Genomic DNA, 67,585 nt, shown 5'->3' with positions numbered 1-67,585 from the left:
CTTTGTAATCTTTTTTTTTTTTTAATGTCTTTAATCTCTTTTTTTTTTTGGAGACGGAGTCTCGCTCTGTAGCCCAGGCTGGAGTGCAGTGGTGCAATCTCAGCTCACAACAACCTCTGCCTCCCGGGTCCCCATTCAAGCAATTCTCCTGCCTCAGCCTCCCAAGTGGCTGGGATTACAGGCACATGCTGCCATGCCCAGCTAATTTTTGTATTTTTAGTAGAGACGGGGTCTCACCATGTTGGCCAAGTTGGTCTTGATATCCTGACCTTGTGATCCGCCCACCTCGGCCTCCCAAAGTGCTGGGATTACAGGTGTGAACCACCGCGCCTGGCCCTCAATCTCTATCTTTTTTATATCTGGATTGAATAGACTTTACCATGGATAAATCTCCACCTTGGCAGATTTAGGACTTTACTTGGAAATACAGATATCCTAAATGGAATTAAATGTCCTATTATCAGTGGCATTCATCACATTCAACAAAACAGCATCATAAAAGGTTGATATTGTTGAGCGTAATGAATACCTGAACTCCAGTTACATAAACATGAGGATCATGTCTCTTCATATTACCTTATGTCATTACATTTTGTAGAAAAACTTGTCTCAGGCCGGGCGCAGTGGCTCACGCCTGTAATCCTGGCACATTGAGAGGTTGAGGCAGGCAGATCACAAAGTCAGGAGATCGAGACCATCCTGGCTAACATGGTGAAACCCCATCTCTACTATAAATACAAAAAATTAGCCAGGCGTGGTGGCGGGCGCCTGTAGTCCCAGTTACTTGGGAGGCTGAGGCAGGAGAATGGTGTGAACCCAGGAGGCGGAGCTTGCAGTGAGCCAAGATCGCACCACTGCACTCCAGCCTGGGTGACAGAGTGAGACTCGGTCTCAAAAAAAAAGAAAAACTTGTCTCAAAAGTGCTATGATATTCTTCCTGAAATGGACATTGTAGCATCTCAATATCCTTTTTAAAAAAACTAAATTTTTGAAAAATTGTGTTTTGAGACAAGGTCTCCCTCTGATGTCCGGGCTGGAGTGCAGTGGCGCAAACACAGCTCACTGCATCCTGGAACTCCCGGGATCAAGGGATCTCCCACCTCAGCCTCCTTAGTAGCTGGGACTACAGGCACCCACCACCGCGCCTGGCTGATTTTTAAAACTTTGTATAGATGGAGTCTCACTGTGTTGCCCAGGTTGGTCTCGAACTCTTACACTCCAGGGATCCTCCTGCCTTGGTCTCCCAAAGTGTTGGAATTACAGGCCTGAGCCACCACACCCAACATAGCCTATTAATGTCAGCCTATTTCTCTATTTATGAATTTTCTGAAGTGTTATTTTTATATTCAGATTTATAAAAGCTTTTGTCTTTTATTACCTTGACACTTTTAAAGGATACTGTCAGCTATTTTGTAGAATGTCCCTCACATTGGGGACTCTGACCTTATGACTGGACAAGTTTTTTTTTGTTTGTTTTGTTTTTTTTTGAGACGGAGTCTTTCTCTGTCTCCCAAGCTGGAGTGCAGTGGTGTGATCTCAGTTCACTGCAATCTCTGCCTCCCAGGTTCAAGCGATTCTCCTTCCTCAGCCTCCTGAGTAGCTGGGATTACAGGCACCTGCCAGCACGCCCAGCTAATTTTTGTATTTTTAGTAGAGACAAGGTTTCACCATGCTGGCCAGGCTGGTCTTGAACTCCTGATCTCGTGATCCATCCGCCTTGGCCTCCCAAAGTGCCGGGATTACAGGCCTGACCCACCACGCCCTGCTGGTTTAGTTTATTTTTTGGCATGAATACCACAGCTGGGATGTCCTCTTCCCAATGCATAGTGCAGATATGCAATGTCAGTCTGTCCAACTCCTGGTCGTGTTAGTTCAGGTGGTGGTGGCGGCTGCGGGGGCTTCTCCACTACATAGTTACTGTTTTCCCTTTGTCATCCATAAATACCTTGGGGAGATACTTCCAGACTAAGTGAATGTCTGTTTCACTTCCAAGTTTTACCAATGTTTTTTTTTTTTTGAGATGGAGTCTCACTCTTGCCGAGGCTGGAGTGCAGTGGCGCCATCTCAGCTCACTGCAACCTCCACCTCCCGGGTTCCAGCAGTTCCCCTGTCTCAGCCTCCCAAGTAGCTGGGATTACAGGCATGCGCCACCATGCCCAGGTAATTTTTTTGTATTTTTAGTAGAGACGGGGTTTCACCATGTTGCCCAGGCTGGTCTCCAACTCCTGAGCTCAGGCAGTCCACCTGCCTCAGCCTCCCAAGGTGCTAGGATTACAGGCGTGAGCCACCGTGCCCGGCCTACCCGATAATTTCAGCATCCACTGGTGGGTCTTGCAATGCAGTAATTATTAACTTAGTTTTCAAAGGTGATTTTTGCATTTTCCTCATTCCTTTGACGTTTATTAATTGGAATTCGTCTCTAAGAAAGAGCAGTCCCTTCAGCTTTTTCTTTTTTTTTTTTTTTTTTTTTTTTGAGACAGGGTCTTCCTCTGTCGCTCAAGCTGCAGTGCAGTGGCTCGATCATGGATCACTGCAGCCTCGACCTCCCGGGCTCAAGTGATCTCCCATCTCAGCCTCCTGAGTAACTAGAACCACAGGTGCTCACCACCATGCCTAGCTAACTTTTTGTATTTTTTGTAGAGATGGGGTTTCCCCATGTTGCTCAGGCTGGTCTCAAATTTTCGAGCTCAAGTGATCCACCTGCCTTGGCCTCCCAAAAGGCATGAGCCACTGCGCCTGACCTATGATTTCTTTCTTTATATATCAGTATGAATGCAAGGGCTGTTTGTTGGATTCTGTGAGTCATAATCTGATACTGTTTCCACGCTTTGGCCATTGGGAGCTCCTGGAGATTGTCTCCTGTGCCCCATCCTTATTTAAGCACTTGTTTATTTTGGGATGTCTTCAGTTTTCCTTGTCCCAGCTCTGCACCCAGCTGCTTCTCCAGGGAGCGCTCCCTCATTGGAGACTGGGATTTAGCAACCAAGACCTGGGCACTGGCTGTGCTTGTTGCTTCTGGGCCCTCCTGGGACAGAGCTGGGAAGTGGATCTATGACACGTGCTTGTGCATTTACCGCCCCCGTTGGTTTCTGTAGCTGTCTAGTTCCTGCTGTTCCTGTCTCACCTGCCCCTTTCCTTATGTGTAGTTTCTTCCTGTGACAGGGAGAAACCTGGCTCTCAGATTGACACGACATTCGCTTAGGCCATGTCAGTGCTGTAGGTGAACTGCTCAACCTGTGCCCCCGGGAGGCGCACTCACTGTGGAGGCACCTTACTTCCTTAATCGTGTACTGTTGTTTTTGTGTTTGATCTGTAGCATCTAAGTACTGGTTTCAAAAGTTGCCTAGATGAGTTCTTTTCTTTCTTTCCACCTCCTCCTGCAAATTATGTGATCTGCATAATTTGTACATAGTTCGGTTCGTTTGTTTGTATTCCTTTTGGCTTCCCCCATATCCTCGTTGACTTTTTCTCTTTTGTAACTTACACATGTTATTATGAAATTTATATGAGGATATATAATTTTCATAAATGTTTATGGTTTACATGTGTTAGCTGTCATTATTAAGATCACCCTGGGATTGACTGGCCAAGCATTTGGTGGAAGATAGCAATAAATAATACGTCATGAAAGACTTTAATGTAAAAATAAAGCCATGAAAGTACCAGGAAATAAATCTTCTCATTTTAATTACATCAGCTTGTCTGTGATCATGTAGCCTAAGGTAGGCCAGAGTTAATTTTTGTGTTATCTATACACGTTATTGAAGTGAATTATAAAATGTTTTAGAGCATGTTAATTACTTGTAAATTAATATCTACATATAAAAATGTGAGCATATATTTTATTTAGTATATAAATCCTTCATAAACAAGTAATTCAAGTTAGTATTAATGATATCTTAAGACTTAACATTCCTTTTTTAGTTTGTGTTGAATAAATCAACATCTAAGAGTTCATGATGATGCTTAAGAAAAGACGACTCATGTTTACCTTTGGAAGTTGTAAGGCACTGGCTCATAAAAATTGGCAAATAAAAGGAAAGAATCGGGCATTTAATTTGTCTTTTCTGTATGAACTATTTAATTTTGGGGCAACAATTGATGACAGGGTCCTTTTTTTAAAAAAAAAAAAGAAAGAAAGAATTCCAGCTAAGAAATACAGAAATAATTAGAAAATCAGGCCAGGCACGGTGGCTCACGCCTGTAACTCCAGCACTTTGGGAGGCCGAGGCATGAGAATCACTTGAACTCAGGAGGCGGAGGTTGCAGTGAGCCGAGAGTGCACCACTGCACTCCAGCCTGGGCAAAAGAGCAAGACTCTCAAAAAAAAAAAAAAAAAACCCAAAATTAGAAAATCACCATTTTGAAGTGTCCAATAAAATGATGCATGTGAGAAACAGTGAAATTGAAGATGACAGTTGAGGAGGCCACTGATAATGGGTGGACCAGCCCAGCTTCCCAGAAGCAACCATACCTCACTACAGGTAGGACCAGAAGACAAATCCAATGACGTGAAGCAGCAGGAGGCCCCAGCACCGCCTCTAAAACTTAAACTGGGCTCATCCTGCCTAAGAAGTGCAGAGGATGGGAGAGGATTCACAGGACACCTGGAGGGTTCAGCCCAGCAAATCCAGAACACAGGACATTGTCAGCAAAACACTCTGGCTCCTGGACACCTGGGTGGCACCAAGCGCAGAAGAGGAAATAGAGGCAGCGGGCATCCCAGTGCACAGCGTGGCCTCTGTCCAGATACTGATGTGGGGACACAACTGCAAGAAGAGACTTGGGGAAAATTGAGCAGAGGCTTTAGAAGTCAGAAAGCATTGTCAGTTTTGGTGGGTGTGTTCATGGTATTGTTAGGTAAAAAAGAGTACCTATCTTTGCAGGACAGTAAGGACTTTTTAAAACTTCTGTAGGCCAGGCGCAGTGGCTCACACCAGTAATCCCAGCACTTTGGGAGGCCGAGGCAGGCGGATCACGAGGTCAGGAGATAAAGATCATCCTGGCTAACACGGTGAAACCCCATCTCTACTAAAAATACAAAAAATTAGCTGGGCGTGGTGGTGGGCACCTGTAGTCCCAGCTACTCGGGAGGCTGAGGCAGGAGAATGGTGTAAACCGAGGAGGCGGAGCTTGCAGTGAGCTGAGATCCGGCCACTGCACTCCAGCCTGGGCGACAGAGCGAGACTCCGTCTCAAAAAAAAAAAAAAAAACTAAGTCACCAACCTGGGCAACGTGGCAAAACCCATCTCTACAAAAAAAAAAAAAAAAAGCAAAAAGTACCCAGACTCATTGCTGTAACATAAAGAAAAAGAAAAAAATTAACTGGGCATGGTGGTGCCACCTGTGGTCCCAACTACTTGCGAAGATGAGGTGGGAGGATCCCTTGAGCTCCGGAGGTAGAGGCTGCATTGAGCCAAGATTGTGCCACTGTACTGCCTGGGTGACAGAGCAAGACTCTCAAACAAAAACTTCTGTAAATCAGACAATCTCACAAATTCAAGACAAACAACCTTGGGAAACATTTACCACCAAGAACATGAATAGGCAGTTTACAACCATGGAAAAAGCCAGAAGCTGGACGAAGTGGTACATGCCTATAGTCCCAGCTACTTGGGAGGCTGAGGTAGGAGGATCGCTTGAGCCCAGGAATTTGAATCCAGCCTGAACAACACAGATCCTATCTTAAAAAGTTGTTTCGGCCGGGTGTGGGGGCTCACGCCTGTAATCCCAGCACTTTGGGAGGCCGAGGCGGGCGGATCACAAGGTCAAGAAATCAAAACCATCCTGGCCTAAATGGTGAAACCCCGTCTCTACTAAAAATACAAAAATCAGCTGGGCATGGTAGCGTGTGCCTGTAGTCCCAAGCTCTTCAGGAGGCTCAGGCAGGAGAGAATCGCTTGAACCCGGGAGGCGGAGGTTGCGGTGATCTGAGATCGCACTATTGCACTCCAGTCTGGGCAACAGAGCCAGACTCCGTCTCAAAAGAAAAGTAAAAAGTTGTTTCCGGCCGGGTACGGTGGCTCACATCTGTAATCCCAGCACTTTGGTAGGCAGATTACGACGTCGGGAGTTCGAGACCAGCCTGGCCAACATGGTGAAACCCCACCTCTACTAAAAATACAAAAACTAGCTGGGCATGGTGGTGCGTGCCTGTAGTCCCAGCTACTCGGGAGGCTGAGGCAGGAAAATCGCTTCAACCTGGGAGGCGGAGGTTGTGGTGAGCCAAGATCGCACCACTGCACTCCAGCCTGGGGAACAGAGCGGGACTCCATCTCAACAAATAAAAATAAAAAAGGTTTTTAAATAACAAAATTATTTTAAAAGTTCATCCTTTTAGTAATGCAAGAAAGCCAGTTAATGGGATGCCATCATTTTAGGACATAGCATTGGCAAGGACATATATGTCTGTGTGTCTTTTTTTGTCTTTTTTTTTTTTTTTTTTTTTGAGAGGGTTTCTCTGCTGCCCAGGCTAGAGTGCAGTGGTGCCATCTCAACTCACTGCAGCATCTGCCTCCCAAGTTCAAGCAATAATTCTGCCTTAGCCTCCCGAGTACCTGGGATTACAGGCACCTACCACCAGGCCCGGCTAATTTTGTATTTTTAGTAGAGATGGGATTTTTACCATGTTTGCCAGGCTGGTCTTGAACTCCTGACCTCAGGTGATCCATCTGCCTCAGCCTCCCAAAGTGCTGGGATTACAGGCGTGAGCCACTGCACCCGGCCTATGGTGAATAAATTTTCAACAAAGGCGGTGAGACATTGCATTGGGGGAAACGACAGTTTATCAACAAGGGGTGCCAGGACAGGTGGATGTTCCTACACACAGAAAAGATGTTCACTCCATATGAAAAGTTAGCCCAAATATGGACTGTATATCTAAATGTCAACAAACATAAAATATAGCAGAAGATCACAGAAGAAATATGAGAGAAAATCTTTACAATATCTGGTTGGGCTAAGAGTTTGTTTTTGAGACAGGGTTTCTGTCACCCAGGCTGGAGTGCAGTGGTACAATCATAGCTGACTGCAGCCTCGACATCACGGGCTCAAGTGATCTGCCTACCTCAGCTCAGGAGTTCTTAGGATAGCAAAGGCATGCACCATGTGGAAAAAACTACTGCACTAGAATAAAAGGTTTTGCCCTTGAGAAGACATCATTAAGAAAATGAAAGACAAATCACATAAAATGTCGGCCAATCACCTTTTTTTTTTTGGAGACAGAGTTTTGCTCTTGTTGCCCAGGCTGGAGTGCAATGGGGCAATCTCAGTTCACTGCAGCCTCTGCCTTCTGGGATCAAGCGATTGTCCTGCTTCAGCCTCCCAAATAGCTGGGACTACAGGCGTGCACCACCACACCCAGCTAATTTTTGTATTTTTGGTAGAGACGGTTTTTTTGCTATGCTGGCCAGGCTGGTCTCGAACTCCTGGCCTCAGGTGATCTGCCCGCCTGGGCCTCCCAAAGTGCTGGGATTACAGGCGTGAGCCACTGCGCCCGGCCTCATGTATCTGATAAAGGACTGTATACAGGATATGTAAGTACTCATAACTCAATCAGACAGCCCAATTAAAAATGAGCAAAAGATTTAAATAGGTTTCTGCCCAGGAAGACTCATTGGGGAAGTGCAAGTGCGACCCACAGTGTGACACACTGCTTCACACTCATACAGCTGGGATCAAGCACAGCAGGTATTGCCGAGCCTGTGGCCACCTGGAGCAGCCCAGCATTGCTAGGGGGTGCAAAGTGGCACACCTACATTGGAAAACATTTGGGGACTTCCACTCAGGAATCTACTCAAGAGAAATGAAAGCACATATTCATGAAAAGGCTTAATGCAACATTTATAATGGTTTATAATGTTCGTAAATGTTTATGGCAGTATTATTCATAATGGACAAAAAAGAAACCAAATGTTTGCCAACTGGAATGGTTACAAACAAAATGTATACCCACACAATCAAATCTTTTTATTTTATTTATTTATTTATTTATTTTGACAGAGTCTCGCTCTGTTGCCCCAGCTGGAGTGCAGTGGCGGGATCTCCGCTCACTGCAAGCTCCGCCTCCCGGGTTCAGGCCATTCTCCTGCCTCACGCTCGCGAGTAGCTGGGACTATAGGCACCTGCAACCACGCCCGGCTACTTTTTTGTATTTTTAGTAGAGACGGGGTTTCACGGTGTTATCCAGGACGATCTCGATCTCCTGACCTTGTGATCCACCCGCCTCGGCCTCCCAAAGTGCTGAGATTACAGGCGTGAGCCACCGCACCCGGCCACAATCGAATCTTAAAAGGATAAAATACTCTCTAAAACATGAGTGAGCCTCAAAAACATTACATAGTGTAATCGTCATTTATGTTAAATGTCCATCAAAGGCAAGTTTATAGATACTGAAAGCAGGTCTGCGATTGCCTAGGACAGGGTGTAGGGTGTGGGTGGTGGGAGCAGGTATCAACTGAAAATAGCTCAAAAGAATTTTAGGGCTGGGCAGAGTGGCTCATGCCAGTAATCCCAGCATTTTGATAGGCTCAAGTGGGTAGATCACTTGAGCCCAGGAGTTCCAGACTAGCCTGAGCAACATGGTGAAACCATGTCTCTACAAAAAATACAAAACATTAGCTGGGTGTGGTGGAGCACACCTGTAGTCCCAGCTGCTTGCGAGGCTGAAGCAGGAAGATCACTTGATCCTACGAATTTGGGGCTGCAGTGAGCTACAACTGTGCCACTGCACCTCAACCTGGGCAGCAAAAACAAAAGAAAAACGAAAGGACCCACCATGCTATACGTTCACAGGGCTCTGGCTCCTGTGGGTCTGACCGCCACACCCCAGCAGGATGGGGAAACAGGAGTATGTTCCACACTGGGGTGCAGTGTCCCCAGCCAGGCCCGGGTATGGGAGACTCCAGGGAAGCACCTCTGTCCTTCAGAACACTGCAGGGGTAAAAGGAGGCCGGTGGGGATGGAGAGGTGTGTCCTCCCAAAATTTATATGTTGAAATCCTGATGCCACAGTGATGTTACCAGGAAATGGGGGTTTGGGGAGGTAATGAGACTATCACATACCGAAGGACGCCGTCCTCACCAGGCACCCAATCTGCTGGCACCTTCTGGGACTTCCCAGCCTCCAGAGCAATGAGAAATTTCTGTTGTTTATATGCCAGCCAGTGTATGGTGTTCTTGATAGCAGCCCAACTGGACTAAGACAAGACCAGTTCTATTGATGAAGAGAGACTCCAACTTAATGCAGTGTATGCAACATCATTTGATTCTTGCTCTGTCACCTAGGCTGGAGTGCAGTGGTGCGATCTTGGCTCACTGCAAGCTCCGCCTCCCGGGTTCAAGTGATTCTCCTGCCTCAGCCTCCTGAGTAGCTGAGACTACAGGCACCCACCACCACGCCTGGCTAATTGTTTTGTATCTTTAGTAGAGATAGGGTTTCACTGTTAGTCAGGATTGTCTCGATCTCCTGACCTTGTGATCCACCCGTCTCGGCCTCCCAAAGTGCTGGGATTAGAGGCCTTAGCCACCGCACCCGGCCTGGATTCTAATTGTTTTTAAAAAGAATTCACAATACAATCAAGGAAAACATACCTGTGGAAGCTGGTGGCAGTGCTGCTTTGGCCTTTGTGGTGTTTGGAGACTCCGGTGCGTGTGTCGTGGTCTTGCCCCCTCCCACTGCATGAACGTGGGTCTGTGTGATCCACAGGGCAGGCCAGGTGATAAAGACACTGTGGATCCCTCCTAGGTGTCTGCTCTCCCTCTGCCTGAGGCCTCCCTTGGGGGAAGCCAGCTGCCTTGCTCTGAGTAGCACTAGGGAGAGGCTGGGGGCTGTGGGTGGCAGGGAGCTAAATCCTCCCGCCAACAGCTTCCCGAGGACCTGAGGCCTCCTGCCACAGCCCTGTGCACAGGATCTGAAGCCTTCCAGACACCACAGCCTGGTGCCAGTGTGGCCTGATGAGAGCGGCAGCCAGAACCGCCCAGCTGAGTTGCTCTCTGATCCTTGGACACTGTGTAAATGATAAATGTTGATTATGTGAAGCTGCTAAATTTCAGAGTACTTTTTGTTTTTGTTTTGAGACAGAGTCTTACTCAGTTGCCTGGGTTGGAGTGCAGTGGCGCGATCTCGGCTCACTGCAACCTCTGCCTCCCGGGTTCAAGCAATTCTCTTGCCTTAGCCTCCTGAGTGGCTGGGATTACAGGCGCACACCACCATTCCTGGCTAATTTTTGCATTTTTAGTAGAGATGGGTTTTTACCATGTTGGTCAGGCTGGTCTTGAACTCCTGACCTCATGATCCACCCGCCTCGGCCTCCCAAAGTGCTGGGATTACAGATGTGAACCACCACGACTGGCCCAGGGTACATCTTTCGGAGTAATAAATTACAAGTAACATGTGTTTGGAATTTTCTATAACAGTTTTGTTTTGTTTTTTTGAGACAGAGCTTCGCTCTTGTTGCCCAGGCTGGAGTGCAATGGCGTGATCTCGGGTCACCGCAACCTTCATCTCCTGGGTTCAAGCGGTTCTCCTGCCTCAGCCTCCCGAATAGCTGGGATTACAGGCATGCGTCACCATGCCCAGCTAATTTTGTATTTTTTTAGTAGAGACGGGATTTCTCCATGTTGGTCAGGCTCATCTCGAACTCCCAACCTCAGGTAATCCACCCACCTCGGCCTCCAAAAGTGCTGGGATTACAGGCGTGAGTCACCACACCCAGCCAACAGTGTTTTGTTTTGTTTTGTTTTGTTTTTTGAGATGGAGAGTTTTGCTCTTGTTGCCCAGGCTTGAGTGCAATGGCACTATCTCAGCTCACCACAACCTCCACCTCCTGGGATAAAGCGATGCTCCTGCCTCAGCGTCCCGAGTAGCTGGGATTACAGGCATGCGCCACCACACCCGGCTAATTTTGTATTTTCAGTAGAGAAAGGGTTTCTCCATGTTGGTCAGGCTCATCTTGAACTCCCGACCTCAAGTGATCCGCCTGCCTTGGTCTCCCAAAGTACTGGGATTACAGGCATGAGCCACCGCACCCAGCCAACAGTTTTTTTTGGTGGTTGTTTTTTGAGATGGAGTTTCGCTCTTGTTGCCCAGGCTGGAGTGCAATGGCATGATCTCAGCTCATTGCAACCTCCACCTCCCAGGTTCAAGCAATTCTTCTGCCTCAGCCTCCTGAGTTTGAGTAGCTGGGATTACAGGTGCCCACCACCACGCCCAGCTAATTTTTTTTTGTATTTTTAGTAGAGACAGGGTTTCACCACATTGACCAGTCTGGTCTCTAACTCCTGACCTCAGATGATCCACCTGCCTCGGCCTCCCAAAATGCTGAGATTATAGGCATGAGCCACCGTGCCCCGCCAACAGTTTTTTTTTTTTTTTTTTGAGACGGAGTCTAGCTCTGTCACCCAGGCTGGAGTACAGTGGCGCAATCTCAGCTCAATGCAAGCTCCACCTCCCGGGTCCACGCCATTTTCCTGCCTCAGCCTCCCGAGTAGCTGTGACTACAGGCACTCACCACCATGCCCAGCTAATTTTTTGTGTTTTTAGTAGAGACAGGGTTTCACTGTGTTAGCCAGGATGGTCTCGATCTCCTGACCTCGTGATCAGCCTGCCTCAGCCTCCCAAAGTGCTGGGATTACAGGCGTGAGCCACCGCGCCCGGCCCAACATTTTTTTTTTTTAAAAGCATTTGGGTTATTGGAAAGTCGGGCAACATGATCACCTGCACAGCAGGCTCTGAGTCTTTAACAGTGAAGCATTTCACACCTGATTAGGAAACGCTGTGCTGATGACATGGCACTGACAGTGTAACTCAGTTACAGAAACAAACATCCCTCCAACATTGAGAAATTTTCAAAAGACACCAAGCTCGGTATTTTGCATAGTTCTGTCCCCAAAAATGCCCTCCTGTGTTCATGTCTGTGTCTGAACAAAGCAGCTGTGCGTGTGTGTGCGCGTGTGGTCTCCGCTTCTCTTGGTCAGCCTGGGTTCCCTGCCAGAAGCCTGGCAGTATGGGCCAAACAGACAGGGCCCTGTCTGCATGGAGCTCAAGAGTGATTAAAAGAGGCTGGGTGGCCGGACATGGTGGCTCACACCTGTAATCCTAGCACTTTGGGAGGCTGAGGGAGGAGGATCGCTTGAGCTCAGGGGTTCAAGACCAGCCTGGGCAACATAGTGAGACCCCGTCTGTACAAGAAATAAAAAATTAGCTGGACATGGTGTTGCACACCTGTAGTCTCAGCTACTCGGGAGGCTGAGGTGGGAGGATTGCTTGAGCCCAGGAGATCAAGGCAGCAGTATGCTGAGATTGCACCACTGCACTCCAGCCTGGGCAAAAGAGCAAGACCCTGTCTTGAAAAAAAAAAAAAAAAAGAAAAAAAAAGCCACCCCGGTGGCTCATGCCTGTAATCCCAGCGCTTTGGGAGGCTGAGGTGGGTGGATCACCTGAGGTCAGGAATTCAAGACCAGCTTGGCCAACATGGTGAAACCCTGTCGCTACTAAAAATACAAAAATTAGCTGGGCATGTTGGCTCACACCTGTAATCCTAACTACTCAGGAGGCTGAGGCAGGAGAATCGCTTGAACCTGAGAGGTGGAGGTTGCAGTGAGCCGAGATTGTGCCATTGTACTCAAGCCTGGGCGACACTGAGAATACGTCTCAAAAAAATAATCAATCAATAGAAGAGGCGTCCACGTTAACGAGTCCACAGTCCTAACAAGTGCTGCAGGCTGGACGTGGGGCAGCGTCCCACCCAGTGTCTGGTGCAGGGCATTTGGGGGCTTGGCCTCCAGGAGACGCGAGCCCAGGGTTGGGTGCGAACACTGCGGCCGTTCCTGATACTTCAACACGGCCCTTGTGGGCGAATGTGTGAAATCTCGGAACAAGTGGAGTGGGGAACAGGGCGTCTGCGGTGAAACCCAGGCTGAGGCAGCCCCTCATCTGCTCACGGTGCCAGGAGCTCCCTGCCTCCTGGTCCTCAGGAGCCGCGGGATTCCTCAGGGACACAAGGGTCTCTGCAGCGGTGCCTGCGCCAGGCTGCGCACGAATTCTGTCTCAGCCTGGAGAAAAAAACCTCCGCTGCGCCCTCGCCCACCACGAGCTTTCCGCGGGGCGTGGGCGTGCAAGGGGCTCCTCCTCGCCCCACAGCCCTGTCCTTCCACGGGTGACACCACGGCCCTGGAACGGCCCGCGCGCCGGCGCTCTCGCCCGTGTTTAACGAGAACTTAATCCCCGTGCCCGTTACCTCCCCGAAGTCCCGGGACTAGGTGACAAGACCCCGAAGCAAGAGTCGCAATCGGACCGACTGGCCCGGTGAGGGCAGCGCACTGCATCTGCGCGGGCTTCCACAGCCCACGCGGCCGCCGCAGGCCTCGAGTGGGCGCGGGTTGGACAGCGGCGAGAGGCGGGACCGCACCTCGCCTCCAGGGTGCGGGCGCCCTGGGCTCGCGTAGGGAAGTGCCCTGGGTTACAGAGGTGACCACTGACAGGGCTTGGGGTGGAAGGAGACGACGCCAGAACCCACGCGGAACGCGCCCACGAGGCCCAGCCGCAAGATGGCGACGGCGTGCCCCCGGCCACCCGCGCGCCACGCATGCGCCCTGGCCTTCCCCGCCCGAGTGAGCGGAAGTCTCGTGACCCCGGAAGTGACAGACAGGGCGGGCGGGGCGGGCGGGGCGGCCGACGACGTTCGTCATTTAGTGCGGGAGGGAGCCTGAACCGCGCGGCCGAACCCTCCGGTGAGTGGCCGTGGCGGGGCGGAGGCGGCGGGGCGGAGGCGGCGGGGCGGAGGCGGCGGGTCGGGGCGGGGACCGGCGGCGCCGGCGGGAGCGGGGGGCGCCGGGGTGGGGGCTTCCGCCTTTGTTCGCGCCCCGCCCTGAGCCCGCGGCAGGGTCTTGGCGGGCGGGGGCGCGGTGACAGCGGGCCAGGGCGGTGCGGGCTAGGGCGGGTCCGGGGCGGGACCGGGCGGCGGCGGCCCCGGCCCCACGTGCGGGTCCCGGGCCCGAGTGGCGGCGGGGGCCAGGGGAGTGCCGGCCCCTCCCGAGCGGCCCGGAGCTTCTTTCATGGCCGCCGAGGCGCGTGGGGCCCGGGCCAGACCTGAGGGCCCCTCCCTGGGGACGCGGGGGGCGCCGGGCCGGCAGCCGCGGTCCATCGCGTTCGGAGGCGACGCGGGGATTGGGGCGCGGCCTCCCCCAGCGCCTGGGCCACGCCCGGCGCGGATTGCGGGCCCTGCGGAAGTGCGGGCCGCGCCCTAGGATCCCGGCGCCTACGGCTATCCTCGCGCGGCGCAGAGGCCCCAGCGCCTGGAGGAAGCAGGGCGGCCTGGACCCTGGCCTGGGTGTCCCGGGTGTGCTGCTTCCTGAGCCACCTCCCAAGCTGCCGGGAAGGATCTGAGCCTGAAAGACCCCCCTGCCGGGTCAGTGCTGCCCCGGGCACTCCTGGCTTACGATCTACAAGAGGGCCCGAGAGTACTGAGTGGCTGTGGTAGCTCCCAAGTTGTAGGTCACAGACCCTCACAATTGTAGAGAAACCGGAGATACTTAGGATCCCCGTGTCCAGTTGGCCCCATGCGGTATTCTGGCTGCCCCTAACATCCGAGCTCCAGGGGCATCCTGTTTGAAGGATGAGGCTGAGCGGACCACACACGTTTACGTGTGACTACCACGGCCAGAGGAGCCTCCCTATGGAGGGATACCGAGCCCCGTTACCCCGTAGGGCGAGGGCCTGGGCAGCTCAAGAGCGGCAAGACCCTAAAAGAGGGTTTAGTGTGGGCCCTGCCAGTTGATTCTGGGGCCTGCTAGCCCCGGCCCACACATACAGGGGGGTGCTGCCTCCTCCATCGTGGAGGGGGAGGTGTGCCCTCTCTCCCCAGGGCCGGCTGCAGTTCCCATTTTGTCTTAGATGCTATACCTGGGGTGGGGGCACCTCACACTGCTCCAGAGGATGCCCCTGAGGAGGAATCGGGGGGGTGGAGAGGAGCGAAGGTGGCCCCCGTGGAGCCCTTTTGGAGCTCTGGCTGCAGCCCACACTCGTGCTCAGAAGTGCGCCTCCTTTGGGGATCCAGGTCCAAGGCCTGTCACCGTCCCGCCCACAGGTGTCCCGACCCAGGCTAAGCTTGAGCATGGCTGAGCAGGAGCCCACAGCCGAGCAGCTGGCCCAGATTGCAGCGGAGAACGAGGAGGATGAGCACTCGGTCAACTACAAGCCCCCGGCCCAGAAGAGCATCCAAGAGATCCAGGAGCTGGACAAGGACGACGAGAGCCTGCGAAAGTACAAGGAGGCTCTGCTGGGCCGCGTGGCCGTTTCCGCAGGTGAGTCTGGGCTGCGGGAGCCGGGTGGCCGCCCGTTCACTCCAGCTGTCTTGCCGCTCCCCAGCCCCTACTTCCACTGGTGGGGGTGGGGCCCTCACCTGCTGTCACTCCCCAGACCCCAACGTCCCCAACGTCGTCGTGACTGGCCTGACCCTGGTGTGCAGCTCGGCCCCGGGCCCCCTGGAGCTGGACCTGACAGGTGAGTGCCCTGCGGCCGCGGGGGTTCGGGCGGCCCCTGGTGGGGATCTCGGGAAGTGCAGCCAGGGGGCCGTGCAGGGCTGGGGCTTCGCGCAGGGCTGGGGGCCCCGGGGCTGCTGGGCAGTCATTGAGGGAGAGGTCCCCCCAACAGGTGACCTGGAGAGCTTCAAGAAGCAGTCGTTTGTGCTGAAGGAGGGTGTGGAGTACCGGATAAAAATCTCTTTCCGGGTAAGCTACAGGCTGCTGTGGCCAGGGAATGGAGGCGGGGCTAGGGCTGGGGTCCGGGCCGACCTTCCCTGATTTGCTTCGGGTCCTGCAGGTTAACAGAGAGATAGTGTCCGGCATGAAGTACATCCAGCACACGTACAGGAAAGGCGTCAAGAGTGAGTGGGGCCCCAGGCAGGGCAGAAGGGGCCGCGTGGGTGCGTGCTGCCAGGCGGGGAAGCAGGGCCGCTGACCGCCCTCTTCCTTGTGCCGCAGTTGACAAGACTGACTACATGGTAGGCAGCTATGGGCCCCGGGCCGAGGAGTACGAGTTCCTGACCCCCGTGGAGGAGGCACCCAAGGGTATGCTGGCCCGGGGCAGCTACAGCATCAAGTCCCGCTTCACAGACGACGACAAGACCGACCACCTGTCCTGGGAGTGGAATCTCACCATCAAGAAGGACTGGAAGGACTGAGCCCAGCCAGAGGCGGGCAGGGCAGACTGACGGACGGACGACGGACAGGCGGATGTGTCCCCCCAGCCCCTCCCCTCCCCATACCAAAGTGCTGACAGGCCCTCCGTGCCCCTCCCACCCTGGTCCGCCTCCCTGGCCTGGCTCAACCGAGTGCCTCCGATCCCCCTCCTCAGCCCTCCCCTGCCCACAGGCCCAGCTTCCTCGGTCTCGTGTCTCGTTGCTGCTTCTGCCTGTGCTGTGGGGGAGAGAGGCCGCAGCCAGGCCTCTGCTGCCCTTTCCGTGCCCCCCAGGTTCTATCTCCCCGTCACACCCGAGGCCTGGCTTCAGGAGGGAGCGGAGCAGCCATTCTCCAGGCCCCGTGGTTGTCCCTGGACGTGTGCGTCTGCTGCTCCGGCATGGAGCTGGGGTGTGGGATGCAGGGCCTCGTGGGGGCCGGGCCGTCCTCCAGCCCCGCTGCTCCCTTGCCAGCCTCCTTGTCGCTGTCAGTCCCGTCTAACCATGATGCCTTAACATGTGGAGTGTGCCGTGGGGCCTCACTAGCCTCTAACTCCCTGTGTCTGCATGAGCATGTGGCCTCCCTGTTCCTTCCCCGATGGCGAACCCAGTGACCCAGGGACATGTGGGGTGTGCTGCTGCTGCTCCCCAGCCCACCAGTGCCTGGCCAGCCTGCCCCTCCCCTGGACAGGGCTGTGGGGATGGCTCCGGCGGCTTGGGGAAAGCCAAATTGCCAAAACTCAAGTCACCTCAGTACCATCCAGGAGGCTGGGTATTGTCCTGCCTCTGCCTTTTCTGTCTCAGCGGGCAGTGCCCAGAGCCCACCCCCACCAGAGAGCCCTCGATGGACAGCCTCACCCACCCCACCTGGGCCCAGCCAGGAGCGCCCCGCCTGGCCATCAGTATTTATTGCCTCCGTCCGTGCTGCCCCTGGGCCACTGGCCTGCCGCCTGTTCCCCCAGGCTCTCAGTGCCACCACCCCCGGCAGGCCCTCCCTGACCCAGCCAGGAACAAACAAGGGACCAAGTGCACACATTGCTGAGAGCCGTCTCCTGTGCCTCCCCTGCCCCATCCCCGGTCTTTGTGTTGCGTCTGCCGGGCTCAGGCAGAGGCGCCTGTCCCTGCTTCTTTTCTGACCGGGAAATAAATGCCCCTGAAGGAGCTGGGGGTGTCTGCTGCTTGGCATCTCCAGGATGTGGCAGGGGAGGGCCTGGCTCCTCTGCTGCCTCACGGGCTTTAGGAGACAAAAGGGAAGATGGGGACCCTGGTGGGGTGGTGGGAAGGGAAGGACAGGGCCCCCTTGAAGTGCTGTCGCTGCTGGGCCCCTTGCAACTATCTGGGGAGAAAGGAATGTGACTCCCAGCTACAGCAGCCCTAGGCAGCAACAGTCTACAGCAGTGCAGAAGGCCTTGGCTGGGGTTGCCTGTCCTTGCTAAGGGAATGGGGAGACGGGCCTGGCCTGTGCAGCTCAGATGCTGCCAGAGGGAGAGCTGCTTGATTCCCTGGCCGGGCTCGGAGGTGTCGAGTCGGCCCGGCTGTGAGTGGGCCCTCCAATGACTGGATCCCAAGGAAACCCAGGGAGGAACAGGCCCAAGCCAGGGTCGGCCTTGTGGCCCCTGGTGCACGTGGGTGCAGCTGTGGCTGAGGCAGGAAGTAGGTGCCCAGGCAACGGGGGCCACAGAGGCGCCTAGAGCATTAGCCCGCCACAGCCGCAGCCAAGTGCCCTCCAGGATCGGGCAGTGCCAGGAGCCCAACAGTGAAAAGGCTTGGTGTGATGGGATCGACAGGAGACTGAGGGCATCCTCACTGCGGTGTGGCGCAAAGGGACTACTAGGGGAACCACACAGGGCCTCCTGAGGCAAGTGCGCTCAGCCAGGGGCCCCAACTGCTGCAGCATCCAGGAAGCCCAGCTCCTCCGTGTCTGCAGTCACATGGGGGTGGCACTGCCTCCTCTTTGAGCACCATCTCCAAGAGCCCCCGGGAACTTCAAACCCATGCCCCTCTACCCTGCAGGGGGAAGAGGCAGATGAGTAACCAAGAACCACTTAGAAGTGTCCATTCAGAAAGTCTCCTTTTTCTGGCCTGATGCCAGTTTCAAAATCTGCCTTCTGTGGTAAGGTGTTGAGAAAAATATTTCACACAGAGGCAGCTGCTACCCCGGGGCCCTCCTACTGGTTATTCTGACACAGGCCATACTGCTCCGGGATTTATCAGCAGGGTGGGCCCCACAAGGGGCTTATCGCCAGCTGGGGTGGACAGGGAGATGCCCTCATGCTTCAGGTCACTAACCACACACCTGTGCCAGGGCAGTGCGTGCAGGCACCACTGCCTCCTTGCCCCATCCTTGCCAGGCCTTTGTGGGGGCCACAGAGGCTGAGCCTAGAGCTGACCCTGTGTCAGACACCCCAACAGAATGGTGCCTTCCTGCAGAAGCTGGTCCGGACCCAGATCTGAGAGCAGCCATAGAGAAAGGCTGGGTCAGTCCCCAGCCCTTGATTCCGCAGGGAGCAAAGACCCTATCGAGCCTTTCCCAGAACTGCTACTAGCCCCAAGCGAGGTGGTCTCGTGTCGCATTGCTGCTTCTGCCTGTGCTGTGGGGGAGACAGGCGGTGGGGTGGTGAAACCACAGGATGCAGGCTAATCCCACTGGACAGACACCAGAACAGCCAGGGAGGGTGAGCTCCAGTGCAGGAGCCCCTGCCAGACAGTTTCCCCCACACCCCATGCTCCAGGGGAGTCCCCAAGCCCAGTGCCAGGGTGTTGTCAGCAGTTTGGCTCATCGGGCAAGGGCCTTCTGAGCTTGGGCTGAGCCAAACGGCTTCACCTTCTTGCTCCTGGATTTTCCCAGCTTTGCTAGACATGTGAACTCAGACCCAGGTGCCAAGCTGTATGGGCATGCTGCCAGCAGCCAGGACTTTGGGCTGGCCCCTCCCCTGGTGCAGGATAACATGAGGTGGCACCTGCACAGTGGGTATGACGTGTCTCTTGGGTCCCAAGTCTAACCTGATCCTCGTGGCCCCACCTGGGACCTGTTTGTACTGCCTGGCGCTCCAGACAGGCCTCCTCGCCTCCAGCAGCCTGCGCCTGCAGTCTCCTCTCCCAACCTCCACAGGTCCGTGGCTCCCAGCAGTCCCCTAGCATCCACCTCCTCAGCCACCCCCAGGTGGACACTTCTTCCATTCAGGAGGGTGACAAGTCACAGTGCCAGCCAGTGCTAGGTCAGGGTCTGGGATGTGACCAACTAACCACGGGTTACTGTGGTTTCTGAGAAGCTTCTCTGTGCCCAACACTGCGCTGCACCATAATGAGCGCCTGCCACACTCCGCAGGGCCCACACTTACCACCGCGCTGCTGCTGGATTTCTCACCTCCACTCCGGGCACAGCGGGCTGCTGCTCAGTAGGAACACAGGAGGGACCTCGGAGCACTGCCCAGGTATCCATGAGCCTGCTGTTACCCCCACCACACCTTCGACCGGACTGAAGGTTGAAAGGGAGCTGTTTTGCTCTGAGAACTCTACTTTTAAGAGTAGTAGCTGGCCAGAAGCAGATCACTTGAGCTCAGCAGTTCAAAACCAGCCTGGGCAACACAGGGAGACCCCATCTCTAAAAAAATAAAAATTAGGTGGGCACGGTGGTGCACAACTGTAGTCCCAGCTACTCAGGAGGCTGAGGCAGGAGGATCACTTGAGGCCAGAAGGCAGAGGCTGCAGTGGGCCATGACTGCACCACTGTGCTCCAGCCTGGGTGACAGAATGAGACCCTGTCTCAAAAGAGTAATATTGTACACACAGTACATTTCAAAAACTGCATCAATCAAATCACTTAATCACTAACCAGTTGGCTGGGCATGATGGCTCACGCCTGTAATCCCAGCACTTTGGGAGGCCGAGGCAGGAGGATCACGAGGTCAGGAGTTCGAGACCAGCCTGACAAACATGGTGAAACCCTGTCTCTACTAAAAATACAAAAATTAGCCAGGGTTGGTGGTACAAGCTTATGATCCCAGCTACTCAGGAGGCAAAGGCAAGAGAATCGCTTGAACCTGGGAGGCAGAAGTTGCAGGAGAATCGCTTGAACCTGGGAGGCGGAGGTTGCAGTGAGCCAAGATCACGCCACTGCACTCCAGCCTGGGCAACAGAGAGAGACTCTGTCTCGAAAAAACAAAAAACAAACAAAAACCAACTAACCAACATTTAATGGATCCCTTCTCCAAGCCTGAGACTCCCTAAAGGATGTCTGGAGCACCTGTGATGATCCAAAGAAATACCAGCCACAGGGGGGCTCTGACCCCCAAGGGCACACTCCTCGAAGGGCCTGGGCATGAGGTGAACACGGCCCATCTTCTCACCCTAGGGTTAGAAGGCACAGGAGCAGGCCTCAGGAAAAGGACGTCAGCCCTCTGCAGGTGCCCAGCGGAACCAGCCTGCATTCTTGGGGGCAGGACCCATGCCCTGCACATTTCCATCCACTCAACAACCCCCATAGAGGGCGTCTCAGGCCATTGCAGACCAGGCTTCCTCCTCCAGCCTTACCAGAGTCCACCTTTGCTGCACCTTGTCAGGTTGGTGTAGGAAGCCATTCCAAGGGCAGAGGCACCTTGAGAGGACCCTATGGGCAGCCATGGCATCTAAGATACTGTGATTCGGCTGAGCGTGCTGGCTCACACCTGTAACCCCAGTGCTTTGGGAAGCTGAAGAGGGGAGGATCCTTTGAGGTCCGGAGTTCAAGACCACCCTGAGCAACACAGCAAGATCCTGTCTTTAAAGAAAAAAAATGCTGCCATCTATCTAGGTTAGTGCTGGTTGGGCACCTGGTTTTCACAGGAGAATGTCAGGTCGGCCACAGCCACCTGGGCTGCTGTTATGTAGCCCTGCCCTCTGCTGCCCTGGCTAGACCTTCACCCACACTGAGGTGTGTTCCACTGGCCCAGAGCCAGCCTGAGACTCATCCATGGCCACTGGGATCCTTGCCTGGTCTGTGTGCCTTGAGTATTCTCCACTTGGTCCCAGTTTTCATTGTCTGTGAACACTTTTCCTTTTTACTTTACTGTATGCTCTGGCCTAAGCTGCCGCCAAACCATCACAAGCTAATCAACATTATGGTATGGCAAATCTCTTCACTCTTTCCCCAACAGTGGACAAAACACAAGCTCCAATATTTAGGCATCTGAACCCTGACCTCGTATCTAGATGTGGTACAAATGTGGGGTGGGGTTTTATATAAGATACAGGGTCTCTGTCACCCAGACAGAAGTGCAGTGGTATGATCATGGCTCACTGCAGCCTCCACCTCCTGGGCCCAAGCTATTCTCCTGCCTCACCCTCCAAAGTAGCTGAGATTATAGGCATGCAACACCATGCCCAGCTTGTCTCAGGCCCCAAATTGTGGTCTATACAACAGCTCATGGCAACCACAAAAACGTTGGAAGATAGTGCAGTGACCTGAAGCAATTTCCATCGTCCAGAGAGCAGAAGGGACAATGCCTGCAATCAAAACCATTTATGAAGAGATGGTGTTTCCTGAGTGGGCTCCAGGCCAGTGCTCAGGGAGGGACATACTCATATTCCTTCTAGGCCGGAAAAGTCACCCAGAGGAAGCAGACAGTTCTCCCAGCAGGTACAACTTATGCTGCTGACTGACCTTTGCTCCACTGGCACTGCGGGGAAGGGCACAGGGGACCCAGTCTTGACCACAAGGAACTCATATTCTAGTGGAGGGAGTTCCCTGTGGGAAGGAGAAGCATGTTCTCAGGAACAACTGATAAACAGAAACTCTCAAAGTACAAAAGCAACTTGCTCTACGTTTTGCCATTTCAAAAATCAGGATGCTATTGCAGTCAATGTGTATACATTTAACGTGGGAGTACCTCCCTTTTGCCTGCCAAGTTTCAACTTTAAAATCAGTGGTGGTGCCGATTCCCAGCAGAGGAAAGTGAGGAGGAATGGAGAGGGCAGGCACCTGGGGAAAAGGGGAGCGGCAGATTCCAGGCAGTGAGGGAGACGGAGGGCTGCCAGTGTCCAACAGTAACAAAATGCAGACCATCTATGTAAAGTTTCTAAAAGCCACGTTAAAAGATAAAAGAGGAGGCCTGGTGCGGTGGCTCACGCCTGTAATCCCAACACTTTGGAAGGCCAAGGTAGGTGGATCACCTGACGTCAGGAGTTCGAGACCAGCCTGGCCAACATGGTAAAACCCTGTCTCTACTAAAAATACAAAAATTAGCTGGGCATGGTGGCAGATGCCTGTAATCCCAGCTACTCGGGAGGCTGAGGCAGGAGAATCACTTGAACCCAGGAGGCGGAGTGAGCCGAGATCGCCCACTGCACTCCAGCTTGGATGACAAAGTGAGATTCTGACTCAAAAAAATAAAAAATAAAAATTTAAAAAAAAGGAAATTTTTATTATTTTTTGAGATAGGTTGTCCATCTGTCACCCAGGCTGGAGTGCAGTGGTGGGATCATGGCTCACCGCAGCCTCAGCCTCCTGGGCTCTAGTGATTCTCCCACCTCCACCTCCCAAGTAGCTGGGACCACAGGTGCACACCACCGTGCCTGGCTAATTTTTTAAATTTATTTTTTGTAGAGACGAGTGTCTCACTATGTTGCCCAGGCTGGTCTCGAACTCCTGGGCTGAAGGGATCCTCCTGCCTCGGTCTCCAAAAGTGGTGGGATTACAGGAGTGAGCCACACAGCACCTGGCCTCAATATTATTATGTAATCCAACGTATGCATACATAGTATTTCAACATGTAGTAGTCAATGTAAAATTATTAACGAAATACTGTACCTTCTGTCTCCCAGCCCCTACACGCACACTGTCTTTTTTTTTTTTTTTTTTTTTTGAGACGGAGTCTCGCTCTGTTGCCCAGACTGGAGTGCAATGGCGCGATCTTGGCGCACTGCAACCTCTGCCTCCTGGGTTCAAGCGGTTCTCTTCCCTCAGCCTCCCGAGTAGCTGGGATTACAGGCGCGCGCCACCAGGCCCGGCTAATTTTTGTATTTTTAGTAGAGACGGGGGGGGGGGGGGGGTGTGTGTGTGTTCACCATGCTGATCAGGCTGTTCTCGAACTCCTGACCTCGTGATCCGCCCGCCTCGGCCTTCCAAAGTGCTGGGATTACAGGCGTGAGCCACCGCACCCGGCCCCGCACACTCAGTCTTAGAAGTTTGATGTGCATTGCGCACTCACAGCCCGTCTCAGGTGGACTGGCCATATTTCAAGTGCTCAGCAGCCTCCGTAGCGGGTCGAGTCGGGAGGCAAACCCAGCTGCTGCCTTCGGAGTGAAGCAGCGCCCAGCGCCCAGGATATTTCCACAGCTGTGTAACGGCTGCGAGGTCTCCTGAGCCGACCAGAGCATCTGAGAAGCACCAGAGTAGGGGCAGCGTCACAGGATTTGGCAACCCGTGGGAAAGGAGGGGGATCGCAAAGGGCCGCTCCCTGAAGGCCTTAGCGGGGAGTACCTTTCCTGCGGCCGCTCCACCCATGGGCAGCGTCTTCCTGGGGCCTGGGAGCCGGCAGGTCCCCGGCGCCCAGGTCCCGCCCCTCCCGCCCGTCTCTCCAGCCCCATTCTCCTAACCACCCGCCCTGTGCTCTCATCCCCTCCGAGGCTTCCTCGCCCTGTGCGCACGATTCCCGTGCCCAGGCCCTGCCGCCATGCCTCGGTGGGTGTCTCGCGTCACCTCGCGGAGCGCGTCGGACCGGGCCGGCTATCACACACCGAGCCCACCGCCGCCCCTAGGAACCCGACCCCACCTTCCAGGGCCGCCGCCGCACGCTTGACACGCGCGCCGGAAATTGCGTCACCCCAGCTTCCGGCCCGGAGTCCGGGGGGCGTGCCAGTTGGGAACGCGGTCCAGTCAGAATGCAACACGAGGGGTTTCGGAGGCGCAGCCGCAGCTCCGCCCCTAGACTGGGAACTCCGGCCCACTGCCACGTTCGACGAAGGAGCGCGCAGAGTGCGCGCATCCCTTGGCCAATCAGGAGGCGCAGAGCCCGGGCTACCGAAAGTGGCATCCATTCCAGACCCGTGGAAGGTGTAGGCGAAAGCCACCAATTAGAAGCCAAGGCAGAAAAAGTTCTCGTCGGGAGCCAATGAGAGGCTAAGAAAGACAGCGAGCGCGAGGTCCTCGGCCAATCCCGGGCGAAGGCCAGGGAGCCCTCAGGAGCGTTTCCGAATCCGGGGCCAGGCCTGGTGTGAGTGTCCAATCCGAGAGCGGCAAAGACGAGCCTCGAAGTCCGCCGGCCAATCGAAGGCGGGCCCCAGGGGCGCGTGCGCGCCGCGGCCAGCGCGCGCGGGCGGGGTGGGCAGGCGCGCCCCGGACCCAGGATTTATAAAGGCGAGGCCGGGACCGGCGCGCGCTCTCGTCGCCCCCGCTGTCCCGGCGGCGCCAACCGAAGCGCCCCGCCTGCTCCGTGTCCGATATGCTGCGCCGCGCTCTGCTGTGCCTGGCCGTGGCCGGCCTGGTGTGCGCCGACGCCCCCGAGGAGGAGGACCACGTCCTGGTGCTGCGGAAAAGCAACTTCGCGGAGGCGCTGGCGGCCCACAAGTACCTGCTGGTGGAGTTCTGTGAGCGCCGGGCCTGGCGGGCGGGCGGGGCTCGGGGCCGCTGGGCCAGGCTCTTCGGACGCAGGCACGGCCCGGCAGCCCCCGGGGCCGGGACCCCCGGCGCGCCCGGGACTGAGGGGCTCCCTTGCTGCCCGCCTTGGGGGCCATGTCCGGGGCTCCTTGCGGATGAGAGCCGGGCTGGGAGCCGGGGGGCCGTCCCGGTGCCCGCCCTGCGCACGGCAGGATCTTCCTGTTAGTGCGAGAAGAACAGGATCGACCTGTGTGAGCAAACAGCAAGCCAGTGTCCAGCCTTGCCGAGTCCTCCCCGGGGGCCGACCCGGAAGGCGCCCCGCTCCTGCCCACCCCACCTTCAGCTTGCCACAGTAGTCCTTCCGATGGTGTCTCAGAGGAGAATCCCAAGCTTTCCTCATGTCCCTAAGGATTTGAGCTCTGTCCCTGGGGTGGGAACCTTGTGCCTGACACAGTTGCTAACTCTGTTGACAGATCGTCTTATTCCCTCACCCTAAGCAACTCAGGGCCTGTGTGCACGGATGTGCATCTCATACTCACAGCCAGTGCTGGTACAGGCCGCGACGTTCACTTCTTCACTTTTATCTGTAGTCTTAAAGGGAAAGTCTAGGGAGACCCTTGCCTTAGTTGCCTACGGGGAATAAGAAGTCAGCAGCCATTGAAAGGTTTGTCTTGCTGTGCTGATGGTGACATAGCAGAGTGGGGGCTGGTGTTGGTTGGTGGTAGTTTGTCGTTCACGGCCTCTGTCCTGATATTGCCCAAGAACACCAGGCTATCAGCTCAGCCTTGTGCGTTAGAACGGGTTATCTTGGTGAGTAGATAGGGTTTTTATGAAGGAAAATGCCAGAGGAAAAAGGGAAGCACTGCCGAGGGATCAAGGCTGCTTTAGGGATCAAGGCTGCTTTCTAGCATCTCATTTCCGCTTCCAGATGCCCCTTGGTGTGGCCACTGCAAGGCTCTGGCCCCTGAGTATGCCAAAGCCGCTGGGAAACTGAAGGCAGAAGGTTCCGAGATCAGGTTGGCCAAGGTGGACGCCACGGAGGAGTCTGACCTGGCCCAGCAGTACGGCGTGCGCGGCTATCCCACCATCAAGTTCTTCAGGAATGGAGACACGGCTTCCCCCAAGGAATATACAGGTGTGGCTGTGGCACTGCCCTTGAACTGTCTTTAGAGAGGGACTGGCCTGCCGACTTGGAAGGGCACGGGCAGCTGTCTGAGCGGTGGGGAGGCCAGGTTCCAGAGGCTTGGAGGGATCCCGTTCCTCAGGCTGGGTTCTCCGTCCACTTGTGCCCTGAGGGTCCTGTGAGGAAAGTTTTCATCCTGGAAGAACCTTCGAATGGAGAACCTGTCTTGTCTGGTGCCATCGTGGGGGCGGCTGGCTGAGGTCTGTTTGGAGACTGACCAGCAAGGAGAGGGAGACTGGTGCCTTTCTGGCCACATGGGCTGTTTGTGCTGCCCCGTTCCTAGGAGCAGCAGCATAGCTGTAGCTCTCGGGGTGACACCTGCTAGTTATTGTTTGTAGCGTGCCAGCTGCTGCGTCACGTGCTTGCGTGATTTCTCCTTACCTCCTCTCTGTGAGGCAGGCTTTTCCCAGACAAAGGGCTGAGGCTTAGAGCAGCTCAGTAACAGCATCGCGCCTGTCGGTAGCAGACCTCGAATCCAAGCCCACCCGGCTGTGTCTGTAGCACAGGCCTTCAGCTGCTCGTCTGCCGCCTCTGAAGCTGCCTTAGTGGAGGCCGAGCCCCTGTGTAGCCAAATCAGTGACTGTGGTAAAAGAAAACTCGTCTGTAAAACCAGCTCTGTGGCGTGTCAGATGCACATGGCGGGTACCCCGAAAGCAGCTCATTCCAGTGTTAGCAGGGTTGTCCCCTTAAGCAGATGTGCCCTGTCCTGTTCTAGTGGCAGCAACTCTGTGGTTGCCTCTCACTTGGCTGTTTTTAGACAGTCTTGCTCTGTCCCAGGCTGAAGTGCAGTGGTACGATCTCTGCTCACTGCAACCTCCGCCTCCCGGGTACAAGTGATTCTCTGCCTCAGCCTCCTGAGTAGCTGGGACTACAGGTGTGCACCACCATGCCTGGCTAATTTTTGTATTTTTAGTAGAGATGGGGTTTCACCATGTTGACCAGGATGGTCTCGATCTCGTGACCTCGTGATCCACCCGCCTTGGCCTCCTAGAGTGCTAGGATTACAGGCGTGATTGATGTTCTCATTTTTTACTCATATTCACTTTTGGAACGGGAAGTGCTCTGTCCAAAGTCACCGTGGTTCTGTCACTAACACTCAGGTTTGCAGATGAGATGAGCACTCCTAAATTCACTTGTCCCTGGTTACCGTCTTGTTAGCACTGGCAGAATCCTTCTCCATCTGAATGGGGTTTTCCCGATTCGGACCAGGGAGTCAAGTTCTAGGAGGGAAAGAGGCATCGTTCTTAGCTTCAGTCTCCCAGGAGGAGGAGGTTTCTTTCCTGTCAGTTGACTACCTTTGGTGGCATAACAGTGTGTCATCTTCTTCCCGGTCTGGGAGGCATGTAGGGTGGGCCATTGGCGAGAACTCCTGAAATTCCTGGGATAAGTTAGGAGGCGGGAGTTAGGTGGGCTAGGTGTCAGCCTGTTCCCATAGGTAGAAAAACTGGCACTGAGTTTTGAGTTACTGTCCACCTCTCTAAGCTGAGGCCTGTTGTCAGACTCCTGGGTGAGAACATGTGTGTTTGATGGATGTACATGTCAAAGAAAATTTAGAAAACGCAGAGGACAGGCTGGGCGCGGTGGCTTATGCCTGTAATCCCAGCACTTTGGGAGGCTGAGACGGGTGGATCACCTGAGGTCAGGAGTTTGAGGCCAGCCTGGCCAATATGTTGAAACCCCATCTCTACTAAAAATACAAAAATTAGCCGGGCGTAGTGGTGCGTGTCTGTAATCCCAGCTACTCGGGAGGCTGACACAGGAGAATCACTTGAACCCGGGAGGTAAGGTTGCAGTGAGCTGAGATCATGCCACTGCACTCCAGCCTGGGTGACAGGGTGAGACTTCGTTTCAAAAAATAAAATTTTAAAAATGCAGAAGGCCAGCCTGGGCAACATGGTGAAACCCTGTCTACAAAAAATACAAAAATTAGCTAGGGCTGGGCACAGTGGTTCATCCCGGTAATCCCAGCACTTTGGAAGGCCGAGGTGGGTGGATTGCTTAATCCCAGGAGTTTGAGACCATCCTAGGCAACGTGGCGAAACCCCATCTCTACAAAAAATAGAAAAATTGGCCGGGCACGGTGGCTCACGCGTGTAATCCCGCACTTTGGGAGGCCGAGGCAGGCGGATCACGAGGTCAGGAGTTCAAGACCAGCCTGGCCAACACAGTGAAACCCCGTCTCTACTAAAAATACAAAAATTAGCTGGGCATGGTGGCGGGCGCCTGTAATACCAGCTATTCGGGAGGCCGAGGCAGGAGAACCACTTGAACCTGGGAGATGGAGGTTGCAATGAGCCAAGATCACGCCACTGCACTCTCCAGCCTGGGCGACAGAGGTAGATTCCGTCTCAAAAAAAAAAAAAAAAGAAGAAAAATTGCCGGGCGCAGTGGCTCACCTCTGTAATCCTAGCACTTTGGGAGACTGCCGAGGCAAGTGTATCACCTGAGGTCAGGAGTGAGACCAGCCTGGCCAACATGGGGAACCCTGTCTCTACTAAAAATACAAAAATTAGCCAGGTGTGGTGGCGGGCACCTATAATCCCAGCTACTCGGGAGGGTCAGGCAGGAGAATTGCTTGAACCTGGAAGATGGAGGTTGCAGTGAGCCGAGATCACGCTATTGCACTCCAGCCTGAGCAACGAGAGCGAAACTCCGCCTCAAAAAAAAAAAAAAAAAAAAAGTTAGTTGGGTGTGGTGGCACATGCCTGTGGTCCCAGCTACTTGGGAGCCTGAGGTAGGAGGATTGCTTGAGCCCAGAAGTTCGAGGTTGCACTGAGCCATGATCATGCCACTGCACTCTAATCTGGGTGACAGAGCAAGACCCTATCTTCCAAAAAAAAAAAAAAAAAAGGCTGGGATTGGTGGCTCGTGCTTGTAATCCCAGCACTTTGGGAAGTCGTGGTGGGCAAACTGCTTGAGCACAGGAGTTAAAGACCAGCCTGGGCGACATGGCAAAACCTCGTCTCTACAATAAATACAAAAATGAGCTGGGTGTGGTAGCGTGCACCTGTACCCCAGATACTCGGGAGGCTGAGGTTGGGAAGATTGCTTGAGCCCAGTGGGTGGAGGCTGCAGTGAGCCAAGATCCTGCCACTACCCTCCAGCTGGGTAACAGAGTGAGCCCCTGTGTCAAAAGAAAAAAGAAAATGCAGAGAGATCAGAGAAAAAAAATGGGTTTGTGATCCTATTATTCAGACAGAATCACCCTCTTCCCTCCCCACTCCCCATAAACACAACCACAGTCTCATGTACATTGGAGTTTAGGAGGCGGGCAGACGGCACCAGTCCGCTTCCATGGTGGGAGAACATCTTGCTTAGGTTGATTCAGGTGTCGTCAGCCTGGCTGGCAGAGACAGGAACAGGCCCGGCAGGGCAGGCGGCGCTCCCTGTTTGAGAGTGGAACCTACATTTGTTTGGGGTTAGCTGGCAGAGAGGCCGATGACATCGTGAACTGGCTGAAGAAGCGCACGGGCCCGGCTGCCACCACCCTGCCTGACGGCGCAGCTGCAGAGTCCTTGGTGGAGTCCAGCGAGGTGGCTGTCGTCGGCTTCTTCAAGGTAGAGACCAGAGTGTTATTCCAGTCTTCCTTCCTTCTGTCATCCATTGAGGAGGGGTCCTCGGCCTGCGGCTGGCAGTTCTGCACGTGTCCCCCCTGGCCTGGGCACTACAGGGTCTGCCCGACTGCTTGGTGCTGCGGGATCGTGACGACCTCTGCTTCTCCCTCCTCATTCAGGACGTGGAGTCAGACTCTGCCAAGCAGTTTTTGCAGGCAGCAGAGGCCATCGATGACATACCATTTGGGATCACTTCCAACAGTGACGTGTTCTCCAAATACCAGCTCGACAAAGATGGGGTTGTCCTCTTTAAGAAGGTGAGTGGCCCCAGGCAGCTCTGCCCAGGTTAGTTCCGGGGTTGGTCTGAAGAGGGTGGCGTTGCTCTCCTTATCGTTAAAGGAACCTTGCTCCTGGCACCTTTGGCCCAATAGGGATGTTCTGCAGCTTTCCCAAGTTGGGGTGTTGCACTGATGCCTGTGGCCTTCGCATTCAGCTGTGGGCCCTCTGGCCGCTCTCCTGCCACAGCCGCCTCAGAAGAGCTGCTTTTGACTGTTAGCTTTTTTTTTTTCAATTATGATAAAACACGTAACAACATTTGCCCTTTTTTTTTTTGGAGACGGAGTCTTGCTCTGTCGCCAGGCTGAAGTGCAGTAGTGCAATCTCGGCTCACTGCACACTCCACCTCCTGGATTCAAGTGATTCTCCTGCCTCAGCCTCCTGACTAGCTGGGACTACAGGCATGCACCACCATGCCCAGCTAATTTTTGTTTTAGTAGAGATGGGGTTTCACCATGTTGGCCAGGATGGTCTGAATCTCTTGACCTCGTGATCCACCCACCTCAGCCTCCCAAAGTGCTGGGATTACAGATGTGAGCCACTGCACCTGGCCCCATTTGCCTTTTTTTTTGAGATAGGGTTTCTCACTCTGCCGCCCAGGCTGGAGTGCAGTGGTGCATTCTTAGCTCACTGCAACTTCTGCTTCCCAGGCTCAAGTGATCCTCTAACCTCAGCCTCCCGAGTAGCTGGAGCTACAGGCGTGTGCCACCACGCCTGGCTAAGTTTTTGTATTTTTTGGTAGACATGGGGTTTTGCTGTGTTGTCCAGGCTGGTCTTGAACTCCTGAGCTCCGAGTGGTCTGCCTGCCTCAGCCTCCCAAAATGGTGGGATTACAGGCATGAGCCACTGCGCCCGGCCACGTTTTAACTCTTTTAAAGCATTAATTACATTCAGAGCGTCATGCAGCATTCCTATTTCCAGAACGTTTTCTTTACCCAGAGGTCTGGAGTATTGGCTCTCTCGGCGTGTTCCCACCCAGTTGGCACCCACACTTCGTGTGCCCCTCAGCCCCAAGGGCATTACGACCCCTAAGGATCCACTTTGAAAACTGCCATCCTGATCCTGCTGTCCTTCTCCTGGGGAAGGGCTCCTGGACAGTGTGGCCTCTTAGCCGCCTCTCCCCGTTACCAGGACACAGCAGGGTCCTTGTTTGCACAGTGTCAAGATGGGGCCTGTGGGTTTCTGTTGTCTCTTTTCTCAGTCACCAGGCAGGTGGGGCTGGGGCCGCACACTTGTGCTCTAGGGACAGCTGAACCTGGATGTGGATGATCGTGGGTTTGTGCCGCTCAGAGCCAGGTAGTGTGGATAGGAGAGAAAGTCTCGGGAGAGGAGGGACCTGGGGAGTGAGGGGCAGGAGGGCGCCCGGGGCGATGGGACTTTCAGTTCCTGTCCTGTGTCGTTTCCAGAGGGGAGAAGAAGAACCTTTTAGACAGCAGCTTCATAAGCCAAACGGTCAGACGGGCAGCCTCTGGGATTGGGGCTGAGTGGTTTTGGACATGAGGAACCCATTCACTTTGTTTTTTTTATTTTTCTTTTTTTGAGACAGAGTCTCTCTTTGTTGCCCAGGCTGGAGTGCAGTGGCGCGATCTCCGCTCACTGCAAGCTCAGCCTCCCGGATTCACGCCATTCTCCTGCCTCAGCCTCCCGAGTAGCTGGGACTACAGGGCACCCGCCACCACACCCAGCTAGTTTTTTTGTATTTTTAGTAGAGACGGGGTTTCACTGTGTTAGCCAGGATGGTCTCGATCTCCTGACTTTGTGATCCGCCTGCCTTGGCCTCCCAAAGTGCTGGGATTACAGGTGTGAGCCACCGACCCTTTCACTTTCTGTAGTAAGCACTGAGCATCCAGCACTCCCCGGGACCAGGTAGGACGAAGGGTAGAGCCAGCTTCCTGGAGCGCGGTAGTGCGGGTGGGTCAGGATGGCTTGCTTCCATGTTCTTGTTCTTGTCATTTAGCTGTTTTTGCAGCCACTTCCTCAAGATAATTCAAGACAGTAGGTGCTCTTTACCAGGAGACATTCTCTTGATGTTCCCTGAAGGGAAGAGAGTTGCTAAATTAGTCAATTGCCATTGCAAGGTGCCCAGGAAATTAAACATCTGACTAGAAAAAGCCAGTGAAGTGTTGGATAAAGTTGAGGGAACCAAAGGTCTTTTTAGAGCTTTTATTAAAGAGAAAGTTCCCAGTCTTGTCCTGAAACTTGGGTTCTGGGGAAGACTTTCTCCAGGGCCCACGAAACTCGCGAACCCTGTTTTGTCACACATCCCACAGCTCCTTCAGTGCCCTGGATGTCTGCAGTGGCCGCTGTGACTCTGTGGACAGTTTGGTGATCGTGTCTGCGAAGGCTGGGAGGGTGGTTTCGTTGCTCTTGCCTGCCAAGGCTCACACGTGGTCATCCATGTGGGCTCCCCACAGGTTAACGTTCTGCCTCCATTCTCTGGAGTCCACTAGAGCTGGGCACAGACAACCCCACTTGAGTTTGATGCCAGTTGGTGGGTGGCGCTTTCTTGCCCACTGAAGATGGCCCAGGTGTCCGTGATGGTGAACGTGGTCGTTGCAGGCAGCTCCGGGCAGAAGCCCGGCCCCCTGTCCGGTGCACGCGGTAGGGTCTGCCCTGGAAGTCAGAGCTCACCCTGCAGCTGAGAGGATGAGTCCAACTTGTTCCTTTTCTGCCAGGCTGTTAACCCCCATCCCTCAAAGTGAGTGAGACCTTCCTGTGTGTGCTGTGGCCACAGCGGGCAGCCTGGCTGAGTCGGGTGCTCTCTTGTGTGGCCCGCTCTTGCCTGCTCTTCCCTTCCTTCCCTAGCGGGCACTGCAATCCAGGAAAACCTCTGGGGGCTGCTGGTCACTGGCACCGTGGGTGTGAGAGCTTCTGATATTTCACTTTTCCTTCTCCACCAGCTGGCAGCACTGGGCATATTATTGTTGTTTGAGAAAGGGTCTCGCTCTGTTACCAGCCTGGAGTGCAGTGGCACAATCACAGTTCACTGCAGCTTCGACCTCCTGGGCTCAAGCAGTCCTCCCACCTCAGCCTCCTGAGTAGCTGGGACCACAGGTGTGCACCACCGCACCTGGCTATTTTTTAATACTTTTGTAGAAACGGGGTTTCACCGTGTTGCCCAGGCTTGTCTTGAACTTCTGAGCTCAAGCAATCCTCCTGCCTCGGCCTGCCAAAACATTGGGGTTACAGGCGTGAGCCATATCACCCGGCCTGCATTGGGCCTTTCTATGCTGTTTGTCACTGTGGCCTGGCAGGGCTGGCCTGCTGCTGCTGTGCCCTGCTAGGTGGACCAGTTTCCCTTACCACAATAGACCGTGATTGAGTATGGTGTGGCATCTCTGCTGAAACGATGGCAGCCCTGGGACAGCTGCAGCAGCGTCTCCTCCTGGCTTCTTAGCATGAGATGGTGTAGGCGGCGCCTGACACTCTGGAGGGAGCCGGAGACATTGTTCTGCAGGGCTGAGGGGATTTTCTGTTTGCCTGCAGTTGCGGCCCAGCGTTACTCCTGGGCACAGTGCAAGCCCACCAGTGCCATTGGGAGCCCGGCTGTGATCAGCAGCTCATGTTCCAAAGGATTCCCTCCAAGGGCCTCCTGAACTTGGTTTTTCTGCCACTTCTTATCCACCTTTGCCCCTCTCGGGAAGAGGTAGCAGGCTTAGAAGCCTCTGCCCCTCGGGCTCGGGCAGGGTGGTTGGTGCTTGTGTCCTGGTTTAGCATCAGCTCTTTGGCAGTCAGGCCAGGTCAGGGTGGCCCAGGCACAGCATGCACAAGAGGAGGAAGTGGCATCTGGTCTCCAAATTACTCTGAGGACGCATACATGGAAATGGCCAATAAGAAAGGATGCGTGATTTATTTCCCCAAGTCTCATTTAAGAAGTTTGAGGAGGCTGGGCGCGGTGGCTCACGCCTGTAATTCCAGCACTTTGGGAGGCTGAGGTGGGCGGGTCATGAGGTCAGATCGAGACCATCCTGGCTAACACGGTGAAACCCCGTCTCTACTAAAAATACAAAAAATTAGCTGGGCATGGTGGTGGGCACCTGTAATCCCAGCTACTCAGGAGGCTGAGGCAGGAGAATGGCGTGAACTCAGGAGGCGGAGGTTGCAGTGAGCCGAGATTGCGCCACTGCACTCCAGTGTAGGCGACAGAGCAAGACTGTCTCAAAAAAAAAGAAAAAAAGATTTGAGGGGACCAGGCTTGGTGGCTCACACCTGTGATCCCAGCACTCGAGGAGGCCGAGACAAGAGGATTGCTTGAGGCCAGGAGTCTGAGACCAGCCTGGGCAACATAGTAAGATTGTCTGTACAAAAAATAAAAATAAAATAAATTTTTTTGGCTGGACGCGCTGGCTCACGCCTGTAATCTCAGCACTTTGGGAGACCAAGGCAGGCAGATCACCTGAGGTCAGAAGCTTGAGACCAGCCAGACCAACATGGAGAAACCCCATCTCTAATAAAAATACAAAATTTGCCAGGCGTGTTGGCAGATGCCTATAATCCCAGCTACTTGCGAGGCTGAGGCAGGAGAATTACTTGAACCCAGGAGGCGGAGGTTGCAATGAGGCAAGATCGAGATCGTGCCATTGCACTCTAGCCAGGGAAACAAGAGCAAAACTCAGTCTCAAAATAAATAAAATAAAATAAAATAAATAAATAAATTTTTAAAAAAATAGTTCGTTCCAGGTGCAGTGGCTCACGCCTGTAATTCCAGCACTTTGGGAGGCCGAAGCAGGCTGATCACCTGAGGTTGGGAGTTCAAGACCAGCCTGACCAACATGGAGAAAGAAACTCCATCTCTACTAAAAATACAAAATTAGCCAGGCATGGTGGCGCATGCCTGTAATTCCAGCTACTTGGGAGGCAGAGGCAGGAGAATCGCTTTAACCCGGGAAGCAGAGGTTGCAGTGAGCCGAGATCCTGCCACTGCACTCTAGCCTGGGCAACAAGAGTGAAACTCCGTCTCAAAAAAAAAAAAAAAAAAAAAAAAAAAAGTTCGGGCCGGGTTCAGTGGCTCACACCTATAATCCCAGCACTTTAGGAGGCCAAGGCAAGTGGATCACCTGGGGTCAGGAGTTCAAGACCAGCCTGGCCAACATGGTAAAACCCTGTCTCTACTAAAAATACAAAAATTAGCCAGGCGTGATGGCGGGTGCCTGTGATCCCAGCTACTCAGGAGGCTGAGGCAGGAGAACCGCTGGAACTCGGGAGGTGGAGGTTGCAGTGAGCCGAGATCACGCCATTGCACTCCACCCTGGGTGACAATAGCAAAACTCCATCTCAAAAAATAAATAAATAAATAAATTTTAAAAATAAATAAAAAAGTAGTTCAGGGGAATGATGGAAGGCTCACCCAAAATTCTCCCTTGAAGAGCCTCAGCACAGGAGCGCCTCTCTGAGCCTGAGCCAAGGCCACATCCTCAGCTGCAGGCTGACCCGTCGTGATTGGGCCGCCACAGCCTCTCCATCTTGTGGCCTTAGGACTCCCTGAAGCTGCTGTGCATTATTAGGGGTCCCCAGAGCCTTACGGGCACGTAGATTGTGCCTTTCAGGATCTGTTGTATTAGAAACTAGAACTAAGAATGTAAAAAATCGTTTTTTTTCTCTTTTTTTATTTATTTTTATTTTTTGAGATGGAGTCTCGCTGTGTTGCCAGGCTCGAATGCAGTGGCACGATCTTGGCACACTGCAACCTCCGCCTCCTGGGTTCAAGCGATTCTTCTGCCTCAGCCTCCCAAGTAGCTGGGATTACAGGCATCTGCCACCATGCCTGGCTCATTTTTGTATTTCTAGTAAAGACGAAGTTTTACCATGTTGGACTAGGCTGCTCTGAAACTCCTGGCTTCAGGTGATCCGCCCGCCTCAGCCTCCCAAAGTACTAGGATTACAGGCGTGAGCCACCATGCCTGGCCTGTTTCACTCTTGTCACCCAGGCTGGAGTGCAGTGGTGCGATCTCACTGCAATGTCTGCCTCCCAGACTCAAGCAATCCTCTTGTCTCAGCCTCCCAAGTAGCTGGGATTACAGGCAGGTGCCACCACACCCAACTGATTTTTGTATTTTTGTATTTTTTTTTTTTTTTTTTGAGACAGAGTCTTGCTCTGTTGCCCAGGCTGGAGTGCAGTGGCACGATCTTGGCTCACTGCAACCTCTGCCTCCCGGGTTCAAGTGATTCTTCTGCCTCAGTCTCCCAAGCAGCTGGGATTACAGGTGTGCACCACCACACCCAGCTAATTTTTTGTATTTTTGGTAGAGTCGAGGTTTCACCATGTTGGCCAGGCTGGTCTCAAACTCGTAAACTCAAGTGATCCACCTGCCTCAGCCTCCCAAACTGCTAGGATTACAGGTGTGAGCCACTGCACCCAGCCTTTTTTTTTTTTTTTTTTTTTTTTGAGACAAAGTTTCGCTCTTGTTGCCCAGGCTGGAGTGCGGTGGTGCCATCTCGGCTCACCGCAACCTCCGCCTCCTGGGTCCAAGCGATTCTCCTGCCTCAGCCTCCCAAGTACCTGGGATTACAGGTGCCCGCCACCATGCCTAGCTTATTTTTGTATTTTTAGTAGAGATGGGGTTTTACCATGTTGGCCAGGCTGGTCTCGAACTCCTGGTCTCAAGTGATCCACCCATCTTGGCCCCCCAAAATGCTGGGCTTACAGGCCTGAGCCACTGTGGCCAAATTTATTTTAAAATAATAATCCCATTACATGTTATCATAAATCACATCTTTATGGAAACTAGTTTTTCCCAGACAAAAACAATTTAGTGCTGAGTGGCGTTTTAGATTCCTCCTGCTCTTGCGACACCAGGCGCCCAGCAGCCTCTGTGGGTCTGCCGCAGCACGGGAGAGGGAGAGTGAAAAGGCAGAGTCTAGAGAAGTGTGAGTGTGAAAATAGCTTTGACCAGCCAGGCGCGGTGGCTCACACCTATAATCCCAGCACTTTAGGAGGCTAAGGCAGGTGGATCACGAGGTAAGGAGATCGAGGCCATCCTGGCTAACATGGTGAAACCCTGTCTCTACTAAAAATACCAAAAATTAGCCAGTGGTGGCGGGCGCCTGTAGTCCCAGCTACTTGGGAGGCTGAGGCAGGAGAATGGCTTGAATCCGGGAGGCGGAGCTTGCAGTGAGTGGAGATCACGCCACTGCACTCCAGCCTGGGCGACAGGGCAAGACTCCGTCACAAAAAAAAAAAAAAAAGAGATTGAGACCTTCGTGGCCAACATGGTAAAACCCCATCTTGACTAAAAATACAAAAAAAATTAGCCAGGCGTGGTGACGGGCGCCTGTAGTCCTAGCTACTTGGGAGGCTAAGGCAGGAAAATCACTTGAACCTGGGAGGCGGAGGTTGCAGTGAGCCAAGATCGGGCCACTGCACTCCAGCCTGGGCAAGAGAGTGAGACTATCTCATATATAAATAAAAAAGAAAATAGCTTTGACCACATGGGTGCCCTGAAAAGATTGCGGTCCCTGGGGATGGGCCACACTTCAAGGGTTGCTGGAAGACCACATGCGCCAGGCTTGAGTTGTGGATGTGAAACCAGCCGTTGAATTCACTGGCGGCCATATAAGGTCATGGCCGGAGCCAGTCTGGCTGTCAAGGAACAGTCATGTCCTATACCCATTGCTGGACCTATGGCTCGAAACCCCACAGGAGGGCAGGGCTGCTGTCTGCTGTGACTTCCCACGTCCAGGGAGACCCGGGCCCAGGGGCTGTGCTCCCAGCAGCAATGCTCAGTCAGGGCCCCCTTTCTGTCCACAGTTTGATGAAGGCCGGAACAACTTTGAAGGGGAGGTCACCAAGGAGAACCTGCTGGACTTTATCAAACACAACCAGCTGCCCCTTGTCATCGAGTTCACCGAGCAGGTGCGGCTCCCCTGCTGCCCTGCAGCCCCCAGGCTGGGGATGGGGAGGAGTGGGTTGGGGGTGGCATGAGGCTCCCGGTTACCACTGCTGTCCAGCGTCTGACATTGGAGGCCGTTGGGAGAACCTTCTGCATTAATAGTGTGTGACTCAGACCCAGTAACTTAAGTTTATAACACAGACAGCCCCGAAGATTTTTGGAGGTGAAATCAAGACTCACATCCTGCTGTTCTTGCCCAAGAGTGTGTCTGACTATGATGGCAAACTGAGCAACTTCAAAACAGCAGCTGAGAGCTTCAAGGGCAAGGTGAGCTGCTCCTCTGGGTGGCTCGTGGGGCGGTGCCAGGGAGCAGTACAACCTTCCCAAGGTGACAAAAGTGTGAGGCCTTCCTGAGGCTGCCCCCTGGACCGGACCAGGCACCTGATTCAGGACAGCCTGGATGTAGGCAAGGGGCCAGCCAGGCCAGACCTCTGCTCCCAGTCACCTGCTGGTCTGGTTGGGCAACCCCGGAGTCCAGGTTGGAGGAAAAAGACACCAGGAGCACGGTCTGCTTCCGAGCGAAGTCAGGGCTGGAGGCAGAGGCCAGCCGTCTCCCGCACCTGTGCAACCTCCTTTTCTCCCCCAGATCTTGTTCATCTTCATCGACAGCGACCACACCGACAACCAGCGCATCCTCGAGTTCTTTGGCCTAAAGAAGGAAGAGTGCCCGGCTGTACGCCTCATCACCCTGGAGGAGGAGATGACCAAGTACAAGCCCGAATCGGAGGAGCTGACGGCAGAGAGGATCACAGAGTTCTGCCACCGCTTCCTGGAGGGCAAAATCAAGGTGTGGGCGCGTCCCGGGCCAGGGCTGCCTCCCAGGTAGAGCTGCCAGCTTGGGGTCTCTGGGCTCTTAGTGTCCTGGACTTTGTCCTCAAAGTAAGATCTTCAGAGTAAGAGGACGGAGCCCAAGATGGTGTGAAGACCACCATTCTTGTCACACCCTTGGGGACCTGTAGGAGCCCTCTTGTTGACACGGCTGGCCCAGATGCTCCTTAGGGAAACCTCCTGGCTGGCGAGGGTGCGGCCTGCGTGGGCTCATTGGGCCCAGCCCACTGGCTCAGCCTTCTCTTTCTGGATTCTTGGCACTGTCGGTGTCTGCAGCTGCCATCCTGGTGTGCCCAGGGCAGCTGTGCACCTCAGCCCCGGGCAGGGTGAGGGTTGGGGAGCTCTGTGGTCCGCCAGGCATTGCCACCCCTCACCGTGCCCTGCCTGCTCTCCAGCCCCACCTGATGAGCCAGGAGCTGCCAGACGACTGGGACAAGCAGCCCGTCAAGGTGCTTGTTGGGAAGAACTTTGAAGACGTGGCTTTTGATGAGAAAAAGAACGTCTTTGTGGAGTTCTGTAAGTGTTGCCCTTTCAGCTCCCCAGGTCCGTGCCACCAGGGCACGCACGAGGTGGGCAGACTCCGGGGAGGCGTCTGCCGGTGGCTTTGTGATCCAGGACGCACCCTAGAACTGCTTTCTTTTCAGATGCCCCATGGTGTGGTCACTGCAAACAGTTGGCTCCCATTTGGGATAAACTAGGAGAGACGTACAAGGACCACGAGAACATCGTCATCGCCAAGATGGACTCGACTGCCAATGAGGTGGAGGCCGTCAAAGTGCACAGCTTCCCCACACTCAAGTTCTTTCCAGCCAGTGCTGACAGGACGGTGCGCCTTCCCTCCAGGCGGGGCTGGGGCGGGCTCTGGGAAGAGCAGCGGTCCCCATGCCAGCCTGGGTGCCTCTCTGTCTGGAAGGAGCCTGGGGCTAGTGGGGTGGGAGAAGAGCTGTGGGAGCTCCTTCAGAAGCACCCACCTTTTTTTGTTTTCCGAGAGAGATGGGATCTCACTATATTGCCTAGGCTGTTATTGAACTCCCAAAGTGCTGGATTCCGGGTGTGAGCCACCGGACCGGGCCTGCTCTGCCTTTCTCTAGGGAGGAGGAGCCAATGCCGGGAGATTGGCTCTGGGCCGGGACCAGCCCGTGCACTCATCCCTGTCTTCCATAGGTCATCGATTACAACGGGGAACGCACGCTGGATGGTTTTAAGAAGTTCCTGGAGAGCGGTGGCCAGGATGGGGCAGGGGATGATGACGTGAGTGGGGTCACAGCCCTGGGCTAGTCTCTGGGATTCAGCCCCTTGGCCCCATGGGACATGTCCACTTGGGCTTGGCTTGTGATGGGAATGGTGCTGTTGGAGGCACATCTGTGCGTCCAGGCCTCTGGGGCCCCACACCTTTGCCCAGCAGGGCAAGGGATGTGCTCCCAGTGCTCTGCTGAAACAGCTCTCCCTGGCCAGCACTTCTTTAGGGGACGAGGTTGAAGGCATCTTTAAAAACCAGATTTTGCTTAGAAAACCTTTTCAGACACATGGCACCGGATCCTCGCATGCTGATAACTTGGGCTCAAATGTCCATCCCCAGCCCCCTGGCGGGGACCGGGCACAAGGGAGCAGACATGGGTCTGCCCTCGGGAGCTTAGTCCTGCCCGTCAGCACGTGGCCAGCAGCAGTGGTGACTCTGCCGGAGAAGCAGGAAGGCTGGTGTTGGGAGGATGCGGCAGGGACGGGGTGCTTGACCATGGTGAGGGAGATGAGGGCATGGTCAGCCCAGGCTGGCAGGGCCTGCTGGCAGTGCTGGTGCACAGTGGGAGGTGGAAACACTCTGTCCAGGCTGGGGATGGAGGGCCAGCCCCTGGTGCTGCCTGTGGCCTGTCACTGGCCACAGCCCGAGGGTTGGAAGTAGAATGGTCACACCCCAGTGGTGACTGTGCCTGGACTTCATGCTGGGGCTGTTGTCCCCGCCGAGATGTGGGCCCTCTGTAGACTCCATGGTGCCAAGCTGGGAGGCACACATACGCCTGCCGTGCCCAGTGGAAGGGTCCAAGGCTGAGCTGGGATTCCCAGGGTTCCTGACACAGTGGGGGCTCTGATTCATCCTGCTATAGGCAGAAATCCCCCAAGTGTCACTCTTACTGGGAAGACCCCTGTGTAGCGCGTAAAGACCAGGGTTGGCTGCTCCAGTGGCCGGTGGCCATGTCCACCGTGGCCGGCTAGTCCCTGGTGTGAGCAGCATGGGGTGCTGGGGGCTGGCAGCCTCAGCTGTTGCAGCCAACCTGCCCCCCCCCCCCCACCCCGCCCCTTTTCCTGTATCCCAGGATCTCGAGGACCTGGAAGAAGCAGAGGAGCCAGACATGGAGGAAGATGATGATCAGAAAGCTGTGAAAGATGAACTGTAATACGGAAAGCCAGACCCGGGCGCTGCCGAGACCCCTCGGGGGCTGCACACCCAGCAGCAGCGCACACCTCCGAAGCCCGCGGCCCTCGCTTGAAGGAGGGCGTCGCCGGAAACCCAGGGAACCTCTCTGAAGTGACACCTCACCCCCACACACCGTCCGTTCACCCCCGTCTCTTCCTTCTGCTTTTCGGTTTTTGGAAAGGGATCCATCTCCAGGCAGCCCACCCTGGTGGGGCTTGTTTCTTGAAACCATGATGTACTTTTTCATACGTGGGTCTGTCCAGAGTACTTGCTAGAGTGTTCGGAGTCTCGCTGCCTCCCTCCTGTGGGAGGTTTCTGCTCTCTTTGAAAATTCCATTTGTGGGATTTTTAGACATTTTTCGACATCAGGGTATTTGTTCCACCTTGGCCAGGCCTCCTTGGAGAAGCTTGTCCCCCGTGTGGGAGGGACTGAGCCAGACTGGACACGGTCACTCAGCACCACCTGCAGTGTTGCCATGACTGATCATGGCTCTTGCATTTTTTGGGTAAATGGAGACTTCCAGATCCTGTCAGGGTGTCCCCCATGCCTGGAAGAGGGGCTGGTGGCTGCCAGCCCTGGGGCCCAGCACAGGCCTGGGCCTTCCCCTTCCCTCAAGCCAGGGCTCCTCATCCTGTCGTGGGCTCATTTTGACCACTGGCCTCTCTACAGCACGGCCCGTGGCCTGTTCGAGGCAGAACCAGGACCCTTGACTCCCGGGTGGGGAGGTGGCCAGGGATGCTGGAGCTGAATCAGACGTTGACAGTTCTTCAGGCATTTCTATTTCACAATAAAATTGAACACATTGGCCAAATAAAGTTTAAATTTTACCACCTGTCCTTGCCTCGGGTTTATGATCTCACCAAGCCCGGAGAGCTGGGCTGGAATGCGGACGCCAAGGCCATCTGCCAGCCCTTAGTGGGGTCACCGGTGCTGAGAGGCCTTGCCCCTGGGGCGAGGTGCAGATGCAGAAACAGGCCCCAGTCTCCCCAGCAGAGCTGTGCAGTCTTGCAGTTCCCAGGGAGGATGCCTTCCCCACCTGCAGGCTGCTTCACCTGGACTCTGATGGGGCTTCTGTGATTCTGGACCCTGGATGTGGACACGGGTGGAGCCACCCAGCCCCACGTGATGCTCAGACTCCAGGTCATTCCCTCCCATCCCCGCCGTGGAGTGACGAGAAATCAGGTGGACTCAGGCTTCAAGGATGGGTGAGAGGAACGGGGCCTTGCTTATCACTAACCCTTCACACGATAAAGGGCCGGGCTGGGCGCAGGGACGTGCGCCTGGAATCCCAGTGCTGGGGCAACATGTGGAGACCCCGTCTCTATGAAAAATTAGAAATTAGCTGGGCATGGTTTGCACCTACAGTCCCAGCTACTCGGGAGGCTGAGGCAGGAGAATCCCTTGATCCCAGGAGGTCAAGACTGCAGTGAGTGGAGATCACGCCACTGCACTCTGGGTGGGTGACAGAGTGAGACCCTGTCTCTAAAAATAAGAATCTCCTGGTCTTTAAGTTGTAATTTGGCTTAACCTCAGCGCTCTTGTGCTTCACATACAGAAAAAACACATAGACTGTCGATTTTTTTTGAGACGGAGTCTTGCTCTGTGGCCCAGGCTGGAGTGCAATGGTGCTATCTTGGCTCACTGCAAGCTCCGCCTCCCGGGTTCAAGTGATTCTCCTGCCTCAGCCTTCTGAGTAACTGGGATTACAGACATCCGCCACCACGCCCGGCTAATTTTTTGTACTTTTAGTAGAGACGGGGTTTCACCGTGTTAGCCAGGATCTGCTGGCTGACCTCATGATCTGCCCGCCTCGGCCTCCCAAAGTGCTGGGATTATAGGCGTGAGCCACCGCGCCCGGCCGAAAGTCAATTTTTCTGCAGACAGCAAGCTGCGGCCTGTGTGCAGGGCTGGGCGATGGCTCTGCTGAGCCTGGGTTTGCTGCTTCTCTGCAGGGGAGGCAACAGGAGCTCTGTGGTGTCTGTGGGTCCCACCGAGGGCAACAGCAGCAGCCCTGAGGATCCAGCAGGGCTCATGGTGGTCTCAGGGCAGTGAGGCAGAGGCCCGAGGGCTGTGGCTCCTTGCAGGGTCTCTGAGGGGGGAGGTTGTCTTGAGTCACAGCTAAAGGGGTGGGCTGTATTTGTGCCTGTGCTCCCTGGCTGTGGGATGGGGTGCAGTGACCCTGTGGACCAGCTGTGCGGGGAACTGGCCCTCTGGAGAGAACGTTGGGACACGGCGCAGCTGCCCGGAGCACTGGTGTCATGTGCTCTGGAAAGGGGAGGGAGTCACTGATACCTTTCCCGTTTTGCAGAGGCAGCTGATGAGCACATTCCTGGGCTTGGCTGTTGCTGGGAGGTGGTGGGGCAGTGTCCAAAACCTCTCTGACTGGGCTGCTGGATTAGTGGGGAGACTTTGAAGGCTCTGGGGGGAGGTGGTTAGGGCTTAGCAGCCTGGGACTTCCCAACCCTCTGTCTCTCCAGGTGCCAGGAAGCCACTGGCCCGGAGCCTAAAACTGTGATTGCTGGGCCTATATACTACACCCTGGGGGTCCTCTGACCTCACGGAGGGAAGGGCCCTTCTGGCCCTAGGCTGGCCCTCCTGCCAGACTGCAGTGCGACCTGCACCGACTTTTCCTTTTTTTTTTTTTTTTGAGACAGAGTCTCACTCTGTTGCCCAGGCTGGAGTTCAGTGCTGCGATCTCAGCTCCCTGCAACCTCTGCCTCCTGGGCTCAGGTGATTCTCCTGCCTCAGCCTCCTGAGTAGCTGCGATTGCAAGCATGCACCACCATGCCCGGCTAATCTTTGTATTTTTAGTAGAGACGGGGTTTCACCATGTTGGCCAGGCTGGTCTTGAACTCCTGACCTCGGGTGATCCACCCACCTTGGCCTCCCAGAGTACTGGGATTACAGGCGTGAGCCACTGCGCCTGGCCTCAGCTGACTTTACTAACAGGGTCTCCCGGGGGCTTTTGCAGAGCACTGCTGGTTGCATTCACTGGACTTTTTTTTTTTTTTTTGAGACAGGTTCTTGCTCTGTTGCCCAGGCTGGGGTGCAGTGGTATGACTGTAGCTCACTGCAGCCTCAAACTCCTGGGCTCAAGCAATCTTTTACACCTCAGTATTCCAAGTAGCTGGGACCATAGGCACGCAGTACCATGCCTGGCTAATTTTTAAATTTTTTGAAGGGAAGGGGGTCTCCCTATGTTGCCCAGGCTGGTCTTCAACTCCTGGCTTCAACTGATCCTTCCACCTCGGCCTCCCAAAGTGCTGGCATTACAGGCGTGAGCTTCTGAGCCCAGCCAGGCCTCACTGGGCTTTTAAAAGTTGGATGGTAGGCCGGGCGCAGTGGCTCACGCCTGTAATCACAGCACTTTGGGAAGCCGAGGCAGGCAGATCACGAGGTCAGGAGATCGAGACCATCCTGGCTAACACAGTGAAACCCCGTCTCTACTAAAAATACAAAAAATTAGCTGGGTGTGGTGGCGGGCTCCTGTAGTCCCAGCTACTCCGGAGGCTGAGGCGGGAGAATGGCGTGAACCTGGGAGGCGGAGCTTGCAGTGAGCCGAGATCGCGCCACGGCACTCCAGCCTGGGCAACAGAGCGAGACTCTGTCTCAAAAAAAAAAAAAAAAAAGTGTGATGGTAAACCTTGTGCATTAGATGTTCTACTTCGTCTTCCAGAAGGCAGAAACTTAAAGTCATGCAAACTAGGTCAATTTGCAAGTTCATATGGACCAAGAAGAATCAGGGACAAAACTCCATGAAGACAGGTTTTGCTCTGATGTCACGCTGCATGAACAGCACGATTCGCCCACGGTGGAGCAGGCACAACTGTTCACGGCCGGCTTCTGATGGAACGTTTCAAGGGTGAGGAGCTCCAGGGAGAGTCCAACATGGCGCAGGACACACGGTTCCCACATCCTTATTAGAACAGAAGGCACATAAATGCCTTTCAAGGGATCTGTTGTGACTGGCGAGGCTTCAGGCACCAGTCCCTTGGGTGATCCAGATAGAAACCCCAAAGCCAAAAGCTCTGCACGCTCCCAGCTCACCTTCAGCAGGAGGGACACAGGGGCTTGCTTGGGGTCGACAAACAGGCTCGCCGGATGGTCTTGCCCCCACCGCGTCTCTAGCCTGAGGCCCAGTCACTCCTAGAGAGGGCGTTCCTTCTGGTCACACTGTTGGTGGCAGCTTCATCCAGCGTGCTTTCATCTGATCCTCTGAGGGGGGAGGGCAGACAGAACTTTCCACAACATGAGAAAAGGCAATCTTCACATCAGAGGAGATTCTGTCTCCTGTCTCCAGTGTAGAGCCTTTCGTCTCTAGGCTTCACGTAAACAAACCAGAAAAAATGGCCTCGCTCCTCCCCAGTGACCTGGAATTCCAACTGTCCATACCTTTCCCTGAGTCCCTAGAAATGCAGCCACGCTGGGAGGCGACCCCCCTCAGGGTGTCTGCAGGCCCAGGCCCGGCTAGAGGCTCCAGGGCCACTCCAGTGTGTGACTGGAAAGGTGGTGTACCCGCAGCGAGGGGCCCAGGGGGCAGGGGGTGCACTTGGGTACCAACGCAGGTCAAGGAAACTTCACCAGGCAGGGACCCTCCATCAGCGCCACTTCTCCAGGAGCATTTTTCCTTTTACTCTTTTTATTTTTTTAATCTTTTTATTATTATTTTTTTAAGATGGAGTCTTGCTCTGTCGCCCAGGCTGGAGTGCAGTCGCGCGATCTCCGCTCACTGCAACCTCCGCCTCCTGGGATCAAGAGATTCTACTGCCTCAGCCTCCTGAGTAGCTGGGATTCCAGGCACACGCTGCCACGCCCGGCTAATTTTTGTATTTTTAGTAGAGACGGGGTTTCTCCATGTTGCCCAGACTGGTTTCGAACTCCTGGCCTCATGTGATCCGCCCTCCTCGGCCTCCCAAAGTGCTGGGATTACAGGTGTGAGCCACTGTGCCCTGCCAGTTTTAAATTTTTTTAAAGCGAAGGAGTCTCATTATGTTGCCCAGGGTGCTTAAATCCCTCGCTTCAACTGGCCCTCCAGCCTTGGCTTCCCAAAGTGCTGGGATTATAGGCATGAGCCACTGCGCCCAGCCCTCCCATAGCATTTGGCCAAGGCTTTGCACCTAGAGGTGTCTAATATGTTTGCTGATTTGATTTCGTTGGATGCAGATCAGCCTAATGATGCAAGGCTGTTGGTGGCCCAGCTCTCCTCTGCCCCTGCAAAGAGCTGCTGGCCAGTCTTGGTTCTGTCCTCATTCAGGCCTTTAGTGACCACCTCCAGGGTTTACCAGCATTATGGGTTGACTCATGTGTCTCCTTAATTAACGTTGAAGTCCTAGCCCTAAAGACCTCAGAATGTGACCGTTGTTTGGAAACAGGATGCTTGCAGATGTCACTGGTTAAGATGAGGCAATACCCAACTATAACTGGTGTCCTTATACAAGGGGGAGATGTGAACAGTGACAAAGGCTGGGAGAACACCATGGAGATGAAGGCCGAGATCGTGGCGATGCTGCTAGAGCCAAGGACACCAGGATTGCTGGCAGCACCAGAAGCTGGGGAGAGGCTTGCGACAGACGCTCCTTAGAGCCTCAGGAGGAACCTGTCCTGCTGAAACCCGGATCCCAGATTTCAGCCTCCAGAGCTCTGGGAAGGACCATCTTTTTTTTTTTTTGAGACGGAGTCTTGCTCCGTCGCCCAGGCTGTAGTGCAGTGGTGTGATGTCAGTTCACTGCAACCTCCGCCTCCGGGTTCAAGCAATTCTCCTGCCTCAGCCTCCCCAGTAGCTGGGACTAGAGGCGCCTGCCACCACACCCGGCTAATTTTTTCTTTTTTCTGAGACAGAGTCTCGCTCTGTCGCCCAGGCTGGAGTGCAGTGGTGCGATCTCGGCTCACTGCAAGCTCCGCCTCCCAGGTTCACGCCATTCTCCTGCCTCAGCCTCCCAAGTAGCTGGGACTACAGGCGCCTGCCACCATGCCCAGATAATTTTTTGTATTTTTTAGTAGAGATAGGGTTTCACCGTGTTAGCCAGGATGGTCTCGATCTCCTGACCTCATGATCCGCCTGCCTTGGCCTCCCAAAGTGCTGGTTGGGATTACAGGCGTGAGCCACCACACCTGGCTTTTTTTTTTTTTGGGATGGAGTCGTGCTCTGTCACCCAGGCTGGAGTACAGTGGCAGGATCTCAGCTCACTGCAAGCTCCGCCTCCCGGGTTCACGCCATTCTCCTGCTTCAGCCTCCTGAGTAGCTGCGACTACAGGTGCCTGCCACCACGCCCGGCTAATTTTTTTTTTAGTATTTTTAGTAGAGATGGGGTTTCACTGTGTTAGCCAGGATGGTCTCGATCTCCTGACCTCGTGATCCACCCGCCTCGGCTTCTCAAAGTGCTGGGATTACTGGCGTGAGCCACCGTGCCCGGCCTAATTTTTGTATTTTTTAGTAGAGAAGGGGTTTCACCTTGTTGGTCAGGCTGGTCTCGAACACCTGACCTCAGGTGATCCGCCCGCCTAGGCCTCCCAAAGTGCTGGGATTACAGGGGTGAGCCACCGCGCCCTGCCAACCATCTGTTTTTTAAGCCATTCAGTCTGTGGTCTGTCAAGACAGCCCCAGCGGACTCATCCAGCCAGTTTCAAGTGCTGCAGTGTTCCCAGCACAATCGATGGCTGTCTCTGACCACAAAGACCTCCCTGGTCAACTCTGTGTCTGTGTCCGGTCCCATCCATTTGCTCATGTCCTGTAGTCCAAGCCCCACTTCGGACCTCCACTGGGGCTGTTGCAAAAGTAAAGGCAGCCAGGAGTGAAGAGCCTGTTGGAACACGAGTTTTAAAAATTCCCTTGGCTGGGCGCGGTGGCTCACATCTGTAATTCCAGCACTTTGGGAGGCCAAGGTGGGCGGATCACAAGGCCAGGAGTTTGAGACCAGCCTGGCCAATACGGTGAAACCCCGTCTCTACTAAAAATACAAAAATTAGCCAGATATGGTGGTGCGTGCCCCTGTAGTCCCAGCTCCTCGAGAAGGTGAGGCAAAAGAAACGCTTCAACCCGGGAGGCAGAGGTTGCAGTGAACCAAAGTTGAGCCAATGTACTCCAGCTTGGGCGACAGAGTGAGACTCCGACTCAAAAAAAAAAAAAAAAAATTCCCTTGGCTGTGCTTCTAGAGGTAAGATCACAGGGTCACAGGGGCCAGGGCAGAGAGAGCACACCACCCAGGGTGTGATGGTCCCTGAACGTGGAGAGCAAACTGGACTCCACCTTAAGTGTGAGTACGTGTGTCAAACCTGGAATGCAGAGACACTATGCAGGGTGAACCCATGAGTGTGTAGGGAACACCCTGTCCCCCGCAGGGGTGTGAGGCAGGGGAGCCAGGCACGTGGAGGAAAAGTCACAGGACTGACTGAGCAGGAGCCTGAGGCACTGAGATCCCAGCCAAGGATGCCTGCGGGGTTTCTGAGCAGGAGGCAGCACCATCAGTCATTTTTTTTTTTTTTTGTCGCCCAGGCTGGAGTGCAGTGGCACGATCTCGGCTCATTGCAACCTCCGCCTCCCGGGTTCATGCCATTCTCCTGCCTCAGCCTCCCGAGTAGCTGGGACTACAGGCGCCTGCCACCACGCCCGGCTAATTTTTTGTATATTTAGTAGAGACGGGGTTTCACCATGTTAGCCAGGATGGTCTCGATCTCCTGACCTCATGATCCGCCTGCCTAGGCCATCAGAGTAGTTTTGGGAAAACCATTGAGTGAGGCAAGCCACGCTGGAAGGTGAAAACTGACAGGTAGGGAGATGGAGGGGCTCAGGCCTGTTTCCCCACGGCATGGTGGACCTGTGCTTCTGCAGATGTGGAGGGGGTGGCCGCCCCTCACTTTCCAGGAGGTAGAGAGCAAAAGCCCTTCCAATGACCTTGGTACCAACTGTGCCCTTGATCTCGCGTTCCTAGCTATCTCATGGGTTCTGCACTGGTGCCTCCTCCTGCCCTCGGTAAGGCACCTTCTAGGTCCAGCTGTGGGGCAGGGAGCGACAGGCAGGAATGATCTGACCCCTTTGGCCGGGCACGGTGACAGATGGGCTGAAAGATGAGTCACTAAACATGATCTGGGGCGCGGGGCGGGGGTGCAGCTCAGTTTCAGCCCCTCGCGCCGGGGAGGATGACCGTGCAGCTTTATATAGCCCCTGAGCCCTATATAAGCAAGTCAGAGGCCCGGGCTCGTCCGACAGGAGCCCTCAAGCTGATCTGGTCAGGACCGGATACATTATTAACCGCAGTGCAGTAGGGTCCCCAGGGGCAACCTGCCCCACAGCGCCCAAGATGCCTAGCAGAACTGCCCGCTATGCCCGCTACAGCCCACGGCAGCGGCGGCGGCGGATGCTGGCTGATCGCAGCGTGCGTTTCCCTAATGACGTCCTGTTTTTGGACCACATCCGTCAGGGTGACCTGGAGCAGGTGGGGCGCTTCATCCGGACTCGGAAAGTCTCTCTGGCCACCATCCACCCCTCAGGTGAGCAAGGCCTGGAAGAGCTGGCCAGGGGCTGTGGGGTGGTGGGGGAGGCCAGCAAGGAGGACCCGACCTGGGGCTCAGTCTTGACCCCTCCCGTCCTCCCTGCCCAGGCCTGGCCGCCTTGCATGAAGCCGTGCTCTCTGGAAATCTGGAATGTGTGAAGCTGCTGGTCAAATACGGGGCGGACATTCACCAGCGAGATGAGGCGGGCTGGACACCCCTGCACATTGCCTGCAGCGATGGGTACCCCGACATAGCCAGGTGAGGCAGCCTGGGTCTACACAGGCTTGAACCCGACCCCTCCGGGCCTCAGTGGGCCCCCAGGATGTGGGCCCCAAAATGTAGCCCGGGTGGTGTCGGCAAGAACCCTAGAGGCTGAGCACGGTGGCTCATGCCCGTGCCTGTAATCCCGCACTTTGGGAGGCCGAGGTGGGCGGATCACCTGAGGTCAGGAGTTCGTGACCAGAACCCCGTCACTACTAAAAATACAAAATTAGCCAGGCGTGGTGGCGCGCGATGCCATTGCACTCCAGCCTGGGTGATAAGAGCGAAACTGTCTCAAAAAACAAAAACAAAAGCAAAAAAAGAACCCTGCAAACCCTAAAGGCGTCTGGAATCCTGTTTCTGCCTTTGTCCTCAATAGAGCCAACTTGAAAAGCTGGCCACAGCTTCCAAAAGGTCGGGTTTCTTCCTCCTAACCCTACCCGATCTTAGGACCCCAAGGTGGGGGACACACAGGTGACCCCAGGACTCTGGCCCTCTGACCCGGGTGGGGGCGAGCACTCTCCTGGCTCCTCCCCGCTTCAGCCTGAGCGACCTTTGCACCCCAGGTACCTTATCTCCCTGGGAGCGGACAGGGACGCAACCAACGACGATGGCGACCTGCCCTCCGACCTCATCGACCCGGACTTCAAGGAGCTGGTGGCGCTCTTCAAAGGGACCACGATGGACTGAGCCAGCTCTGCCCGCCCGCCCCCGCGCCCAGGGCCGCCTCCCTGGAGAAGCCGCGCGTCGCCCATGGGCCAGCACGTGCCCCACCCGTGGGCCAGGGGCGGCCGGACCCGTCCCTCCACGACCCCGCCACCCCTCCTAGGCCTGGCTTTGTCTCCAGGTGAATTTTTTACTGTGACACTTTTTACTTTTTCAATAAACGTGACTCCCAGGTGAGGGGGCCTGGGTCTACACACATGGTGCCTGTGGTGGTGTCCTGATTACTGGGCTCTGGCCGCTGCCAGTGGCCGGCGGCGCTCACCGTTCAGGCCCGGGAGGTCCGGAGCTTCCGCCACGAGCCCCAACCCCGCACTGGAATCCCGGCCGCCCCCGCCCTCCGCCAGCCGGGCGGTCACGTGGGAGCGCGCTGCGTCTGCGCCTGTGCAGCCGGCGGTGGCGTCACTTCCGGCGGGGCCTCCCAGCTGGAAGAGGCGGTGGCGGCGGGTCGGGGTGAGGTGAGGCGGGTGCGGCGCCGGGCGGCGGGGACGGGGCGGGGCGGGCGCGGCTGGGCCCCGCCCTGGTGTCGCCGCGCGGCCGCGGGTGCCCTGTAGGGCCGGGCGGGGCCGGGCGCGGGGGAGTGGCCGGGCGGCCGGGGTCCGAGGGAGGGGCCCGCATTCCCCGCCCGGCACCTGCAGGAGGGCGCGGCCCGCGGGGCGCCTGGGAGCGCGCGTGGGGAGGGCGCGGCTCGGACTGAGCGCTTTTCACGCCCAGGCCGGGGCAGGGGCAGGGGCCGGGGACCCGGCGCGGCCAGATGCTCTCAGCGGGCCCGCCTTCTGCCGCCGTCGGGGCTCTGGGGCTGACAGAGCCCCGCTTTCCCGGTCTCCCGGAGGGACCGTGCCTGAGGATGCCTCCGATTCTCGGAGCGCGGCGGGCCCGGCCGTCCGCATTCTTCTGTCCATTTTTCGGCCTTGCCCTCTTTCCCGTCTCCCCGGGCGGTGATGCTGGGCCTAACGGGGAGAACGGGGCCTCCGCCTGCCTTCGAGACACTCACTGGGCGGTGGTTGTGACCGCGGGGGCGGCAGCCATACGGGGCACGGGCTGTGCTTCTCTCCCTCCTGCCCCAGGGTGGCCGTCGCAGTAAGGTGGTCTTTCAGCTGGATCCCCAAGGATGAGTAGGATAGTTTTGGGCAGAGAAGACAGGTTGACCAAAGGCCCTGAGGTGTAAACAGGGAGCAGTGAGTGGACTTTGGGTGGGATGTGGCGAGAACGTGTAGAGAGGGTGGGAAGTGGGACGTGAAGGAAGAGCCAACTCTTCCTAAAGGACAGGGCTGGATTTGGGGCGAGTCAGGGGAGGTTGTGGTTTGAGTGGGATCGGGATGGGGAGGAGGGCGCACACGCTCAGTCTGTTGCTGCCACCACCCAGGGAAGAGGGTGAGGAGGTGGTACAGCGCGTAGAGGCTTTCCCCGGGCGGTCTTCAAGGGACCACGAGGTGCCAGTGTGGCAGCTGTGACAGCGGTATCCTCGTGTGCCTGCTTGGGCAGTAGATCATTTTCTAGCCTCGTTGGCTGAAAAAGACACAGAACACGAAGAGAAAGTGGAGTCTTAGAAACTTTGAATCTCAGAAACTCCAGAGGAGCACAGAGTGACTAGCGATGGCGTCACTGATTCTAACTCTGGAACCTCACTATTGTCACGTTGCTGTAGTGTTACCTCATGTCCTGTTCTTAGGCGTGTGGCTGTGTGGGGGAAAGAATTTGAGACTGGGAGGCCAGAGACTGGGGTTCTGTCCCCTCCCCACCAGGAAGTCTCTAAAGCCCTTGGGTCCCCTGGATGAGGAAGGTTCTACATAGTTCTACCCAATGCGACTCCCCTCCCTATCTGGAGGGAGGGCCAGTCTCTGAGCAAAGCCACATGGGTATCAGTGGGGAGTGGGTCTTTCAGGGAGTCCAGAAACCTGCTGTGGGGTGCAGGCAGAGTGGAGGCAGGCTTTGGGGAGGCTCAGGCCAGCTGCAGCATTCGCGCCGAGCCCCAACTGCTGTGGCCCCGGAGGCCCTGGGAGGGGCACCGCTGCTTGGTGGCGGGCTCCTTCAGCGCTGAACTGGGAGTTCTCAGGGTATCTTTCTGGTCCAACTGTGGGGACGTGGGCAATGTGTGTAAGGGCCCAGCGTGGTGGCTGCCCTGCCCTTAGCCCCAACAAGTGTTTGCTGTGGCTGGTGGCAGTCTCTTCTTTCAGTCCCCAGTGCTTTTCTGGGCCTCCACCTCCCTAAGAGTGGGCTGGCTCTACATTCCAGTTTACCCAGAAGAGTTGTTTCATTCTTAATAATCAACAGCATCCCTTTCGTTCTTTTTTTTGAGGGCGGAGAGCAGAGATGGGGCCCTTTTTTTGTTTGTTTGTTTTTGTTTTTGTTTTTGAGATAGAGTCTTCCTCTGTCTCTGTTTCCCAAGCTGGAGTGCAGTAACATGATCTCCGCTCACTGCAACCTCCACCTCCTGGGTATAAAGCGATTCTCCTGCTTCAGACTCCTGAGAAGCTGGGATTACAGGTGCATACCACCATGCCTGGCTAATTTTTTTTTCTTTTTTTTTTTTTTTTTTGGGAGACAGAGTCTTGCTCTGTTGCCCAGGCTGGAGTGCAGTGGCACAATCTCGGCTCACTGTAACCTCTGCTTCCTGGGTTCAAGCGATTCTCCTGCCTCAGCTTCCCAAGTAGCTGGGACTACAGGCATGTGCCACCACGCCCAGCTAATTTTTGTATTTTTTTAGTAGAGATGGGGTTTCACTGTATGTTGGCCAGGCTGGTCTCGAACTCCTGACCTCAGGTGATCCTTCTACCTTGGCCTCCCAAAGTGCTGGGATTACAGGCCTGAGCCACTGTGCCCGGCCTAATTTTTGTATTTTTTTTTTTAGTAGCAATGGGGTTTTGCCATGTTGCCCAGGCTGGTCTCAAACTCCTGACCTCCTGTGATCTGCCCACCTCAGCCTCCCAGAATGCTGGGAATACAGGTGTGAGTCACCACACCTGGTCGAGATGGGGCTCTTTCTGTGTTGCCCAGGCCAGTCTTGAACCCCTGACCTCCAAACGTGCTAGGATTACCACCACATCTAGCCCCTTTCTTTTTTCTTTTTTTGAGGCGAAGTCTCACTCCTGTCCCCCAGGCTGGAGTGCAATGGCATGATCTCGGGTCACTGCAACCTCTGCCTCCCGGGTTCAAGCGATTCTCTTGCCTCATTCTCCTGAGTAGCTGGGATTACAGGCATCTGCCACCACGCCCGGCTAATTTTTGTATTTTTAGTAGAGACGGGGTTTCACCATGCTGGCCAGGCTGGTCTCGAACTCCTGACCTCAGGTGATCCGCCCACCTCAGCCTCCCAACGTGCTGGGATTACAGGCGTGAGCCACCGCGCCTGGCCCCAGCCCCTTTCATTGTTAACAGCATCCAGTTGAACGATATGGCACATGCTTGTCCTGTCCATCATCGTATTGGATAAGGAGCCACAGAGACCTCACTGAGCTGCTGGCTTTCCATGGCTGTGCCTCCATCCCTATTGGAGCAGGCGAGCATCCCTGTGGGCTGCATCACTTTGGATGAGGATGCTGAGGCTCAGAGGAGCTTGCCTGGGGCCCCAGAGTAGGGGAATACCTGCAGCCCAGTAGGCCAGGCCCTGTAGGCTGGACAGCCACAGAAGCAGGCCGTCAGGTCCTGCAGAATGCACGGACCTGCAGGTCGCCTGCGCTCTGTGTGGCTGGTGGCAGGTGGTCCCGTGGCAAAGGCTGTTGGGGCAGGAGTGGAGCAGCAGGTGACACCTGATAAAACAAGTTGGGGCTGGACAGTGGGCTTGATGGCAGCAGAGGGCCTGGGTGACACCCTAGTGGTAAGTGACTTGGGGATAGGGTTTCAGGAAGATCATGTAGACATCTGTGTCCACCTGTCCTGATGCTGGGCGTCTGGAACCGGAGGTTGTCCCAGCACTGGGTGGGGTGGGGGGGCCGTGGGGTGTGGAAGACTTTGAGGGGAAGGGGAAAAAATACCTAAAGACCATGTAGCCTGAGGGGCTCTGGAAGGGTGGTCCTGGGCCAGGAGAGTGTCATCGAGGGTCCTCCCATGTGAGACCCCAGCCATTGTGAGCTGCGCTATATTTTACAGTCCATTGAGAAAGAAAAACCACCATTGGTTGAACTCTGACATGTTAGCAATTGTCAGGCGCGGCCCAGTTTCAAAGATATTAAAATATGAAAACTATGAAAGAAAACTCTCGGAGGCAGTGGGGCGTGGTGTAGCGACTGAGGAGTACGGGGCCGTGGCCGGGACATCGGCATGCTCGGTCTTGATTCTGACTGAAAGAGGGAAGGAAAACGGGACCGAGGCATTGCCTGACCCGTGGTGGCCCAGGTGGGATGAAGGCCGGAGGGCCGGGCTGGGTGGGGTCTCGAGACCTCTGAAGTGGGGCTGTCTCTCTGGGCTGAATGGAGCCCCTCCCTCCCACCCTTCACCTATGGTGGGCCTCGGTCAGGCCGTCCCTCCCCTTTACCTGGGCAGCTGAGGTGTCTGTCTCCTGCTGGCTCAGGGGCTGCCACCTCAGGTGGCCGTCTGTCGTGTGCTGGGTCTTTCCGGCTGCCCCCGGTGCTTCTCTGGGCCTGTGCCATTGTCCCCTGCTCACTCTCACCCACTGTGGTCCTGTGTCCCTCCACATCCACCACCTCAGGGACCCCATGCATGCGTGTTGTGCCTCAGGGTTCCCTCTGCTTAGCCAGACACCAGCCTGCTGCCCACCAGGCCTGAGCTAGGGCTGAGCTGCCTGCCAGCCACACTTCTGCCCTCCCCCTTCAGCTGTGTGCCTCACTGTACTAGGCCGCCCCGCGGGCATTGTTGGAGGCCTTCTCATTGTGGTTCCATGGTGACCTCTTGGTTCAGAGCTCGCTTGACCTCCAGCCCTCTCCGTGGAGGGCTCCTTCCTGCCCTCACAGACACCGTCCTGGCCCCAGCTCTGGTTATGTCCGTGCCTTGGCCCTCTGCAGCTTTTTCCCGTGCCGTGTGTCCCGGGGCCTGTCTGTGGCCCCTTAGGTCCTGCCTCTTGTGCTTGGTGTCCGTCTCTGTGTGGGGGCTGTGGTGCCCCCTCTGGCTGCTGATTCCCTTATGGGAATAGGCCAGGTGTGCATTGCTCCCCTTCTGCGGTGTCTCTTCCCTTTGGGTAATTACAAGTGAAATTCTCCAGCTGTCCTTGTACGCATCTTGGGTGTGTGTACCTAGGAGCAGAATGGCCGGGTCATACGTTGTGGACAGATACTTGATTTTTAATGGAAAATTCCTTCTGGGTCAGAATTGGGCACCCAGCTCCTTGTCAGGGCCCCAGGAGGCAGTAAGGCTGAGTGAGCTGCAGAACCGTTTCTTGTACTTCCAGGGGGACAGCAGGCCCCTGGCCTCTTGGAACCGCTGGCACATCCAGGAAAGCCTGGGGCTATGTGTGCAGGGTGGGGGGGTGGGGGGGCAGTGTGAGGCCCTGGGAGTCGCTGAGCTGGAGGAAGAAGTAGGGAGAGGTGGGAAGGGCTCTTCGTGTCTGGGAAGACTTAGAGGACACAGCCCGTGGTGTTGAGGGTGTGGGTACATTTCTTCTCCTAACAAGAGGAGGCAAACGGGACTCCTTGTTGACTTAAAAAAACTGTATGGGTGCGGCTGGGTGTGGTAGCTCACGCCTGTAATCCCAGCACTTTGGGAGGCCAAGGCAGGTGGATCACGAGGTCAGGAAATCGAGACCATCCTGACTAACACAGTGAAACCCCGTCTCTACTAAAAATACAAAAAATTAGCTGGGCGTGGTGATGGGCGCGGTGATGGGCGCCTGTAGTCCCAGCTACTTGGGAGGCTGAGGCAGGAGAATGGCGTGAACCCGGGAGGCGGAGCTTGCAGTGAGCCGAGATCGCGCCACTGCACTCCAGCCTGGACGACAGAGCGAGACTCCGTCTCAAAAAAAAAAAAAAAGTGTGGGTGCACAATAGGTGTATATATTTATGGGGTTTTAAATTTATTTACTTAGAGACAGAGTCTCGCTCTGTCATCCAGGCTGGAGTGCAGTGGTGCGATCTCGGCTCACCACAGCCTCCACCTCCCAGGCTCAAGCAATCCTACCACCTCAGCTATTACTCCTGCCAAAGTTTTTATATTTTTGTAGAAATGAGATTTTGCCAGCTGGGCACGGTGGCTCACGCCTGTAATCCGAGCACTTTGGGAGGCCGAGGCGGGCGGATCACAAGGTCAGGAGATCGAGACCATCCTGGCTAACACGATGAAATCCCGTCTCTACTAATAATACAAAAAATTAGCCGGGCGTGCTGGCGGGCGCCTGTAGTCCCAGCTACTTGGGAGGCTGAGGCAGGAGAATGCCGTGAACCCAGGAGGCAGAGCTTGCAGTGAGCCGAGATCACGCCACTGCACTCCAGCCTGGGCAGCAGAGCGAGACTCCGTCTTAAAAAAATAAATAAATAAATAAAAGAAATGGGATTTTGCCATGTTGCCCAGGCTGGTATTGAACTCTTGGGCTCAAGTGATCCGCCCTCTTCAGCCTCCCAAAGTGTTGGGATTACAGGCCTATTTTAATAGGCCAGCAACTGCGCCTGGCTTTTTTTTTTTTTTTTTGAGACGGAGTCTTGCTCTGTCGCCCAAGCTGGAGTGCAGTGGCACGATCTCGGCTCACTGCAAGCTCCACCTCCCAGGTTCAAGCACTTCTCCTGCCTCAGCCTCCCGAGTAGCTGGGACTGTAGGTGCCCGCCACCACATCCAGCTAATTTTTGTATTTTTAGTAGAGACAGGGTTTCACCATATTGGCCAGGCTGGTCTTGAACTCCTGACCTTCTGATCCACCCCCCTCGGCCTCCCAAAGTGCTGGGATTACAGGTGTGAGCCACCGCTCCTGGCCCTTTTTTTTTTTTTTTTTTTCTGAGATGGAGTCTTGCTCTGTCGCCCAGGCTGGAGTACGTTAGCGCGATCTTGACTCACTGCACCTCCACCTCCCAGGTTCAAGCGATTCTCCTGTCTCAGCCTCCCGAGTAGCTGGGATTACGGGCGCCTGCCACCACGCCCGACTAATTTTGTGTTTTTAGTAGAGTCAGGGTTTCACCGTGTTCGCCAGGCTGCTCTCAAACTCCTGACCTCAGGTGATCCACCCGCCTCGGCCTCCCAAAGTGTTGGGATTACAAGCATGAGCCACCATGCCTGGGCTTTTTTTTTTTTTTTTTTGACACAGGATCTTGCTCTGTTGCCTGGGCTGGAGTGCAGTGCCACAATCTTGGCTCACTGCAGCCTTGACCTCCTGGGCTCAAGCAGTCCTCCCACCCCAGCCTCTGAGTAGCTGGGACTACAAGTGCATGCTGCCACACCAGGTGTGTTCAGATGGGTGTGTGCAGCATGTGTGTGGGCAGGTGTGTACAGACAGGTGTGTGCGGGCGGTTGTGTGTATGCATGTGTGTGGCAGATGTATTCAGCTAAGTTGTGTGCAGGCAGGTATGTGTAGGCAGGTGTGTGTGTGTGTGTGCATGCACGCACGCAAGGCAAAGGGAGCCCTGGAAGGGTAGTTGCTTGGGAGGATGTGGGGCCATCAGTGGGATCTGGGGCAGGAGTGACAACCGAGCTCAGCAGGGGGACCCCAGGCCAAAGGTGTGGCTGCGTAAAGGCCAAGTGGCCACTGGAGGCAGAGGATGCATAGGGAGAAGAGCCACTGGGGAGGGCAGGCTGGGAGGCAGGTACCCCTAAAGCAGCAGTCGGTCAGTGGTGAGAGCCAGCAGGGGGTGAGGCAGGGGGCTGGCCAGTCCACCTGTTACCTGAGCTCTGCCTTTCTCTGTAACGGGAGCTTCCCAGCAGGCAGCGTGTCCCTGTGGGACCCTCAACCCAAACAGGCCTTTCCCTCTGTGCTCTGGTGTTCGTGGGCTGGAGTCCCTGGCAGGAAGACTGGGCAGAGAGATCCCGGAGTCCAAGAAAGGAGAGGTGACTTTGTGAGCAAACTGGGTGCTGCCGTGGGTGGGGAGCCCCTGGCCCTGTTTGGACCCCACTCCTGGCCTGGGATGGGGCACAGAGTTCAAGGGCTGGGAGCTGGTTTTCTGCTTTTTGCTGGTTTTGCCCTTGAGCCGTGGGATTCTGATCACATGTGGTGTTTGAGGGCTGGACCACTGACATGAGGCGGAACAAGCCAGAGAGGACTGGAAGCCTCAGTGCTCCTGGCCCTCTGTGGGGGCTGCAGCCATGTGCCCTGGAGTATCTGCAGCCTTGGGCCCCAGAGTTGCAGGGGAGTTGCTTGTGCTAAAAGCCCCCTCCTCGGAATCCTGGGACTCCCCTCCCCCAGAACCTGGAGTTGCCACCTCTGGAGCAGGGCAGGCTGGAGACCAGCCCTGTTGGCTTCCCCACCTTGGGGTTGTGTGTCCTCAGCTGGAGTGGGGACACTGTCCAGCCTGCCATTGTGAGCATCTGAGCCTCAAAATAGACTCCCTTTTTCCAGAGCCGTGGATTCCCCTGGGTTGAGAGGCCATAAACGGGCGGCAGCCCAGGGTCCTGGTCACCAGGTCAGGCCCAGCAGCTTCCTCCAGGGCCACCCCCTCTGCCCACCAGGGGAGTTGGAGTTTGGTTCCATCTCCAGGGTAGTGATGTGGCTCATGCTCTAGGGAACCAGGAAGCTGGACCTGGGTAGGTGCCGGCGAGCTGAGATCACCCTTAGGAAGCTCATCCCCGTTTTACGGAAAGGAAATCAAGGCTCAGCAGAAGCCGTTTGCCCAGCCCTGCACCAGGGAGAGCAGGGTCAGTTTCCTCAGGGGCTGCGGGCCCTCTGCTGCAGTGAGAGGCAGCCGGACATCAGAGATGCTGACGGCCCCACCAGCCCGCGTGGGGAGGGACTCTCGCCACGGCGCTCTCGGGGCTGGGGCTGAGGCCTCCACGTCTTGCAGAGCTCAGGCCGCTGAGCGGGCTTGATCGCTTCAAGTCGTGTGTGTGTCCAGCTGGTCTGGCCAGCTCCCTGCTACCTCCTAGGGTTGCCTGGAGCCCACTGGCTGCCTGTGACTGGACCCCAGCCTGTGGGGGACACCCTGGTAGGCAGGGGGACCACGCACTTTGTTCACATCTGAAGGGAGGAGGCAGGTGTGCCCTGCGTCCCACTCCTGCGCTGGCTTCTGTTTCAGAGGCTGAGGGGATCTGGCGGTGGAGCTAGGATCAGACGCCCCCGCGATGACCAGGTGGGTCTCAGGCAGGTGGGCTGGTCTCCACCGGGGCAGGGTGTGGGCTCCCACCCTGCTGTGTGCCCTGTCTCATGCGCCAGGCTCCCCCAGCTCCCCCGTCTCCAGAGTCGTGTACAACGGCAAGAGGACCAGCAGCCCCCGCTCCCCACCCAGCAGCAGCGAGATTTTCACCCCGGCCCACGAGGAGAACGTCCGCTTCATTTACGAAGGTGGGTGCGCCTGCCACACACAGCTCCTGCCCTGTCCTTGACGGAGTCAGCTCTGCCCCCAGCCCAGGACCCACGCTCCGAGGAACCTCCTGCGGCCCCTGCCCCTGCCCCTCCAGGACACAGATAGCCCCATCACTGTGTCCACAGCCTTCAGGGCCCAGGCAGGTGGGGGTGGCCGAGGGGACCTTGTGTGGAGAGGAGACCTGGTTCTGATCATGGGGGGAGCCGGGAGGAGGGGCTGGGAGTGGGCCATGCCCCAGATAGAGGCTGCGTTGGGAGCCAAGTCACCCATGCTAGCAGCACTGGAGGAGTTTGCTGGGGAAAGGGAGGGGCCTTTGAAGACAGACAGGCACGCACCCAGCCATGAACAGGCGTGTTGCAGAAGTGGCCAGGAGGTGGTTGTCTGGGATTAGGGTAGTGTGCTGTGTGCTGGGGCTGGGGAGGTGCGTGGGTGAGGTGGGAAAGATAGAGGCCTAGCTGAGGAGGATGCTCTGCCTCCGAGGTGCAGGGAAGCCTGGGGTAGGTCATAGGGGTCCCTCTGACCACAGTCCTGGTCATCTTGTGGGGAAGGGACAGGCCTGCCAGAGGAGCAGGGATGGGGTCTGCAGGTGAGTGAGGCTGGGGTGGGCAGAGGGCTGTGGGGGAGCATGGAGGACACTTCTGAGGGAGAAAAGGGTCTGGGAGGGCAGGAGCTGAGGGCAGGCACTCTCCTGACGTGGATGCCACCCCCTGGGGCAGGGGGCTCTGAGCACACCGCTCTCTGCCTCTGCAGCCTGGCAGGGCGTGGAGCGAGACCTTCGAGGCCAGGTGCCGGGCGGTGAGCGGGGCCTGGTGGAGGAGTACGTGGAGAAGGTCCCTAACCCCAGCCTGAAGAGTGAGTGGGGGCTGACCTGGGGGCAGGGCTGGGACGGCAGGCCGGGCCTCATGGGCAGGAGGGGCCTGTGCCCACCACCTACCGCGTTGTCCCCTGGCAGCCTTCAAGCCCATCGACCTGAGTGACCTGAAGCGCCGGAGCACGCAGGATGCCAAGAAGTCCTAGAGCGGCCGGCGCCTCTCCCCGGCCTCCGGAAGATCAGGGTGCGAGGTGTCGGTTCCCTCCTGTCCTGTGGCCCTGGCTCCTGGGATGGGGGCGCCTTGCTCCAGCGGGCTGCAGACCCCAGCACTGGCGTGACTGACGGCTGAGGCCTGCCTCTCCTTCCCAAGCCCCCTTCCTTCATCCTTGGGGGTCTCAGGCTGCCCCCATCATGGGGGTCTGGGCCCTGCCCACCCTGCTGCCCTGCCCCAGCCACCCCACCTGGCTGCACTTTTGAAGCTGCCTGTGACCCCCAGGGGCCCTGACCTGACCTCTCTCCTCTCCCTCACCCTCCTGTCCCTGACCCCCAGGGGCCCTGACCTGGCCTCTCTCCTCTCCCTCACCCTCCTGTCCCTGGCCACTGCAGGATCAGGAGGGGAGAAGAAGGAGCCTCTGCTGCCTCCCAGGCTGCTGGGACTGGGCTGGTTTTGTCCTTGAAGTGGCCAGGATACAAGAAAAGGGCAGCCCCACCCCATCCAGCCTGGGCTCCCCGCAGACCCTTGCTGCTCCCGTGGCCTGGACACGCTGGGGAGCTTCTCACACCTACCCCTACCGTCCAGCCTGGCCCCTTTCCTGAATCAGCTTCAAGATGGCACCAGCTCTTTGGGCCTAGGATACTGCCGGGCCCCCCAAAGGGGTCCCCAGCAACCAGGCCTGGCCTCCTGGTGTCTGCGGTAACAGTGTCCCCGTGGGCAGGGGCACCCAGGCTGACCCTGAGGTGCTGCTGCTGGGTCTGTCTTGGCTCTGGGGTGTGCTGGGAGAGTCACTAGGTCCCTTTTTCTTCCTGTGCCCTCTGAAAGCCAAGTGTCTGTGTGGCTGTGGAGCTCGAGGGTCTGTGAATAAAGGCGGCGGCACTGGGCGTCGCCTCTTGGTGGTCTGTCAGGCCTCTGCCCCTGCGGCACACATGCACAGCCAGCTCCCGAGCAGGGCTGGAAACCCCAGATCATGGCGAAGGCTTCTCAAGCCCAGAAATTCTCAGTCTAAGCCACTGGGGGTGTTCAGGTCTCCTAGGGCAGGTGGTTGCAGGGAGGGCATTCTGGAGGGAGAGGCTGGGCTGCCTGATATCACCACCCTTGTTCTGTTACAGGGGCTCCCCAGGGGGCTGCAGAGGTAGTGGGCGCCACCCTGAACGCACCCTCTGGGGTACTGGGCCCCTCCAGGAGCCGGCTCCTCCCTTGTCCAGATGAAGGGGGTGCCGCTGGGTTCCTCCCCTGTCCGGAAGAAGGGGGTGCCGCTGGGCGCAGGAGAGATCCACGTGCACTTGACCTTCAAACCTGGAAGCTGCCCTGGCAGGCCAGACGGGGAGCTCTATTCCTGCTCCTGTTGGAAGCGAAACCAGAATTTATTCCAGGAACACCTTTTCCCAGAAGAGTGGCCCCACAGGCGCCTCCTGGTGGGTGGACTGGTGCAGGAGATGCTGGCACAGGGCCGGCCTCCCCAGGGAGGAGGAGCAGGGGAGGGTGTTCAGTAATAAACCAGCCTAGCTGCTGCCTGGCAGCCAGTGTGCACAGCAGTACCCAGCCCCGAGCCAACTCCCTGTAAACACATGGCCTTACCTAGCCCCCGTGGGGCCTGTGAGTCCTTCGAGGAGCATTTCGAGTGCCCACCAGGCTAGGGTGACCCAAGCTGCCTCCCACTGTCGAGCCGATGCAGCTCAGGGGACACCACCACGGGGATGAGGGGCAGGCAGCTCACAGAGGTCCTCATGCCATGTGCCCTCCACTCACCGAGCCTCTTGGAGACAAGGCCCTGCCTTGTGCACCTTCTGTACAGTGGTAGCTGCAAGGGCCAGCAGAGGTCCTGTAGAGGGGGGGCCCACTCAAACATGGGGTTCCCAGATTCCCAGCAGGAGGAGGGGTGGGCTTGAGCCCTGGCCAGGCCATTGCTACACTGTGGCTGTGAGCAGGTTGAAGTCAGCCTTGGTTTCTTCAGGTGGTGATGACTACATCCTGGGTGGCGCAGCGATTGGTGCTGCTACCCCCAGGAGTCACCGTGTGGGTGCACTTGACAAGGTGCTCAGCCTCACACAGCAAGCGCGACCCTCAGCCTTCGGTGGGGAGCCTGGGCTCTGCAGTCCAGGGCCTGGCACGTGGCCAGCCTGCCTCAATTTACCCATCTGGGTTTTCCATGTTTTGGTGTTTTTTGTTTGTTTGTTTTTGAGACGGAGTCTTGCTCTGTCACCCAGGCTGGAGTGCAATGGCGTGAGCTTGGCTCACTGCAACCTCCACCTCCTGGGTTCAAGCGATTCTCCTGCCTCAATCTCCCGAGTAGCTGAGACTACAGGCGAGCGCCACCATGCCCGGCTAATTTTTTGTATTTTTAGTAGAGACAGGGTTTCACCGTGTCAGCCAGGATGGTCTCAGTCTCCTGACCTTGTGATCCACCCACCTCAGCCTCCCAAAGTGCTGGGATTACAGGCGTGAGCCACCGCACCCAGCCTTTGGGTTCTTTTTTTTTTTTTTTTTTTTTTTTTTAAGCAAATTTATGAAAGAAAAGGGGCCAGGTGCGGTGGTTCACGCCTGTAATTCCAGCACTTTGGGAGGCTGAGGCGGGCGGATCACAAGGTCAGGAGTTCCAGACCAACCTGGCCAATATGGTGAAACCCCATTTCTACTAAAAATAGAAAAATTAGGGCTAGGCGTGGTGGCTCACGCCTGTGATTCCAGAGCTTTGGGAGGCTGAGGCGGGTGGATCACAAGGTCAGGAGATTGAGACCATCCTGGCTAACACGGTGAAACCCCGTCTCTACTAAAATAAAAATTAGCTGGGTGTGGTGGCACACACCTATAATCCCAGCTACTCGGGAGGCTGAGGCAGGAGAATCGCTTGAACCCGGGAGGGGGAGGTTGTAGTGAGCTGAGATTGCACCACTGCACTCCAGCCTGGGCAACAGAGCAAGACTCTGTCTCAAAAAAAAGAAAAAGGAAAAAAAAAAATAAAAGAATGGCTACTCTACAGGCAAGGCAGCAGTTTATCCCTCTGTACAGAGTGTGGGCTGTGGTGATCCAAAGGCCTCTCCCCTGCATGGGTGCTGGGACCCCTGTGTAGCACATAGGAGGTGCCGAGGTAGCTGCTTGTGTTAAGAGATGGACTTGATTTGGGCTCTCCTGGGTCATCTTACACTGGGCCCTGGAATCCGGGCCTTCCCTACCTGCAGCCGGGGGGTGGAGCTCCCCCAGGTATGGCCCCAGCACCTGGGCCTGCCACCAGAAACGTTCAATTTGGAGATCTTTCTGCCAAGAACCCTTCAGAGGAGGGGGCCGGCCTGGCCAGGCACATGCTGGGCAGGAGGGTGGGAGCCTGTGGGGAGCGCTGAGCCCACGGTGTTGCTGCAGGCCCCACCCATTCACGCTCCAGCCCGGTGCACCGCATGGGGGATGGGGATTGGGGTGAGGAGGGGGAGGGGACGCGGGAGAGGGGGCCTAACCTACCTGAGGGCTGGCGAGGTGCCCCCACCGGGACCAGAGCTCTGACCCTGAAGCAAACTTGCCCTCCCGTCCCCTCTTCAGTGGACCACCCAGTGAGGTCAGCTCTGCAGTAGCCACAGGGTGGTCTTACCCCAGCAGTTTGCCTAATGGCGTAAGAACTCAGTGTAGTCACAAAGTGGGGTCTCTACTTTCAGCTTGAGGAGCACATAAAGGGCTGCTGGAGTGGGCACCTCTCCCCTGGGCTGCGGGAGCTGACCATGGGGCCCGATCCCAGAGGGTTGCGGTCCTCCCAACCCGGCCTGTCCTTCAGCCCTGTTGCCACTGCCTTGTCCATGCAAGGCACTGGGGCCCTCCGAGCCTCACCCAATCCTGGAGGCTGCTGGGCTAAGCAGCTGGAGACACTCCCCTTTCTGCAGTGAGGGTGACTTGGGGAAATGAGGCAACTGCAATTGTTGCGTGTTGTACCGTTGGCGTGCATGCACACGTCACAGTCTACTGTGTATCATTGGTGTGCACACACACGTCACAATCTGCTGTGTACTGTTGGCGTGCATACACATCACAGTCTACTGTGTATCATTGGCGTGCATGCACACGTCACAATCTGCTGTGTACTGTTGGCGTGCTCGGGTACACACAATTCATTGCTGTGTACTGTTGGTGTGCACGCACACACGTTACTATCTGCTGGGTAGTGTTGGCATGCACACACACGTCACTATTTGCTGTGTACTGTTGGCGTGCATGCACATACCACTATCTCTAGTGCTGGCATGCACGCGCACACACAAGTCACTATCTGCTGTGTACTGTTGGTGTGCATGCACACATGTCACTATCTGCTGTGTACTGTTGGTGTGCACACACACATGTCACTATCTGCTGTGTACTTTTGGCGTGCATGCGCACACGTCACTATCTGCTGTGTACTGTTGGTGTGCAGTCACACATGTCACTATCTGCTGTGTACTGTTGGCATGCACGCACATATCACTATCTGCTGTGTACTGTTGGCGTGCATGCACACGTCACTATCTGCTGTGTACTGTTGGTGTGCACTCACATGTCACTATCTGCTGTGTACTGTTGGCATGCACGCACATATCACTATCTGCTGTGTACTCTTGGTGTGCACGTGCACACACAAGTCTATCTGCTGTGTGCTGTTGGCGTGCACGTGCACACACAAGTCACAAGTCACTATCTGCTGTGTAGTGTTGGCGTGCACGCACATGTATCTGCTGTGTACTGTTGGTGTGCACACACATCATATCTGCTGTGTAGTGTTGGCGTGCACACACATATCACTATCTGCTGTGTAGTGTTGGCGTGCATGCACGTCACAATCTACTGTGTATCATTGGCGTGCACACACACGTCACAATCTGCTGTGTACCGTTGGCATGCACACACGTTACAATCTACTGTGTACCATTGGCGTGCACACACACGTCACTATCTGCTGTGTACTGTTGGCGTGCACGGGTACACACAAGTCACTATCTGCTGTGTACTGTTGGTGTGCACTCACATATCACTATCTGCTGTGTACTGTTGGCGTGCACACACATGTCACTATCAGCTGTGTACTGTTGGTGTGCATGCACACATGTTACTATCTGCTGGGTAGTGTTGGCATGCACACACACGTCACTATTTGCTGTGTACTGTTGGCGTGCATGCACACGTCACTATCTGCTGTGTACCATTGGCATGCATGCACACGTCACTATCTGCTGTGTAGTGGTGTGCACACACACACGTCACTGTGCTGTGTAGTGTTGGCGTACATGCACACGTCACTATCTGCTGTGTAGTGTTGGTGTGCACACACGTCACTATGCTGTGTAGTGTTGGCATGCATGCACATATCACTCTCTGCTGTGTACTGTTGGCGTGCATGCACACATGATTGTAGTGCTGGCGTGCACGCGCACACACAAGTCACTATCTGCTGTGTAGTGTTGGCATGCATGCACACAAGTCACTATCTGCTGTGTAGTGTTGGCGTGCATGCACACAAGTCACTATCTGCTGTGTACTGTTGGCGTGCATGCACACATGTCACTATCTGCTGTGTAGTGTTGGCGTGCATGTGCACATACAAGTCACAAGTCACTATCTGCTGTGTACTGTTGGCGTGCATGCACACAAGTCACTATGCTGTGTAGTGTTGACGTGCATGCACACGTCACTATCTGCTGTGTAGTGTTGGCCTGCATGCGCACACACGTCACTATCTGCTGTGTAGTGTTGGCGTGCACGCACACACGTCACTATCTGCTGTGTGCTGTTGGCGTGCACGTGCACACACAAGTCACAAGTCACTATCTGCTGTGTAGTGTTGGCGTGCACGCACACAAGTCACTATCTGCTGTGTATTGTTGGCGTGCACGCACACATGTCACTATCTGCTGTGTATTGTTGGCGTGCATGCACACGTCACTATCTGCTGTGTAGTGTTGGCCTGCATGCGCACACACAAGTCACTATCTGCTGTGTAGTGTTGGCGTGCATGCGCACACACAAGTCACTATCTGCTGTGTACTGCTGGCGTGCACGCACATGTCATATCTGCTGTGTAGTGTTGGCGTGCACACACGTCATATCTGCTGTGTACTGTTGGCGTGCACACACATGTCATATCTGTTGTGTACTGTTGGCGTGCACGCACACGTCATATCTGCTGTGTAGTGTTGGCGTGCACACACGTCATATCTGCTGTGTACTGTTGGTGTGCACACATGTCATATCTGCTGTGTACTGTTGGCGTGCACACACATGTCATATCTGCTGTGTACTGTTGGCGTGCACACACGTCATATCTGCTGTGTACTGTTGGCGTGCACACACGTCATATCTGCTGTGTAGTGTTGGCGTGCATGCACACAGATGTCACTCTGGCAACTCCATGGGGCAGGTTTTAGTATCCCAATTTACAAGTGAGGAAACAGTGACCTCTTTTGGGGGGGTTAAGCTCTTATGAAAATTGTAATTAATACATATTGAGCATGAACAATTTCCTAACAGCTGATATACCCAGCTCACATTTCCCAAATGGCTAAATTAACAGGTTCCCAGTGGGTTGCTGGCAGCATGGGAAGGCGGCGCCCATGTGTCCCGAGCCTCCATTCGTAACGTGCCCCTCTTTTTCCGCCATTCGTGTAAGGACCCCTGGGCATTTGACAGTCGTGTACCCCACATTCTGCCTTTGGCCGGCTGCATCCTTGTGGTGTCAACAGAGCCCTGTTTCTCCTGTACTTCTGTAAAATGAGGTGTGGTGCAGAGGCC

The 67,585-nt window shown here is 55.6% G+C and overlaps 4 protein-coding genes and 1 long non-coding RNA gene across 12 annotated transcripts; 4 read left to right on the top strand and 1 right to left on the bottom strand.

Annotated features, from left to right (window-relative positions):
- Nucleotides 1-13,592: 13,592 nt before the first annotated feature.
- ARHGDIA (Rho GDP dissociation inhibitor alpha) lies at nucleotides 13,593-17,335 on the top strand. 4 transcript variants are annotated; one of them, XM_002827957.6, is made up of 6 exons: nucleotides 13,593-13,730; nucleotides 15,086-15,302; nucleotides 15,418-15,501; nucleotides 15,652-15,728; nucleotides 15,820-15,883; nucleotides 15,981-17,335. In XM_002827957.6, exons 2-6 carry the CDS (start codon nucleotides 15,113-15,115, stop codon nucleotides 16,178-16,180), a joined length of 615 nt encoding a protein of 204 aa, XP_002828003.1. In that variant the 5' UTR covers nucleotides 13,593-13,730; nucleotides 15,086-15,112; the 3' UTR covers nucleotides 16,181-17,335. The 4 variants fall into 4 exon arrangements, with proteins under 4 accessions (XP_002828003.1, XP_009250443.1, XP_009250444.1 ...); XM_009252170.4 differs by lacking the exon at nucleotides 13,593-13,730 and adding an exon at nucleotides 14,044-14,407; XM_009252168.4 differs by having other exon boundaries at nucleotides 13,618-13,730; nucleotides 15,418-15,728.
- A 7,178-nt stretch (nucleotides 17,336-24,513) lies between these two features.
- P4HB (prolyl 4-hydroxylase subunit beta) lies at nucleotides 24,514-41,780 on the top strand. The gene is given in 11 exon segments (NM_001133333.1): nucleotides 24,514-24,739; nucleotides 25,678-25,884; nucleotides 29,356-29,489; nucleotides 29,666-29,803; nucleotides 37,570-37,674; nucleotides 37,853-37,978; nucleotides 38,298-38,498; nucleotides 38,935-39,055; nucleotides 39,184-39,365; nucleotides 39,704-39,790; nucleotides 40,852-41,780. Coding segments are annotated over 11 exon segments (1,527 nt in total). The 5' UTR covers nucleotides 24,514-24,594; the 3' UTR covers nucleotides 40,933-41,780.
- Nucleotides 29,709-50,867, bottom strand: LOC129051436 (uncharacterized). Its single transcript, XR_008515710.2, has 2 exons — nucleotides 50,693-50,867; nucleotides 29,709-31,856 (listed from the first exon to the last, which is right to left on the bottom strand). It is a non-coding gene; the product is annotated as an uncharacterized LOC129051436 (long non-coding RNA).
- Nucleotides 48,220-50,631, top strand: PPP1R27 (protein phosphatase 1 regulatory subunit 27). Its single transcript, XM_024234333.3, has 3 exons — nucleotides 48,220-49,440; nucleotides 49,551-49,701; nucleotides 50,271-50,631. Exons 1-3 carry the CDS (start codon nucleotides 49,251-49,253, stop codon nucleotides 50,392-50,394), a joined length of 465 nt encoding a protein of 154 aa, XP_024090101.2. The 5' UTR covers nucleotides 48,220-49,250; the 3' UTR covers nucleotides 50,395-50,631.
- On the top strand, nucleotides 50,822-62,379 carry MCRIP1 (MAPK regulated corepressor interacting protein 1). Of its 5 annotated transcripts, XM_063719007.1 has the most exons (6): nucleotides 59,417-59,438; nucleotides 59,529-59,582; nucleotides 59,676-59,794; nucleotides 60,567-60,668; nucleotides 60,769-60,871; nucleotides 61,234-61,725. In XM_063719007.1, exons 2-5 carry the CDS (start codon nucleotides 59,575-59,577, stop codon nucleotides 60,831-60,833), a joined length of 294 nt encoding a protein of 97 aa, XP_063575077.1. In that variant the 5' UTR covers nucleotides 59,417-59,438; nucleotides 59,529-59,574; the 3' UTR covers nucleotides 60,834-60,871; nucleotides 61,234-61,725. The 5 variants fall into 5 exon arrangements, with proteins under 5 accessions (XP_024090097.1, XP_024090100.1, XP_054393386.1 ...); XM_024234329.3 differs by lacking the exon at nucleotides 59,417-59,438 and adding an exon at nucleotides 50,822-50,885 and having other exon boundaries at nucleotides 60,769-61,725; XM_024234332.3 differs by lacking the exon at nucleotides 59,417-59,438 and adding an exon at nucleotides 50,859-50,880 and having other exon boundaries at nucleotides 60,769-61,725.
- Nucleotides 62,380-67,585: the final 5,206 nt, after the last annotated feature.

This window comes from Pongo abelii, chromosome 19 (assembly GCF_028885655.2).
Source record: "Pongo abelii isolate AG06213 chromosome 19, NHGRI_mPonAbe1-v2.0_pri, whole genome shotgun sequence".
NCBI classification, from domain to species: domain Eukaryota; kingdom Metazoa; phylum Chordata; class Mammalia; order Primates; family Hominidae; genus Pongo; species Pongo abelii.
Note: the sequence above shows the minus strand (reverse complement) of the source record. Positions and strands in the feature narration are given on the sequence as shown.

Excerpts from the sequence above, each read along its gene's own strand:
- ARHGDIA (XM_009252168.4), top strand. The coding sequence starts at position 15,113 with ATGGCTGAGCAGGAGCCCACAGCCGAGCAGCTGGCCCAGATTGCAGCG. Across the intron at positions 15,303-15,417 it reads CCGCGTGGCCGTTTCCGCAG|ACCCCAACGTCCCCAACGTC; the intron begins GTGAGTCTGGGC and ends GTCACTCCCCAG. Across the intron at positions 15,729-15,819 it reads GGATAAAAATCTCTTTCCGG|GTTAACAGAGAGATAGTGTC; the intron begins GTAAGCTACAGG and ends CGGGTCCTGCAG.
- PPP1R27 (XM_024234333.3), top strand. The coding sequence starts at position 49,251 with ATGCCTAGCAGAACTGCCCGCTATGCCCGCTACAGCCCACGGCAGCGG. Across the intron at positions 49,441-49,550 it reads GGCCACCATCCACCCCTCAG|GCCTGGCCGCCTTGCATGAA; the intron begins GTGAGCAAGGCC and ends CTCCCTGCCCAG. Across the intron at positions 49,702-50,270 it reads GGGTACCCCGACATAGCCAG|GTACCTTATCTCCCTGGGAG; the intron begins GTGAGGCAGCCT and ends TTTGCACCCCAG.
- MCRIP1 (XM_054537409.2), top strand. Across the intron at positions 59,795-60,566 it reads CGTCCGCTTCATTTACGAAG|CCTGGCAGGGCGTGGAGCGA; the intron begins GTGGGTGCGCCT and ends CTGCCTCTGCAG. Across the intron at positions 60,669-60,768 it reads CCCTAACCCCAGCCTGAAGA|CCTTCAAGCCCATCGACCTG; the intron begins GTGAGTGGGGGC and ends GTCCCCTGGCAG.